We start from the raw sequence: 68553 nt of genomic DNA, 5'->3' as shown, positions 1-68553 counted from the left end.
ACCCTGTGCATGCTGAGAATGGAATCTAGGTCATCAGGCTTGTCTGTTTGTGTCTGTGTACAGACATGTGCATCTGAGTGCAGGTGTCATGGAGTCCAGAAGAGGGCATCAGATCCCCTAGAACTGTAACTACAGATGGTTACTTCTGTCTGATGTGGGTGCTGGGAACCAAGCTCGGGTCTTCTGCAAGAACAGTATGCAGCCTTGACCTCTGAGCCATCTCTGCAGCTCCCAGCTTGGCTTTTTTTAAGGGGCTCTAATCTCTTCAGAAACGTTCCCTTCCTTAGCTTCAACATTTCACAGACTTTTCTGATTGAACAGCACTTAAGAGTTATTCTTGCCAGGTGGTGGTGGCGGCAGCGGCGGCACACACCTTTAATCCCAGAACTCAAGAGTCAGAGGCGGGCAGATCTCTGTGAGTTCAAGGCCAGCCTGGGTTACCAAGTGAGTTCCAGGAAAGGCACAAAGCTACACAGAGAAACCCTGTCTTGAAAAAACAAAAACAAAAACAAAAACAACCTCAGAGATCTACCTGCCTCTGCCTCCAGAGCTGCATATCACTTTAAAAAAATTAATGTGTGTGTGTGTGTGTGTGTGCGCGCGCGCGCGCGCATATTCAGGGTGTCCTCTACCACTCTCCACCTCTTCCTTTGAGACAGGGTCTCTCCCTGAACCTGGGGAGGAGTTTTCTCTCCTAGGCTGGAAGCCAGCAAGTCCCAGAAATCCTTCTTTCTTCTCCCACCTTGGAGCTGAATTTCAGATGTTTACTAGGACACCCATCTTGTTATGTGGGAGCCAGGATCCCAACTCTGGGCCTCATGCTTACAGAGGAAGTGCTCTCAACCTCTGGACCATCTCTCCAGTCTGATCTCTATTTATCTATTTTTTAAAAAAGATTTATTTATTATGTATACAGTATTTTGCCTGCATGTGTCACTGCAGGCCAGAAGAGGGCGCCAGATCTCATTACAGATGGTTGTGAGCCACCATGTGGGTGCTGGGAATTGAACTCAGGACCTTTGGAAGAGCAGTCAGTGCTCTTAAGCACTGAGCCATCTCTCCAGCCCTATTTATCTATTTTTAATTAATTAAAATGTTTTGAGGCTACACAGAGAAACCCTGTCTCAAAAAAACCAAAAATAAAAAATAAAAAAAATTTTGAAAAATGTTTTGAGACAGGATCTCAACATGTAGCATTGGCTGTCCTGGAACTCACTGTGTAGACCAGGCTGGCCTCAGACTCACCAAGATCTGCCTGCCTCTGCCTCTCATGTGCTGGGATTAAGGTATGGGCTGTCAGGCATGGTCAACTAACTTCTTTTTTAGATTTAATTATTTATTATGTATACAGAAGAGGGCGCCAGATCTCATTACAGATGGTTGTGAGCCACCATGTGGTTGCTAGGAATTGAACTCAGGACCTCCGGAAGAGCAGTCGGTGCTTTTAACCTCTGAGCCATCTCTCCAGCCCGGTCAACTAACTTTTGGAGACAGGGTCTTCACACATATCACAGGCTGGCCTGGGATGTGCTATGCATGCCTCTGCCTCCTGAGTATGGAGACGCCAGGGATGCACCACACTCAGTTCTGCATTTCCAGACCTTCCCTGGCAAGGCAGATAAAAGTCATGTGGTCAGGTTCAGGATCCTCGGCGCCTCTGTCCCATATGCTTTTCCGGTGACAAAGAAAACATGAAATGAGGATGCTTCTTCTGTTTCGTGGCTTCTGGGGCCTCAGGCACCTTGTGTGGAGAACCTAGTGGAGCAAAGTCACTTACATCACAGCAACCAGGAAGCAGAGAGAGGCAGCCGGTACCCACTGGCCTCCTCTCTCCCACTTTGGCCTGGAGCTCACTGGATGTTGTCGCTGAAGGTAGGGCTGAACCTTCTGCCCTAACTCTCCCACAGGTGTGCAATTACTAACCTTGGTGCTTCTCAATCCAATTAAGTTAACAATCAAGACTGATTTTCGGGGCTGGAGAGATGGCTCAGTGGTTAAGAGCACCGACGGCTCTTCCAGAGGTCCTGAGTTCAGTTCCCAGCACCCACATGGTGGCTCACAACCATCTGTAATGAGATCTGGCGCCCTCTTCTGGCCTGCAGGGACACATGTAGGGAGAACACTGTACACATAATAAATAAATCTTTAATTAAAAAAAAAAGACTGATTTTCAGTGGGGCCTTTAATCCCAGAACTCAGGAGGCAGAGGCAAGCTGATCTTTGTGAGTTTCAGGCCAGCCTGGTCTACATAGTGAGTTTGAGTTCGAGGTCAGCCAGGACTACACAATGATACTCTGTCTTAAAAAAAAAAAAAAAAAAGACCATCGAACTGGAGTGATGGCTCAGAACTTATGAGCATTGACTACTTTCCCAGAGATCCTGAGTTTAATTCCTAGCAACCAAATGGCAGCTCACAACCATTTATAATGGGTCTGATGCCTTCTTCTGGCATGCAGGTATACATGCAGATAGAGCACTCATACATAAAATACATACATAAATTAATTAAAAATAAAATGACTATCACAAGTGGCCTGAAGGGACACATACCAAGGAAATAGGGTGCCATTGAATTCAGTAGGTTGAGTTGGGTTTCTTCCCAGGAGGCACTAGGGTGGGTCTGCCCCAGGCAATGTACAGAGAACAGTTAACAAGCGGAATGCTGGGAAGTAGGGGTAGACACAGGAGGGGAGGATGGAAGGAGTGGAGGAAGAGGGGTCTAGGATCTAGAGAGGTCTGGAAGAGGGTAGCAAGTTTGCATCCTTCTGATGGACAGGTCGAAGGGAGACAGAGAAGCCAGGACTCTACCCCTCAGTCCTCAGAGGCAAGCCAAGCAAGGTTCAGGGTGCCAAGCAAGGTTCAGGGTGCCGAGGTAGAGGTCCCTGGAGAAGACTAGGGATCCTCATGGTGACCAGAGGGACACTCTGAGTGGGGACAGAAGGATGCTGAGTGATACCATGGTCTTCAGACGAAGAAGGACTGTGCGGTCCATCCCTGGTAGGGAGATGGGCAGAACCACAGGGACGAGAGCCTTCAGGGGAGTAGAGTAAGCTGGGTGGCGACATGGGGATATCAAGACAACAACAGACATGGAGAGGAAGATGGAAGAAACGGAGGAGAGGAGAGGACAGAGAAGAGAGAACCAAGCCTGCTGGCCCCCTGCACCCCGGGCTCCATCACACTCACTCGGGTAGGTGCTTGGACCTGGAGTCTCTGGAGGCTTTTCTAGCTGCCTGGATAGGGTTGTGAACAGAAAAAAAGGTCAAGAGAAGCCAGGCCTGGATGCAGGTGCGGGAAGCACATAGTGGACATGGTGGCGGCCATTGGTCCCTGGAAGCTTAGAGGCTCAGGCGAACCTCTGTTGGCAAGGGCCTCTGGAAAGCCTCAGACTGCTCTTCCAAGACACCTGCTGTCTGCTGCCCCTGCCAGCCCTGGATGCCTGGGGAAGCAGGCAGGAGAAAGCATTTCCCTGAACTCCAGCTGGGTGAGGGGCAGCTGGCTGCACTGGTGGCCCTGCTTTTCTCTTCCATATCCTCTACCCAGCCGTGGGCAGCCAAGCCCACTGTGTCCTCTCTGTCCTCTCAAGTGCAGCAGAAGCTAGGAGAATGCCTTCCTCCGCATGTGCGTGCTGTGCTCCCCATGGGCATGCTGTCACACACAACACTCAGGACATTCTAAAAGCACATGGAGGCACATCCAGAAACACCTATGCACTTGGAAGAGCTGCGTGTGTGCACATGTATGCAGAACTACCCACGAACATATGTGAAACCATGAAGGTGTTCACAGAGATGATGAAGGTACACATGGAAACAGACACAAGCACCATCTCTGTGTGAAGTTCATCTCACGCGCAGGAACGTTCACCCACACATTAAGTGCAGCCTGAAAACTAAGTGGCAGCAGATCTGCACACGAGCACAAGCCAGACACACACAGGTGCTTGTGGACAGGTGTGCCAACCCACACTCAGCAGTGTAGACATGGAGTGGAGTGCATGCAAATGCACGCACACACATCTATAGACCTGCATCAGGTACCACCATGCCACAGACACAGGCACTTACCTGCTACACCTGCAGACATATATGTGTCCTTGCACACGTCTACAGATACACACGCAGGTGCACGTGTTCCCACTCCTCAGAATGCTCCCCAAGAACACAGGCCCCTGAGTCATGGAGACATTCACTATGTGGAATATTGAGAACTCTCACATTCCCACAGAAAGCTGCCCCAGACATTCATCTGTGGGATTCTGCGACATCCCAACCACCATTTGTCCTAAGCCAGGGAGCATCAGTCTCCGCAAATCATGAAGCAGTCCTGTCCTCCATCTTTCTGTCTCTCCTGCCAGCCAGCCAGGAGAGACACCTACCACCCATTTCTTCACACTCCAGGTTTCCAGATCCCAGAAGGGAGGAGGAACAGCAACCCTTCACCCAGCATTCCTTTCACCCCATCCATCTAACTCTGTGTCCCTTTGGCACCAGGCCAGGGCTGCTGTGACCAGCAGAATGCCTGACACTTCTCTTGTCCCAAAGGAGATTTGATCCTGAGGACCAACTGGCTCTGTAGTGCCCATTGTGGGAAAGGCCGGGAAGACTGGGAGAGGGCAGACCTGCCCTTTAGACCCAGCCCATTTGCCCGTTTGATTGACTGACTTGGGATGTTGTTTTTGTTAATACAGATTTTTTTAAAAAGACTTAATAGTTTTGTCTTCATTGTTGTGTCTGTGTGTGTGGAAGTGCATGTGAGCACAGGTGCCCATGGAGGCCAGAAGAAAATCAGGTCCCCAGGAATAGGAGCAACGGGTGGTCGTAATCCACTTGGTATGGGTGCTGGGAACAGAACTCAGGTTCTGTGCTTGAGTATTTGCTCTTAACTGCTAAGTCATCTCTCCAGTCCGTGGGGTTTTTGTTGTTTGTTTGTTTGACTGGTTTGCTTTGTTTTGCATCTCAAGGATAATTTTATTACAGTTTAAAAGAAAAACCCCAACTAGGCTTAGTGGTGCACACCTTTAATTCCAGCACTTGGGAGGCAGAGGCAGGGGGAATCTCTGTGAGCTCCAGGCTAACCTCATCTACATAGTGAATTCCAGGCCAGCTGGGTTACATAGCAAGACCTTGTCTCAAAAAAAAAAAAAAAAAAAAAAAAAAAAAAAAAAAAAATTAAAGAAATAAAGCAAGCCAGCCCTCTGCAGGGCAGTAAGCTTCCAATCTCAGCAGCTGCCCAGAGGAAGTCGATGCCGAGGAGAGAGAAAAATCCATGCCCTTTGAGCCTGCGTGGAGGTCAGCCATGTCCTAGACAAGCAGCCATGTGGTGGGGATGGGCTTTAAAGAAAGACTGAAAAGCCCGAAGAACCAGGGAAATAGTAGTACTGAGACTCTAGCCAGCATCTAAAAGAAAGATGGAAGAAAAAAAAGACAGTGTCTCAGTCCACCGGGCGATGGTGGCACACGCCTTTAATCTCAGCACTCAGGAGGCAGAAGCAAGCAGATCTCTGTGAGTTCGAGGCCAGCCTGGGCTACAGAGCGAGATCCAGGAAAAGGCACAAAGCTACACAGAAAAACCCTGTCTCGAAAAACCAAAACAAACAAACAAAAATAACCAAAAAACCAAAACAAACAAACAAACAAAAACAAAGATGGAAGAGAAGCAAAGGAAGTCTATCTTCCTGAGTCAGGACTCCGGAAGCAGACAAGCCCAACCGAACCTCATGGGGGCTCCATAGCAACCACTTGTTTGTTTTTGAGACGGGATTGCTTGTAGCCTAGTCTGGCTGCAAAGTAGCTATGTGCATGAGGATGACCTGAAACTCTCCATCCTCCTGCCTCTGCCTCCCAAGTGCTGGGGTTACTGGCGGACACCACCACCATGCTCAGGTTTACTGTGCACTGGAGATGGAGCCCGGGGAATCTCCCACATCAGGCAAGCCTTCTACCAGCTGAGATCACGTAGGGCCATGCCCCCAACACAGGATTCCTGCAGTCCAAGCCGGGACAACAGAGGCTCCCAGGGAGGTGGGCCGAACCTCCCTGCTGTTCCAACTCCTCCCATGCTCCCTGAGTTACCCCAGCTGTGCAGAGCCCAAGCCTGTGGTCTTTGCAGCTGGCCTCTGGACAGCATCTGCCCCTCCCCCTCCCACTGGCTCTTTTTCCGCTGCTCTAAGCTTCCCGTTCCTGTTCAAGTTGGCCTTAGTGTTCCCTGGTGACTGACCTCCCACCCGAGCCTAGTCCTACTCTTCAGCCCCCTGAACTCACCATGGGTTTGTGGAGTAGTGTAGTGCCCCATGGGAGGGAGGGGCTGTCCTGTCCCCAGAGGCACACCCTATACCCAGCTCTTGGTGGTTCATGAAAATGTGCAGTGTTGGCCTGCTGGTGCATACCTCAGTCCCTCACAATTCAGGAAGCAGAGGCAGGAGGCTCAAGAGTCAAGCTAGCCTGGGGTACAGAGAAAGACTTTGTTTTTGTTGTTGTTTAACCCCGCCCACCCACCTATGGCTGACGGATGGGCAGTAGTGTCGGAAAGTGCCTCAGGAGATACAGCGCCACCCCCCACCCCCCCACCCCGCCCACACACACATAAAAGTATAGAAGGCCTGGGACAGGCAGACTTGCTGCAGTTCACATCATGGTGAGAACCGTGATGCCAGGCTCAAGATTTGAACTCAGAGCCCTCCCTCCAGGCTGGAGCCTCCCTCCTCTCCTAGTTGATTTTTTGTTTTGTTTTGTTTTGGTTTTTGTTTTTGTTTTTTGGGTTTTTTTGTTTTTTGTTTTGTTTTTTGTTTTTTTTTGTTTTTGTTTTTGTTTGGTTTTTTGAGACAGGGTTTCTCTGTGTAGCTTTGCACCTTTCCTGGAACTCTATTTGGAGACCAGGCTGGCCTTGAACTTACAGAGATCCACCTGCCTCTGCCTCCCGAGTGCTGGGATTACAGGCGTGTGCCACCACTGCCCGGCTCCTAGCTGTTGAGATTGAGGTGTATGCAAGCTGCCACCTCCCTCTTTCCATACCCGGCCCCAACTGCAATCTGCTCAGCATAGCTAGGGGGCCCAGACTGGCTCCCCCAGCCTGTGCCCTGAGGAGCCAGGCCTCTCCAACCCACTCCCCAGCCTCTCTCCCAGCTGGGTTCTGGAGTGTTGAGCAGTTGCTCAGTTGTCCAGTTGTCTGCCTTTGCCGACTTGGTTTCCTCATCTAGAAGGCAGATGTCACATCTCCAGGAACCTCTGCAAGAATCAGTGCTTTGTATAAAAGAGATAAATTTAGCTCAGTGGTAGAGTGCTTGCCTAGCAAGCGCAAGGCCCTGGGTTCGATCCTCAGCTCCAAAAACAAAAAAAACAAAAGAAAAAAAAAGAGATAAACATCCAGGTTGGGTCGGACTGCCCAGCAGATAGAGGAACTTGCCACATAATAGGACAACATGAGCTCTATCCCCAGGGCCTGCACTGTGGAAGGAGGGAACCCACTCCCACTAGACCTCTGACCTCCACATGCACACCAGCTCACACGCGTGCCACACACACACACACACACACACACACACTAAATAAATATAAACGATAAAATAAATTGTATAAATGTTCCCAACACGCCGGCCAGAGGCTTCTCCCAGGATTCAGTAAAACCCCAGACCCAGTTTACAGACAAGCAGCCTGAGGCTCAGAGGATGATCAAACTTTCCCAAGTGCCTGGCTGCCCAGCAGGAGCGCCATCCCTCAGCCCTTGGCAGTGGCAGGCCTGCGGAGGAGGACAGGGCGGTCAACTGCGCGCCAGTGGGAGGGCGGGGTGAGCGGGAGCAGGGGGATGCCCGGGAGTGCCGGGGAGGCCCCGCCCCCGGGCCCGGCCGGGGTCTGCAGCCGTCAGCGACGAGCGCGGCCCCGCCGAGGGATCGATAACTAATTTCAGCGCCGCAGCCGCCCGGGTTTTTTCCCGATAATTGCGCGCCGGCAGCTGCGAGCCAGGCCCCCAGCCCGCCGCGCGCCCCCGCCCGCGCGCGATCAATTGACACCGCCACCGGGCGCCGGGAAAACTCATTTTTCTCTCCCTCCCCGGCTCCCGGTGGGCGCGGGCTGAGCTCGCGGTGGCCGGGTTGGGGGTGGCCGTGAGGCCTGGGCGGGGGCGTTCGGTTGACCTCCTGCTTCCCCAGAGGGGACCAAAGATGCACCTGCCACCCCGGGCTGGAAAGAGGCGGTGACAGGAGGAAGGACCCGGGACACAGTGGGTTCAGGTCTAGACTCCACGGCCTACTACTGAGTGCCTCGGTTTCCCTCTCTTCCCGTAGGGTCCTGGCACGATGTTAGGCACGTAGACCTGTGAGGTGGCGCCCAGGGACGCGTCAGTGAATGGTGATGTTTAGAGCAGGGAGTGCTTTTCGATTCCCAGCCTGGCTTTGAGCAGCTACGGTGTGCCAGGCCTGGTTCAGGCGTTTCTAAACAGGGAAGCCAAGAATCTCCGCCTCCCTACGACTGGCTTCTAACAGCAGGATGTGCCATACAGCAGGGAAAGAAGGAAACAGTGAGAGAGATGGCAAGGGGCAGCAGGCGGAAATAAAGCCGAGGTGAACGGGGTAGACATCACAGCGCAGCCCCGACATCTAGTCAGGACCAACCTGCAGGGCTCAGCTCCGAGGCTGCTCCCCGGGCTCTCCCAGCTAAGCTCCAAGCTGCTGCCTGTTCAAGGTCGCGGGAAAGCTGCAGACTTGGCATTCTCTGAGGAGGGAGGGCGGAGGAGGGAGAAGCCGGCTGTGGGTGGGAGTCTCCCTATGGGAGAGTCCATGAGATGGAGAGAGAAAAGAACCGGGCTAGAGAGCAGGGTAGGGTGGGGGTGGGTACCCACCGACAGAGAGAGGAGAAAGAAAAGAAGACAGCCCCTGTTTGCGGCCAAGGACTCCTGGAGCCTTGGGGGCTGGGCTCCAGAAAGAGGTTGGGGACTATCCCAAGGTCACAAGAGACAGAGTTGGGCTCCCGTGTCCTGCTACCCAACCCGGGAGGAGGACAAGAGAGGCTGAGGAGAAAGGAGAAGAGTCTCCGTGGGGAGGGTGGGGGTTTTCATTGGGCAGAGGCCACGGGGCTTCCCGGGAGCCACGTGGAGGATCCAGGATGACTGACAGGACCTCCGGGAATCAGATGTGCTGACTGGCCCCACCCCACCCCCAGTTTCCAGAAACCCAGCAAAAGAGGCTTACTTAAGACTCCCCCTGTGGCTGTGAGGGGGCCAGGCAGGGGTAGAGGCCCACAGCTGCTGGGGAAGTGGTGAGGTCAGGACTCTGCCCTGTTTGCCTCAGTTTCCACATCTCAGATTGGAGCTGATGGTGAGGTCCTGAGGGTCTCTGTGTCTTCCTTCCTTCTGTGTTTCCAGCCCTGGGACCAGCCCAGTGCAGTGACTCAGCCCACAGGAAGAAGGAGGCTGCAGGCAGCCAGGGTGCTGACTGTGCTTGGGACTCAGGACAATACAGAACTGGGTGTCCCCCTCCCACTGGCCCATACATCCATCCACTCATGCATCTACTAGTTTCCGACCTGATACTCTACATCTCTTCTACCTAATACTAGGTTATCTAGCAAGAATTGGGTACACATCAGCTATAGCGAGGCTGTCACCTTCCCCCTGCGCCCACACCGTTCCCACAGATCCACCTTTGCCGTCCTTCAGAGTTTGATCAGGAACACTAGATTGAGAGTCAGCAATGGACTTCAGCCTGTCATGTGACCTAGGCAGACCCAGTGAACTCTCTGTGTCTTGGTTGGTCAAGGACCAAGAGTAGAGGCCTTGTCCTGCCTGGAAGAGGACGGTCCATCCAGAATGCCGTACAGCCCCCTCTGTCTGCCAGAGTAAAAAGAGGGACCCAAGACCAAGGGCAGCTCAAGGCCACACAGCTGGGAGGAATAAGCTCAGGTCTGTCTGACCCCAGCGCCTGCCCCTTACCAGGGACCACGGCATCCCAGACAAAAACTGGCCATGGGGTATAGCTCAGGGTCTCAGGGCCCTTTGGCCTTTCCCTCTGTAGTAGCTCTGGCTGCCAGCCATCTCCAAAAGGCTTCTGTGGGTCAAAACAGCAGCTGTTTTGCATGACCATCTGGTGACTTTGACCTCTTGCATGTGCCCTGGGCCAGTACAGCCAGCATGCGTCACTATAGAGAGACAGGTGCTCTGCAGTCAAAGCTGGACAGATGGGCCAGCCTCAGGAGGACCAGCTACCTCTGCTGTCCCGTGCTGTGCCCTTAGGTGGTCCCAGGTGTAAAATGGGCATGGTGGCTGATTAAAAGGAGTTTACCGATGGGCAATGGTGGCACATGCCTTTAATCCCAGCACTCGGGAGGCAGAGGCAGGTGGATCTCTGTGCGTTTGAGACCAGCCTGGTCCAGGACAGGCACCAAAAAAGAAAAGAAAAAAAGAAAAAGAAAAAAGAAAGGAGTCCACCATGCTAAGACCGAGGAACACGTTCAATGGCTAGGGAGGGTTACAGTGGGGACATGGCCGTGATGCCCATTGGTCTTCCCTGGAACAATGGCTTAGTCAAGATACTGGGGCAAGCAACTGGGTGCAGCACCTTGAGCCCAGAGCTAACAGCAGTGGTGGTGGTATGTCCCCAGGCACTGGACACGTGGTCTCTGGGCCCCACCATGCCTCATGGGTGGATTTGTGTTTCGCCTCACATAGCTCCGGTCTGCAGGTGGAAATCTTGGTTACCTGGGACAAGAGAGAAAGGAAAAGGGAAACTTCGCTGCTAGCACAGCATAAGACTCACTGGACTCAAAGCCATGGCTGCATCTGATGACAATGGGGTCTTCAACAGGACCAACAGCAGAGAGAGGAGTTGCCATATCTGTGTAGGAATCACCTGCGAAGGTTCCCATATACTTTTTTGTTTGCTTGTTTGCTTGTTTGTTTGTTTGTTTTTCGAGACAGGGTTTCTCTGTGTAGTTTTGGTGCCCTGTCCTGGATCTCACTCTGTAGACCTGGCTGGCCTCGAACTCGCAGAGATCTTCCTGCCTCTGCCTCCTGAGTGCTGGGATTAAAGGCGTGCGCACCACCACAGCCTGGCCTCCCATATAGACTTTATAGAAAGTCTTTGCAGGAACCCCAGGCAGCCAGCTCCTCCAGGGGGATTCTTGGGAGCAGGGCCAAGCTGGAGCTGCTAAGGTGGATGAGCAGGCCTGTTGGTGCCTCTTGGCTTGGTGGCATAACCCGGGCTAACTGTGGAACCAGTCCCTGTGGCTCAGGCACATACATGAGACCTGCGCCAACAACTTGCCTCCTTCTCTGATGCCCCCAGGTGGAAGGCATCGTCCCCACAGAAACCTCAACAGTCACACAGAGGTGGGCAGAGGAGGGGACCCGAGCACAAGGCATGTTGCCGCGATGAGACTATAACACACACAGCTAAGGAAGGAAAGATTTGATCTAGCTCACCGTTGGGGACTACAGTCCACCAAGGTGGGGACACCATGACTTGAGCAGAATCTTGGCTTAGCTTGTCACATTGTGTCCCCAAAGGAGAAGCAAAGGGATGAGTGCTGCTGTTAACTCCTTTTCATTCAAGCCGGCAGGTAGCAGAGATCAGCTCAGCTAACCTAATCCACATGATCCCCCACAGGCATGTCCGGAGCCTCGTCTCCTTGCTGATTCTAGACCCTATCAATACTGCATTTAGAATCAATAGTAACCATTGCAGAGGCCTTTGAACAGGCAATTCTGGTACCTCCAGGGGCTGGGCCCACAGCTTCAGCCACGGAGAATCAACAGTGTGTGTCCACATTAATTCTCTCCCCTGCTGCCTATTACCTGTCTCCCCCACCCTTCACCCTTGCTCCTAGGGGCACCCCCCCCAAATGTTTTCTTTAATACCTCCTTCAGGAGAACCCAGACCAAGACTTGTCATGGGGGCGGGGGATGACAACCTCAGATAGACAGGTTGAAGTCCTCACCCCCAGTATTCCATTTGTGACTTCAACACGGCTTGCCTGTAATCCCAGAAAGGGAGGTAGGGACAAAAAGGTCAACAGTCCAAGGTCATCCTAGCTACTTAGTGAGTTTGAGGCCAACCTGGGCTACATGAGATCCTGTCTCAAAACAATCAAACATACAAAAATGTGGCTGTGTTTAGAGATCAGGTGTGTGGTCTGAACGGCGCCCTCCGACTGCCTCCCTGTTAAATGGCATTAAGAAGTACCTGGCTGGAAAGATGGTTGCTGCTGTTCTTCCAGGAGACCAGAGTTTGGTTCTTATCACCCATATTCCCGGCTCACAACCACCCTTAGCTCTAGCCCCAGGAGATCCAATGGCCTCCCTTGGTATCTGTACTCATACACACATGTCCTTCTCCTACATACATACACAGAATTCAAAACTTTAAAAAAAGTGGGGGAGGTGGGCTCAGCAGTTCAGGGTGCTGGCTGCCCTTGCAGAAGACCCAGGCTCAGTTCTCAGCACCAACATGGAGGCTTACAATCTAAAACCTGTAACTCCAGTTCCAAGGGATCCAACGCTCTCTTCTGGCCTCCGTGGACACCACATGTACACAATCCATATACATCATGAGGCAAAACGCTCTCTTGTTTTGTTTTTTTGAAACAAGGTTTCTCTGTGTAACAGCTCTGGCTGTCCTGGAACTTTTCTGTAGACCAGGCTGGCCTCAGATTCACAGAGATCCGCCTGCCTCTGCCTCCCGAGTGCTAGGATCACAGGTGTGTACCACCACTGCCCATTTTGAGGCAAAACACTCTGAGGCATAAAACAAACAAACACAAGTAATGAACTGTGGAGGTGGGAGGCTCTGATGCCAGGAAACGGCCCTATGGAGGAGGCCTAGAGGAGCCTGCTTGCCCCTCTCACAGTGTGGCCCCGGAATAAAATGAACCCGGAAGCATGTGCCTTTGTCCTGTGAGTAGGGACTGTCCTCTGTTTGTAAGCCGCCCCACCCATGGTGTTTGTTAAAGCAGCATAGACTGAGCTGTGGGGTCCTTAGAGAGCTGCTGCATTAAAAGGTGGCCATTCAGAGGCCCCAGATCCAGTAGAACTGGGGTTTTCCTGAGGCGAGGAAAGCAAGGTGCAGAAACCCACAGGGGGAAGGCCACTGTTAGGGAGACGCCGGGGTGGGGTGGGGAGTGGGGTGGGGGTGGGATGGGGAGCTGCCACTTGCAGACAGGGCTGGCCATCTGATGCAGGCATCAGGCCCCAGGACTAGGATGAATTTAGATTGGACTTCAGATTGTACACCAGCCCAGACTCCAACTGGGGTCTCCACAGCAGAGAGCACACCCTTGACTCAACTGTGCCCCAGGACCCAGGGTGTCTCCTCCTGGCTTCTTGAAGCTTCTCCCTGCTCTTCATTCAGCCTTGTTGGAAGCCTCTCTGCTCTGCCGCTGACGGCTGACACACTGTTTTCCAGTTCATTCTCATCCCTCCTCCCTTTAAAGGCTCTCCTGCAGGCTCTGCACACAATCGCTCTTCCCCTCCCCTCACCTCTTCCAGGCAGGCCCTCAAAGTACTCTCTACAGATTCTCTTAACGCCTGCTGCACACCAGGGCAGAGTGCCCTTGGGGAGACCATGCCCTGTGCCTTCCCCCAACACCACTGCATGGTGAAGGTGGCAGCTCCCTGCCTGTGCCGAGCCCTGCTGCCATGAGCCACGGGATTGTCTCCCTCCTGTCCCTGCTTCAGGACCAGCATGGTCTCTGTAGTACACCTGAGGATCCAGGGCCCAGAGAGGTAGGGCCTCTGCCTACCTAAGGAGGCACAGCAGTTACGTGTAGACTGGATTCCTCCCTAGCCTCAGGACAGGCTTCTCCCTGGAGGAGCGAACTCTGAGAACAGGAAGGAGTCTCAAGTAATGGACTCAACAAAGGCCCTTTCCTGAGGGCAGTTAGTGATGGGGAGAGGGGTCATGAGCCTGATTCCCCACCATTCCTTCATCCCATGCTTACTCTGGTGTGACCCCTGACACCCCAGGGCACTCTGCAGAGACCCTGTGTCCTAGCTAGCTTTGTGTCCACTTGGCATAGGCTAACATCATTTGAGAAGGGGACATCCAGCTTGGCTTGTGGGGCATTTTCTTAGTGATTGATGTGGAGACCCAGCACAGTGCGGGAGGTGCCAGCCCTGGGCAGGTGGTCCTGGGTGCTGTAAGAAACAGGCTGAGCAATCAGTGAGGGGAAGGCAGGAAGCAGCCCCCCTCCATGGCCTTTCTTAAGTCCCCACCTTGAGTCCTGCCCTGACTTCCCTCAGTGACAGAATGTGACCTGAGAGTTGTAATAAAGCCTTTCTTTCCCAAGATGCTCTTGGTCATGGTGTTTATCACAGCAGAAGGAAGCTAACTGGGGCAGCCTCAGGGGCAGCCTCTGCCCTGGTGAGAGAGGACACTGGCAACAGAGGAGGCCATAACAAAGCAGGCCAGGTCTTGAGACCTCATGGGGGTGGGACGAGGCACAGTAGGCATGACTGACTGACCATGAGGGACACTGGAAGTGATGTCAGACTAAGGCAGGTGGTGAGAAGCTAGGAAGGAGTGGCCTCAGAGCAGACAGCTCAAGAATGGGGGCTTGCAGTCTGAGGGGATGTCATGTGTGAAGGGCTTAGGACAGACAGAGAGTTCGGGTATGGCTGAGGAAGAGATGGAGAAGGCTCCCAAGGACCGTGTTGTCAGGCCTTGAGCCACACTTAGGACTGTGTATTGTTAGAGTTTTCCTGCCTGGCCCACAGTCAGGTCAAATCTCTCTCACCCACCAGGCCCATAGATGCACAGACCCAACCAAGTAAACACACAGAAACTTACATTGTTTACAAACTGTATGGCTGTGGCAGGTTTCTTGTTATCTACTTCTTCTATCTTAAATTAACCCATTTCTGTTAATCTATATTTTGCCATGTAGCTCGTGGATTACCATTACCTTATTACATCTTGTCATGGCGGTGGCTGGCAGCGTCTCCCCGCTCCACCTTCCATTTCCCAGAATTCTCTTCTCTGCTTGTCCTGCCTATACTTCCTGCCTGGCTACTGGCCAATCAGCATTTTATTTACACAGAGTGATATCCAGAGCAACTGTGTCTGAAGCTAGTCTCGGGCTGGGTGGTGCAGCACTCGCCTGAGTGTGCAAAGGCCCTGGGTTCACCTCTGGCACTGCAAAAAAGCAAACAGAAACCAGGTCCCTTGTCTTTATCTCGCACAGGGTTGTATTTAAAGTCCCTCTCTAGTGGCTGTGGCGCAGAGGGAGGAGGAGGCAGAGCTTGTGGCCGACCTCAGGTCATAGGGGTGTCCAGTACTCAGGAGAGGGGACTGTCTGAGAGGACGTGACAGAAGCTGCATGTTGTGAACTGAGGGACACAATGGCAGAATGGCAGAGATGCCTGCTTTGTGGACTCCACAAGGAAACAGGCCCAGAATGGAGAATTGGTGCCCCTACACACCAAAACCTGCACTGACCACTTAATGCTAAGAGACTGAGGGAAAACAAGGGCCTGTCATAGCCTGTCAGGTGCTTGTCACCACACCTGAGATGTTGGGGATGGAGCACAGGGCTTTGTGCATGCTAGCCAAGCACTGTACCAGTGAGCCACATCCCAGCCTTTCGGATCAAGGCTGGTCAAAGGTCGTTCGCAGCTACGGTGCTGTAGGAAGTGCAGTGTGGTGTTTGGAGGCCATTTTACACAGCACAGGCTTAGTGGAGAGAGGTGGAGAGCCTGGCTCAAAACAGCAAGGAAGGAGCTCCACATACCCACACTAGCCAGCAACGGGAGGCAGGGCCCCCCTTTCCTCTGACCTCTGCCTGGCCCGAGAGAGAGACCCGGGCAGAAGTTGGGGGATGGGGATATTGGACAGAATGGCTGTCCAGGCTCTGGTTCCCTGGTGACACTGGGAGGTCTCAGCCCCTCCTCCTATTCTGTGGAGAGGCCCAGGCTGTGCAGGTGGGGTCACAGAGAGGTCATGGAGGAAGGAGCCAGTGTAGCCCTAGCTGCAGGCTCCCTCTCCTGCTCTCTCTCTCTCTCTCTCTCTCTCTCTCTCTCTCTCTCCCTCTCATCTCCTGAGGTCACTCTTCACAGCCAGGCAATCACAGAGGACCTGAAACCTCCCTGAGGACTGGCTCTATCAGGTCCATTTTCCTTCTTCAAGGTATGGTGGTGGCCAAATCACCGTCTCCCATCTTTAAATGAGGGAAGAAATCTTTGCACATGGGCACTGCTCACCCGCCACAGATCAGCCTCCTTGCACCCAGACATCTGCATTCACTCAACCGAAGGCTTCTGAGTCCCAGCTCTTGGGCAGGCTCCACGCCCTCAGGGTGCCCTCAAGAAGCACACCTGAGAGACAGGGGCTTTCCCCGAGTGATAGCTAGTCATGGCTTGTAGGGCAGCAGAGGGCTCAGGAGTAAGGCATCATGGTGCTTCAAGGGGGGAGGAGCAGTCACTGCAGTGAGAAAGGAAGTCAAGGAAGGCTACCCGGAGGAGGCCATGGCTTTCCAAGATCTAAGCACAGAGCAAAGGAAGTCAGAGCAGGCAGAGGCAGAGGTGTGTTAGAAGGCCACAGCTCCAGCCACATTGGCTGAAGGTAATAAAGTTAGGGAAGGCTGGACCACATCCTTGGGCAGATGGCAAAGTGGACATCCAACAGGAAGAGAGAACCAGCCTCCATATCTCTGTATCTTTGTCTAAAATACATTTTAATTATTTGTGTGTGTGTGTGTGTGTGTGTTACAGGCACAAGTGTGCCTGTAACACACACATGAGGTGGTCAGGGCAAGACCTCAGAGGGCCTTCTCCACTGCTCTCCAGAGGGTTTCTCCTTGACCCTAACTCTGTCCAGTCCTGCAGGCCTCTGGGCCTGATCCCCTAGCTTTGCCTTCTGCCCAGGACTCCGCCCCTTAGCCCCTGGCTCTGCCTCTAGCCCCTCCCCTAGCCGCCCTCCCCTCTCAGATAGTGAGCTTGGAGGACAGCAAGTATCTTTTTGTAATTTAATTTTTCTTTCTTTCTTTCTTTCTTTCTTTCTTTCTTTTTTTATTTTTTGAGACAGGGTCTTACTATGTAGCGTTGGATGGTCTGGAATTTGTTTCTTTTTTCTTTTTTTCTTTTTCAAAACAGGGTTTCTCTGTGTTGCCCTGACTTTCCTGGAACTCCCTCGGTAGACCAGGCTGGCCTCAAACTCAGAGATCTGCCTGCTTCTGCCTCCAGAGTGCTGGGATTAAAGGCGTGGGCCACTACCACTGGGCTGGAATTTGTTATGTGGACCAGACTGGCCTCTGCCTCCTGAGTGCTGGGACTGAAGGCATACACTACCATGCCCAGTCTATTTTTATTTTTAATTCTGTGCATGTGTATAAGGGAGAGTGGAGGGGGTGGGGTAGTGTGGCTTGCAGTACCCTGGGAGGCCAGAAGAGGGCGCTGGATCTCCTGGAGCTGGAGTTCCAGGGGTCGGGAGTGCTCAGAACTTGAGTGTCCTCTAGAAAAGCCGTAAATGCTTCTAACTGCTGAGCCTTCTTCCCAGCTCAGCCCTGAGCCACGCCTCTTAACCTGGGGCGTGCACAGTGTGTTCCCGACCTTGGACGTGAAGAACATCCCCTATGCATCCCCATTTGGCCTCTAATCAGTTTCCAGTTCCTGCGGTGGCCAGCACACCCTTGAGTCCAGTGGCCAGCAGCATCTGTGGCGTCATCCCAGCAAAACCAAAGGTGGCCTTGGGCTGCATCCACGTTGGTACCAACTTCTCAACACCTCCTGCGTCCTGCCTTCCGAGGGCCCCTTTTGTGGGAGCCTTGACTACCATGTCACAAACAGCTGGTATGTTTCATTCTTGTTCGCTTGTTTTGAGATAGACTCTCCACATGTAGCCCAGGCTGGCCACATATTGACCATCCCGAGTCCACCTTGCCAGTGCTGGGGACCACAGGTACAGCCTCACCGAGCTGACAATGGGAGATTTTAAGACATCCTGACCGCCCCCAGGACCTGGGTGACGCTACTCCTGGGACAGGCACACAAACAAGCCTGGGCTCTGAGTATCACCGGATGGTCCGGTCACAGCAAAGGACCGGTTATGATGGCTAGTGCAGAGAAAGGTCCTAGAGGCCTTGGAGACGTGAGTAAGAAGCAGGACTCAGGCTTCCAGAACACAGCAGAAGGCTTTGGAGGCCTGCTGGCAGGCGACAGGACTGGGTGGGGATGGGGGGTGTCCGGGTAGGACATGTGGGGGGACAGTGTAGCCATGGGGGCCTAGGTTCTCTCCCTGAAGGCTGACTCCATGGCTGGAAGTCAGATCTTCCCAGGGTCCCCATGGCACCAAACCCAGATTATGTAGGAAAACTATCCCTGGGAAGACCCTTTGCACAGCCACCCAGGAAAAGTGTCTGGCATAGGGTTCCAGACATGCCGGCTGACAGCCCTGGATTTCTTGGGACCAGACAAGGTCAGGTACACAAGCTGAGGCCTCTGGGTCTCTGCGTCTCTGTTCTCTTCCATAAGAATAGAAATCCAAGCTGGGTGTTGGTGGCGCATGCCTTTAGTCCCAGCACTCAGGAGGCAGAGCCAGGTGGATCTCTGTGAGTTTGAGGCCAGCCTGGTCTACAGAGTGAGATCCAGAACAGGCACCAAAACACCACAGAGAAACCCTGTCTTGAAAAAAAAACAAAAACAAAAACAAAAGACTAGCAATCCCCAATTTTTGCTGGGTGGCTTGCTGTGCAGTTTAGAGACTACATTTCCCAGTTTCCAAAAAGTGTTTGGTCACACCTTTTTTGTTTGTTTGTTTGTTTGTTTTAGAGACAGGGTTTCTCTGTGTAGCTTTGGTGCCTGTCCTGGAACTCACTCTGTAGACCAGGCTGGCCTCGAACTCACAGAGATCCGCCTGCCTCTGCCTCCCAAGTGCTGGGATTAAAGGCGTGCACCATCGCTGCCCTGCTGCCTGAGGACCTTTTAGTCCAGCCTGGACAGGCTGTGTGTGTGTGTGTGTGTGTGTGTGTGTGTGTGTGTGAAACAGACAGACAGACAGAGATTCAGCAAGGCCCACAAATAGAGGTATGTGTTGTATATGTGTGTTGTGGTGTGTATGTGTGTGTGTGTGTGTGATATGTGTGTGACAGGGAGAGATTCAGCAAGGCCCACAAATAAAGGGAAAGGGATGTGGGGTGGGGGGAGGGAGAGAGAGAGAGAGAGAGAGAGAGAGAGATTCAGCCAGGCTCACAAATAGAGGTTGCATGTCAGGAGAGCTCAGTCTTCAGCCCCCGAGAGAATGACAGGAAGGGAGTTTCGGCTGAGGGAACAGCATATGCTAAGGCCCCTGATGGGCTTGCATGCCAAGTAGTCTCCCTGCCTGGAGTGCTCAGAGATGTCTGAAGCAGAGCGTCCATGCAAGGCCTTGAGTGTCGCGGCCACTGGTTTCAGGGTCCTGGGGCGCCCTTGGACTCCCGGGAGGACTGCAGTGGGGGGCGATCCCTCTCTCCCACCCTCGTCCTGCTCCCCGCCCCTCCCAAGCCCGCGGTCCTGGGAAGCCCGGGCCGCGCGGCTCACCCTTTCAAGTCGGCCCTGGCAGTCCCCGGGGCCGCCCTCCCCAGCGAGGGCCGGGACATCAAAGCGGCCGCCGCGGGATCCGGTTGCGGAAGGGGCGGGCGGGCCTAGAGGAGGTGCTTCGCCCGGCTCCCTTTCATCCCGGCTGGGAGCCGACCCCCCGGAGGCCGATCTGGGCTCCTGCGAGTCCCTGCAGGCCAGGGGAGGGAGGACGCGGGGCTGCGCTGTGTGACCTCGCGCATGCCACTGCCTGTCTCTGGGCCTCGGCGTCCCCAGCTGCCCGCCGCCCTATTCCCCAGGCGCCTTTGGGGAGGTTTGCTCTACCTGCCCTAGAAACCACTGTAGCTGCCCACACACGGCCCCAAGCCCCGTGCAGGGCCCATGTAACCTCATAGCCTTTCTCAGGTGAGCCTTACAAGTTCAGAGAGGGCAGGTGACTTGCCCCAAGTCACACAGTAGATAGGCAGTAGGCTCTGACCTTTGCACCCACACCGGCACTTGCAGGAGAATTGTGGGTGAGACAGGCTGGGAATTGCCTGAGCAGACACTGGAACGGCAGTACAGACCAACCCCCTCCGGTGCACAAAGTTCCTCCATTTTACACGGGGAAACTGAGGCACCACGTCACGCGACCTGGTGAAAACAAGCTTGGGTGCTGAGCAGGATGGCAGTTCTGGCCTGAGACCCTAGGGATGTCACCACTGCCTCTGGCAGAGACGGGCAGGGCCGGACCCCTGGCAGATCCAATGCCCTGTCCCAGGCAGGGAACCCGCTCACACGATGGAAGGCTGGAGGTGAGAGAGAGGCTGAAGGTGTGGCCATTTTGCCCCACACAGGGGGGCGACTGAGGTGCACAGAAGTGACCAGGATGAAGCCGGGTGGGGCTGGGGATTGTAGGGAGGCAGAGACTTTGAGGCCAGCCCGTTTTACACAGTGAGTTCTGGGCTACCCAAGGCTACATAGGCGAACCTACCCTTTAAAAGGAGAGGCGGGGTACTGTGATGGAGGGTAGGGTTCACCGGAAGGAAGTCACAATTTAAGCTGGTTTGTCTGGGTCCTGAGCATCTCCCCCTGTGCATGCCTCTCTCTCTCTCTCTCTCACACACACACACACACACACACACACACACACACACAGTCCATGTTATTGGCCCGAGGCCGTGGTGTCCCCACTCTCTGTGAGGCTGTAGTTACAGAGCCCTTGAGGTTCATCTGTACCAGGCTCACTTACTGGGGGGGGGGGCAGTTTTCCCAAGCCTCCCCCAGGGCACCAGGTGCATCTGGGTTGGTGGGATGGGACACCTCCTCAGCCTGGAGATTTAAAATTCCTTCCTGGAAAAATCAGATAATCACGGAAGTCACATAGCGTGAAATGAATGTGAGCCCTGCCAGCCCAGAGGAGCCTGGCAGAATCCTCAGACAGCGAGCTGCTCAGGGCTCGGGACCCCGCCCCTCCCCCAAGACCCAGGAGATGAGATGCCCACGGATAGGGTCCAGCCTCTGCCCACAGGAAGGCAGGCTCTGTTGTGGGTGGGGGTGTCCATTGAGAACTGTTCCTCGGACTGCAAGAGTGTGAGAGAAGCCCTGTTCTGAGTGTGGGAAAGCTCGCCTGAAAGAGGCATCTCGGATCCCAAGCTCAGTCCAATTCAACGAGGCTATCAAGTACAGGTTAGAGGGGGGCGTGTGCAAAGGCCCTGGGGCACAGATGAATTTGGCTTAAGAGCATAGCCTAAAGAAACCAGAGACCGCTGGGCAGTGGTGGCGCACACCTTTAATCCCAGCACACGGGAGGCAGAGGCAGGCAGGTCTCTGAGTTCGAGGCCAGCCTGGGCTTCAGAGTGAGTTCCAGGACAGTCAGGGCTACACAGAGAAACCCTGTCTCAAAAAAAAAAGGAGGGGGGAGAAACTGGTGGCGGGGGGTGGGCAGAAGCTGAGTAGAAGGAAGGGAATGGAAGGGGAGGGCAGAGGACCCACCACGGGGCTTGGAGAAGTGCCTAGTGGATGCTGGTGGCAGACAGTAGGGTGGTAGCAAGCAAGCAGGGGGGTCCATCCTGAGCATCAGGAATCCAGCCTGAGCTTCACCACACTGAAGAAACTGCCTGGCTGGGAGCAGCTGCTGAGGGCCGGCCTGTGTCCAGGCCCTTCCCAACCGTGCTCCACCCAGCACCCAACGACCAAAGGAAGGAGATCAAAGGGGGCATTTGCAAGTTAAATTAAACCTCAGGAGCCACTGGAAATATTATTAGGGTCTCCACTCCACGAACTCTGGAGATCCCTGCATGAAGGAGGCGTTCTCTTCCCCCAGCATGGACGGCTGGCAGCCCTGGCTCCTGCTTGGGCTGTGGGCTCAGCCTGGGGCTAACGCTCCTGAGAGGAGCAGGCAGCCCCCCTCCTCAGTTCTGGGGACAGGACTGTGCCGCTGCTCCAGAGCGTGGACAGCTGGTGGTGGGGTAGACAAAACACCCTGTCTGTGGTGGGGGAGGGGCAGGGAGAGGGGACAGGCAAGGGAAGAAAGGAGGCAGAAATGCTGGCGAGGAGGGAGAGGAGGCTGGAGAGGGGTGGGGGGGGGTGCTGTGGGTAGGAGATGGGGCACTGGGCTGGGAGAAGGATAGCGGGGGGGGGAGCCCCACTGTCTGTCTCCACCCTCATTGTAGTGTCTGCACCACCTCTTGCTGGCCCTTCCCAGACATCTGCAGCTGGGCCTCGGAAGGGACTGGAGTCTCCAGCCCACACCTGCCTCGGTGCTTAGCCAGGGCTTTCCACCCAGGCCCCAGGCCTGACCGAGGAGGTGGTGGAGGGGCTGTGTGTACACATGTGCACACCAGTGCATGCACACTTGTGTGATTTGTTAGGGGTGTGGCCTCAGCCAGACTGCCTGCTTGGATCCTCCATCAGTGACTTCCTAGCCATGTGACCTTGTGTGAGTGGCCCACCCTCTCTGTACTGATAGTGTGAGGAGCAAAATGATGGCACCATAGCCACCCAAGTTTTAGCTACCTAACTCTTACTCCAGTGGGCAGCTGTGGGTTCCTTCACCAGAGGGCCCTAAGCAGGTGTGTGTGGGGGGGCAGTTTCCAAAGGTCCTGGAATTAACTGTAGGAGCATGTGTTGGGAAGTGTTGTACTGGACACAGAGGTCTTTGGTCCCTAGCACTTGGAGTCTGTCCCTGTCTGACCTTGTCTTCAGGGCTGGAGGCTGGCATCACAGGGCTCTGGAGGTTGGCTGGTGGTGACTGGCTACTCCACAGACCTGCCACAGGCACCCACTCATGTATGTGCTCAGGGAAAAGCAGCCTGCTGAGTGAAATTTGTGGCCCCAGAACCCACATCAGGTGGCTCACAAGCCCCTGTGACTCTGGTTCCAGGGGACCTGATGCCCTCTTCTGGCCTCTGTGAGCACAGCACACACCTGATGCACATACACACATACACATAAAATAAAAATTAAAAAACACACCCATAAGGGATGGGTATGGTGGTGTATACCTTAAATTCCAGTACTCAAGAGGCAGAGGCAGGAGGATCTCTAGGAGTCTGAGGCCAGCCTGGAGCTCCAGAACAAACAGAATTACATAGAGAAATTCTGTCTCAAAAAAGGAAAGCAAAACAAACACAAATACAAAAAACCAAACAATACACACACACACACACACACACACACACACACACACACAAACACACACACATCAAACAATGCTTTAAGCCTAAGGCTCAAGCCAAGTGTGGTAGCCCAGACTATCAGCCATAGATCTCAGCCCTCCCTGGAGCCCAGACAGGCCCAGGTTCCTGGTGCTGGGACCTAGGGGACCAGGCACCTCTCCTGCTGAGGTCTCTTTCCAGCTCCATCAGCCTGGGAGAACCCTAACCCAACGCTCACCTTCTGATGTGGAGCTCCCCTGCCTGGCAGTGGGGGGAAGAAAGACACAGAGAGGCATTCATGTCCAGTTTCCTGGGTGTCAGGGCCTGCTCCCAACAGAACCCATCTGCATGAGTTCAGCTGTGTGACCCTCACCTAGAGGCTGTACCTCTCTGAGTCTCCTATGAAATCACCTGGTCCCTTTGCTTCCTCTGTGGCAGGCCTTGAGATCAGAGAAGGAGAGGGGCTGTATGGAGGCCTGGAAACATGGCACAGAGGGTCCACAACTCCTCGCAGGGCGATGAGAACACCCACACTTGCCATGAGATCCTTGGAGCTCAGTGTCTCTATCTGTACAGTTCAACAGCCTTGAAAGCCTCTCATCCCAGGCAGGCATGCCGTGCGAGTGCTCAAAGCCAGCTTCCTTAAGTAGTTTGCATTTGCTTGTTTGTTCAAAGATTTTTTTTTTAATTTATTTATTTATTATGTACACAGAAAAGGGCGCCAGATCTCATTATAGATGGTTGTGAGCCACCATGTGGTTGCTGGGAATTGAACTCAGGACCTCTGGAAGAGCAGTTGGTGCTCTTAATCTCTGAGCCATCTCTCCAGCCCCCAAAGATTTGTTTTTATTTTATGTGTACAACTGGTTTTGCCTGCATACGTATCTGTGTACTACATTCATTTCTGGTGCCTGAGGAGGGCAGAAGGTGCCAGGTCCCCTGGAACCAGAGGTACAGATGGTTGTGAGCTGCCGGGTGGGTGCTAAGAACAGAATTTGGGTTCTCTGGAAGAACAGCCAGTGTCTTAATTGCTGAGCCAGCTACAGCCCCAGGTTTTGTTTTTAAGAGAGTTTCATGTTGCTCAAGTTGGCTTTGAACTCACTATGTAGCCAAGCCTCAAACTTCTGATCATCCCACCTCTACTTCCTGAGTACTGACTGGGATTACAGTCGTGTACCACCAAAACCAGTTTCCGAGGTGCTGGGGATTGTACGCAGGGCTTCCTGCCTGGTGAGCAAGCGAGCCAAGCCTCCAGCCCCAGGAAAACACCTTTGCTTGTATAAGAGCCTTATTTCAGTGTTTTTGAGACTAGATCTCATGTAGCCCAGGCTGGCCTCTAACTCCTAATCCTGTCTTTACCTCCTGAGTGCTGGAATCACAACCACTGTACCAGCTACAAAGCAGGGTTTCTGTGAAATCAGCAAATGTTCTGTAGCCATGCTACTTTGACCCAAGGCTGGGAAGCTGGGTTACTCAGCCCAAGAGGCTGGGCCAGGTATCTCCTCCCTGCTTCCTGGGCCTTCTGACTTTCACACACTCTGTCCTGGACACATATGCATGCCTTGCACAGTGGATATCGATGGGAGTTGGACTTCTCTCCCCGACCTCCCTCCTGGGGCCAGCTAATACCCAGACAGTCCTATGACAAGCTTCGGGGGTCAGCAGAAAAGGGTGACACCTTTCTATGGTTTCCAGGGACCTGCTCATCTAATCAACATGCCAGCCCTCCTGCCAGAGTCAGAAAGTCTATGTTCCCCCAGTGCGGAGGACAGTACCAATGGAGGAAGCAGGAAGTGAAGGAACCGCCCAGCAGTGGGCGGGGCTAGCCAGAGGGTCAGCGGCTGCGGTAGTTACAGCTTTGCCTTCCCAGGGCTGTGCCCTCTTGACTGGAGAAAATCTGGGCGGTTCTGGAAAGTCTAGGTAGCTTCTCTCCCTATCACAGCCCCCCTTTTTCTTATTTAGTTTTTATTCGTAATAATAAACTTAACGTTGCATTCCAGCTAGACTTGGGGGGAATGAGGAGAATACAGAATGAAGAACTTCCGTGAGAGCAGAGATTACAGGGTACTGCAAACAGATGGGGTGGGGGTGCCCGCCTGAGCTACAGAAGGGGTGGTCTGGTGAGTAAGATGCCCACAAGTCAAGAGAATTAGAGTTGTCCACAGTTGGCAATGGTGATCTTGCTGGTCTTGCCATTCCTGGACCAAAACACTCCACAGCTTCCACGATGATCATGCCATCTCTCACCTCCCCAAAGACCACACGTTCGCATCCAGCCACTCAGTCCTGGTGCAGCTAAAAAAAAAACCTGGGAACCATTTGTGTGTGGTCCAGCGTCTGCCATGGGTAAGGTGCCTAAATTTCTCCCTGTAGTTGGACCTGCCGCCAGTGCCATTATGGCATGTGAAGTCACCACCGCAGCACGTGAATCCTGGAATGGCTCTGTTGAAGGAAGAGTCCTTTTGTCCAAGTCCTTTCTCTCCAGTGCTCAGAGCACCGAAGTTTTCTGTCATTAGAACTTTGTTTGTAGACAGCTCTGAGGCGGGGCCCAAGGGCCTGACATCTGCCAAGATGTTGAGGAACACCGTGGGGTTGACCGTGGCTGCAGCAAGCGGCATCAGGGGACAGCATCTGCAAAGCCCTACCACAGCTCCCACTGAAGCCTCTGACGCTTAGCTGTGTAAGCTCCCTCCAGTTACATAACCTCTTACAGAGGCGTGTGCTGCCTACCTTCCCAAGTCTCCCTCCTTTAAGTGGAGGCCACTTCTGTGTGGAAGAGGACAGTCCTTGGTCTGCACACAGGTACTCCTCTGGTCCTTGGGGCTCCTTACCGCCATTGCTTTGGAAGCAGGCCCCAGGTCCTTCTCACCGGCTGATTCCCCGTTGCTCTGATATTATGGAAACAGATGCAAGGCTGTTCTCGAAGTGACTTAGGAAACAGGTTTGGTGTGGCTCATGCCTGTAATCCCAGTATGAGGGATGCTGAGGCAGAAGGATTTTCAAGAGTTCCGGGCTAGCCTGGGCTATGTAGCGAGACCCTCAGTCAGTCCTTTGTTCTCATGCCAGCTTGGCCAGTCCCCATCCCTACAGGGTCCCCAGAGCCTCCACTGGACCATGGGCTCCTGAAGGCAGTTCTGGACAACCTAGTACCCACCATGAGCTCAGGGGTGGGGCAGCATCTGTATGGCCTGTACTGGGGGCTTAGTCGGCCCTTCAAGAGACAAACTGCTGTAGCAGAGCTCCCCAGACTTGGGGGACAACACATAGCAGAAATTCATTCAGTGTCTGGAGGCCAAAGTTCAAGGCCATGAGCCGTGAAGCTCAGCCAGGAGGTGAGGCAGTCCCTGCTGGCTTATAGACAGCCCCTCCCCCACTCATTTTTATGTGTGTGGGTGTTGTGCGTATATATGCACATTGTGCGTGACTGTTGCCCATTAAGGCTATAAAAAGGCATCTGACTCCCTGGAACTAGAGTTAGACAGTTGTGAGCAGCCACGTGGGTGCTGGGAACCTAATTCTGGTCCTCTGTAAGAACGGCTGGTGTTTTTAACTAGAGCTATCTCTCCGGCCCAGAATTGTTCACCTTGCACTACCAACATGGGCCAGTGGTCTCTCCCATGGGACACTTGGTCTGGAGGGACTGCCTTATAACCTCATCAGCTCTCAGAAGCCCCACTCAATACCAGCATATCCAATTGAGGTCTTTTTGTCCCCCGAGACAACAGTCTTGGCTGTTCTGGAACTTGCTCTGTATAGTAGGCTGGACTCAACTCACAGAGATCCGCCTGCCTTTGCCTCCTGAGTGCTGGGATTAAAGGCGTGCGCCACCACCACCCAGCTGCACCATCACTGCCCAGCCCAATTGAGCTCTGTATTGAGCTTGGGGGACACAGCTCTTAGTCCTGGATTTACGGCAGCATGGTAGCTGGTATCCCTGGGGCATCAGCAGGCCTAGCATCACTGGTAATCCTCTCCCATCTGGACTTGCCACTTTCTGTGAGGGCCCTGCCTGACCTCCAGGGAAGCTTCTGACTCCTGGAGACCTGCGGTTCCATATTCGCACCTTCTTGAAGTCAGTCCTTCCTCAGGCCATTCTGCTAAGTTCCCTCCCTGCTGGGTCTTCAGAGCCTCCCTACTCATGGGGGGGGGACAGGGGGCAGAGGGGGACGTGCAGTCTCCAGTGGGAGCAATACTGCATAACTGTGTCCCTGAGGATGGATCAGACCTTTCTGGGCCTCTGTTTCCCAGGGAAAAGCTCTCCTGAGCATGGCTTCTGAAGAAACCGTGTTTAAAGCTGAGGCCTGGCAAGCTTCAGCAAAATGAGTCAGTCTTTGTCTGTCTGGACTTGGGGTGCTCAGGGTTACCTGGAACTATGTAGACCACCAGGCTGGCCTCGAACTCCAAGATCTACCTACTTCCATCTCTCAGATGCTGGGTTTAAAGCCGTATGCCTCCATACCCAGCTTTCTCTCATTAGTATGCCCTCTTTTTTAAAAATTCTATTTTGTAGTGGGTAGCCATCCCAGCATTGGCCTGGAAGTTCCAACCCCCACTGAGGCTTTGGTAATGGTCACGCCCACAAGGCGGGGCAGAGGAGGAAGCGGAAGACGAAGGATCGGGAAGTACTCACGCTCTTGGTTCCCGGACTCTGGACGCTGGAGGTAGACCGAGCAGAGTTCTCCAGAGAACAACGCCGGATTGTGCTATACCCTTGCCAGACCCTGTAACCTACCCCCTCATTTGTAAGTACCCCACAAAATAAACCTCCCTTTTAACTACGTGGAGTGGCCTTAATAATTTCACCAATACTATTTATTTGTACTTCATGTACATTGGTGTTTTGCCTGCATGTATGTCTGTATGAGGGTGTCAGATCTCCTGGAACAGGAGTTACGGACAGCTGTAAGCTGTCATGTGGGTGCTGGGAATTGAACCCAGGTCCTCTGGAAGAGCAGTCAGTGCTCTTAACTGCTGAGCCATCTCTCCAGGCCCATAGAGGAAGTTTCTCTTTTTTGAAGATACAGATTTATTTTTTTAAATTATTTATTCATTTACTTATTTATTTATGGTTTTCCAAGACAGGGTTTCTCTGTAGATAGCTCTGGCTATCCTGGAACTCACAGAGATCTGCCTGCCTCTGCCTCCTGAGTGCTGAGATAAAGGCATGTACCAACACTGCCAGGCTTCATTCCCTCTCCAAGATTTTTATTTTTAAAGCCAGGTATAGTGTCACATATCTTTTCCAGCAGAGGGAAGCAGAGGCAGGAGGATCTCTGTGAGTTCCAGGACAGCCTGATCTACAGAGTGAGTTCCAGGACAGCCGGGACTACACAGAAAAACCGTGTCAGAAAAAAAAAAAATTACTTTTAATTGTGTACATGTGTGTGTGGTGCTCACAACTGAATGTGGGTGAAGAGACTACTGAGTCCAGAAGAGGAGTTGAAGTTACAGACTGTTGTGAACAGCCAGATATGGGCACTGGGACCCGAACCCAGGTCCTCTGTAAGAACAGGATGTACTCTTAACCACTGAGCCATCTTTCCAGCCCCAGGCTGAGGGGGGCTGGACCCAGATCCCCCCCACATAGCAAAAGCAACACCCCTCACTTCTAGGCCTAAGGAACCACCTCCCGTGTATGCAGAGGCTCACAAGGCAGGGAACATTCCAGAGAAAGAAGCAGAGCTTCCTGTCCCACCCTGCATAGGGGACACCACCTGTCACCCCAACAGACCCAGCTCCCCTGCCTTGAGAGATGGCCTGTGGTGGTCAGGGACAGGATGAGAGAGGTGAGGAGCTTTGGGGCAGGGCAGACAGGCCCCAAAGCTCACAGCACACAGACACCAAACAAAACAGACCAATAGGTCCATGAGTACTCTGGGAAGAGAATGTAATCACTCCCAGGAGGGAAGACCTAGGACTAAGTCATCTGAAAAGGGTCTTTCCCCTGCCTCAGCATTCCCAGCCTCTTCTTGTCCACCTAAGCTCAAGCGGCACATGAACTGGCATGTCATAGCTGTCATGTAGATAACACCTCTGAGGGCCTGCAGGACCCTGGCAGTGCAGAGGTCCATGGTGCATGCTTCACTGAGCAACACATGTTCTGAAGTGTGTTATCTCTGTGATTCTGTGGCATGCACTCTGTGTGTGGTGTCTCTGGTGTATGCATGCCTGTCTTCTCCATGTGGGTGGGTGTGGTGTCTGTGTGCCATGTGTATGGTCCGATGTGTCAATGTGCTCGTGTGTGTATGTGTGTGTGTGTGTGTGTGTGTGTGTGTGTGTGTGTGTGTTTGTGATGTGCCTGCCAGTGGTTTGCATGCATTTCCCTGTGTGTATGTGTGTATGTGTGTATGTGGGGGGGGGGGTGTGTTTCTGTGGTATGTGTGGGAGTGCCTTTGCGTCAGTGTTTCTCCACGTATATGATGTGTTGTGTGCCTTTCCATGTCCATGTGTATCTGTGGTGTGTCCCCATATATGTGGAGTAGCTATGTGGTATGTGTAGTCTTGTGTGGTGTGCTTCTCCATGCATGGGGTCTATATATGGTGTGCATATAGTGTGTTTACTGTGTGTTGTATACCTTGGCTGCATCTGTTGTGAATGTGTGGTATGTTCTCTGTGTGTGGGGTCTCCATTGCTGTGGTGTGTGTGTCTGTGGTGTTCTCCCTGCGTGTGGGGTCTCCGGGTGGTATGTATGTGCTGTTCTTTGTGTGTGGGGTCTCTGGTGTATGTGTGCCTCCCCGTGTCCTGCTTCTGTCCCCGAGGCATCCTGTGTGTGGGGTCTCTGTAGTGTAGGTGGTATGTAGTGGTGTGTGTGTGTGTTGTGTGCCTCATGCCTCTGCATTTTCTGCTTCAGCGTCCAAGTCCCTCTCCCTGCGTGGGTCTGTTCCATAAGTTCTCAGATTCTCCATGGTGGCCACGTCCCGGGTCTCAGGTTGGAAGCCAGGCTCCCCACGGTCAGGCGCGGGGAACCCGGGATTCAGGAATCCACAGTGGGCGCCGCGCTAAGGAAACTTTCCGATGCTGGGCGAGAGATGAAGTTTTGCGGCCTAAAGCCAGGCCAATACTGCCCCCGCGCGGCGCGACGCGGCGCTGCAGGCGGCCGGGGAAACCGAGGCAGAGAGGGCACCCGCGGCCCGCAGCACTCCGGGGAAACTGGGAGCCCTCGTTCTGGATCGCAGCCTGAAAGCCCAGAAAGAGAACCAAGCCAAGCTCCAGCCCAGCGCTGGGGACGCTGCTGCATCGCGTCGCAAGTCCAGATCTACCTTTCTTCAGCCCTTCGCCCTCCCCAGCCCTCCTGGTCCCTAAGATGACCAGCCCAGTCCAGCCCAACCCCGCTTTAGCATCCTGTCCTCCCGGTTAGGACCAAGCTCCGCAGCGAGTCCGAGCTGTTTCTTCACCGGCCAGTAGGTGGCAATAAAGACCTGGCCAGAGCACAAGGACAAGGCGGAAACTCCAAAGGGAGGGAGGGAGGCTCCCAAGTTTCCTCCAGGGGTTGGGACATGGTGTGGTAGGGCACCCAGGTGTATGGAGGTGGCTCGGCTAATGCAGCAAATGAGCTCTAGGAGATGCCTGCCATCTCGTCTGGGGCCACTTCCCCATGTGGCTTTGAACACTGTATCAGGCTAAGGCGGCTAAGGTTTGCCCACACACGGGGTTATTTTTCCTGGGCTAGGGTCTGGATACCCTCACCCTCTACAAGATGGCACTACAGACAGGAAGGAGTTGAGTTGTTTCTCCACTGCCCCAGGCTAAGATAATAGCTGGGGGTCTACTTCAGGTGTGAACTGATCTGGGTTCGAGGTTGTGCAGTGAGTTGGACACCGCCCAGAAAAGCATTCCCTGGATCGGGCTGAGCCCCTGGGATGCCCTGTCTCTCCACCTCCAATACCTCACCCTCTTCAGCTTCATCCCAGATGTGGTTCCATCCTTACCCCCCACCCACCCAGGAACCCCAAGTGGTCCCGAATCAGGCACCCAGAGTGGCTTGTATTGGGAGACCTAGCGATCCATCTCAGCCACCTGGGAGGTGTGTTTATTTGTGGGGTGAGGGAGCACATTTCTCATTGCCTGGCCTTTTGGTTACACCCCTGGGCTGGGCCTCCGGCAGGCATCCACCTCTGAGCCTGCTGCCGGTTTGTGGACGGCAAGAGCCGGTAGCCCTTAGGGTGGTCTTTCCTCAGGACGGATTGCAGCACCAAGCTGGGCAGAAAGGACTCCTAGAGTGAGAAGGATGCCCAGCTGGGCACTGCCAAGGGGACCTCAGGGAGGAGACAGGGAGGACACGGGTCCTCCAAGACCCAGATGGGATGAGACAGCCCCCCACCCCCCCACTCCCTGGGGTGGGGGTGGGTGGGCTCAGGTGTTTCTGCAGCTGGCCTAGGCTGAAGCACAGCCCACCCACTCACTAGCAGCAGAGCAGCTAATGGCCTGCCTTAAGCATCTCCTCCCCATTGCCTGCTGGGCTCCTCACTGAGGGAGGCTGGGCCACATAAGGCCAAGCAGTAAGCCCCGTGGGTGACTCAGGGTCCCCTACAGTCATTCAGGGCTGCTGCTTCTGGTGGCCAGCTGCCTGGGCTGTCCACCAGCTTCTGGTTGCGGGGACAGGGCAATTTGCCCACCTGCTCCATAGTGTTAGGGGTGTCCAGGAAGGTTCTGAGGCCTCCCCGTGGCCTTGGCAAGGTGGTGGCCCTGGAGATGAAGGGTAGGCGGCTGCTCATGGTTGCATCTTCAGAAAGGTAGAGCTGTGGTTCCTGAGCTGACCTGGTGGGGAGATAGGAGTCTATGGTTTTGTGACCCCCAGTCCCAGACCCATCTACAGTTTGTACCTGGAGGGCCTGGGCCACAACCCTCCTCTTCCTCTACCCAGAGCCTCACACTTGGGGGCAGTTCCAGCATGAGGAGCCGGCCACAGTGTCTTGGGCCCTGGGACACAGGGCTCTGGGCAGACTCTCCAGCCATCTCCCAACACTTCCAAGCACCCGCTCTGACACCGACACAGCCGGCAAAGCCGTCTGCTCACATGGAAAGATATTCTGCCGGACTAGGAGAGAGAGAGAGAGAGAGAGAGGAGCAGAGTGAGTTCCCTGTCCCCTCCCCGGGGGAGGGGCACACCGACGCCCCCACCCTCTCTCCTCCCTCTGGCTGGCAAGGCTAGACAGAGCCCTGTCTCCATGGCAACCACAGGCTCCCTAGTGCCTTCTGGCTGCCTCCAGAGAAGTCCTGGGTTTTAAAACTACCACCGAGACTGTTGCTGCTGTGTGGTAAACTGTGCCCTGCCATGCCTCTACTCCTGCTCCAACCCCCAGTGGATCCCCTTTTCTAAAGTGGGAGGGCCAGGCACCCCACCACAGAAATTCCAGAGAGGATGCCAAGAATCTGCCAGAGATGGAGGGAGGGGTGTCTCAGGGTGCTTTTCCTAGAACCTGAGATTCCCAAGGTTTGCCTCAGACAGGGAAGTCTGAGAAAGCACACGCTGAGTCGTGGTGCCAGGGGGTATGGCCCCAGTGCTTGGCCTGATCTTGGATTTCTGGAACATCCTGACCTCTATTCCAGGCTTACATGGCTCTTACACAAACACCTTTTGCCTCAGTTTTTTCATCAATTAAATAACCAGAAGCTGAAGTGAGACGTAGCAGTAGCACATGCCTGCAATCTTAGCAGCTGGGAGGTGGAGGCAGGAGGGTCAATATTTCAAGGTCATCCTTGGCTATGTAGTGGGACAGCCTGGGATAAATGAGACTCGGTCTCAAAAAAGACAACAATAAATCAATATTGCTAGTCCTAGGCACAAGAGCTCTTAAATCCATTAGCTGAGATTATATTTTTGACACACACACACATGCACAAAATATAACTAGCCAGAAGCCGAGCTTCTTTAACTCTTGAGTGGTAAAGTGAGGTACCGGGGGCCACTGAGCCCCAAGTATCGGGAAAGTGGGTGTGTGGCGACCGCTTGTCTTCCTCATTATTCTGCTTGCTTCCTCCCACCCAGTCAGAAGTGTCAAAGGAAACCAAGTGTCCGCCACTGCATTCATCCTGAGAGTGGAGACCCCACTTCCGCCGGGGATTCTGAATTTCTCTGTTGGACCCTTGCAGCAGGTTCTCAAGAGAACAGACTCCCTCTTCTCAGAGTCTAGACATCTGCTGGCTCTTTGAGGATCCAGAGCCACAGCCTCTGACCTCTGCACCCCTGGCAGGAGTTTTCTGGAATTCAGGCTCTAGAAGCAGCTACCCCCTCACCTGCACGGTTGCGCTCCCAATAGCGGAGTGCCGTGTCCTGCAGGGTCTCGTCAGCAAACCGCACCCGGAAAGGACAATAGCGTCTGCGAGGCCTGGAGCCTTCTCCAGAGGGGCTGTGAATGAGTAGAGTCTTCACTTTGGGGACCTGTGTGCTGTGGAGTCTGCTGAGGGAGATGAGAGGGTATGGGAGCTAGGGCTCCTGGAAGATCTTGGACGGGGCAGGAGAGATGCCCAGTGATTAGGCGTGTACTACTGCTCTTGCAGAAGTCCTGGATTTGGTTCTAGCACCCACAACTGTCAGCCACAACTGCCAGTGGCTTCGTCTCTAGGTGTAGCTGAGGCCCTCTTCAGGCCTCTGCAGGCACTAGGCCACATGTGCACACCACATCCCCCAAATCTTTGGAAGATCTGCTCTTGCTTGGTGGCAGATGATATGCTCTAGGCACATTAGCTGGCCTTTTCCAAGGGCTTGTTTTGGCTTACAGTGTAACGTGCTGTATCCCATCAAACCTGCACAGTGCCCATGAAGCCCTGGTACCGTTCCCAGTGATAGGTGAGGAGACTGAGGCACAGAGTTCTCTGGTCCACAGCTGTCACTCAAACATGCCAGAGGGCAGGATTTTGCACTCAGGAAGCAAGAGGTCCTAACACACTGCAACCTGCCTCCTCATCTGTGAAATGGAGGTCAAGCCAGGCACAGTGACCTGTGGGACGCTTGGGAGGTCGAGGCAGGAGGATCAGCTGTTCAAGGTCATCCTGGGTTCCACAGTGAGTGCTATGTGAGATCATTCGGGGACAAATAAGTAGATAAAAATAAGGAAATCATGGTGCCCCACCCCTTCCTCAGGACTGGAGTGAAGAGGTGGGGTGGACTGCAAGAACTTCCTGCCGAGAGGATGCCGGGCAGAGGAAACATCTCTAGCTTCAAGCTGTTTCCACGGTTGTCTCTCTCCATTATGCCCCCGAGGCCGTATGAGCTGGGGCACACTGTCCTCAAGGCTCCACTTCTCAGTTTTCTCCTTCCGGTCATATGCTGTGTTATAGGCGGGATCATTCCGCCGTCACAGGAGCTGGGAGAGTGGAACACCCCATGTGGGGAAGCACCTGGAACACGGCCTGTCATGGGGTTGTGCTCCCTAAAGGGCATTGTCTATTTGTATGTCATGGATGAAAAGGTGTTTTCACTTCTCCCTCAGGGGCTGGGCTGCAAGCCTGGTTACTTGGCCACTTGGAAGTGGCCCATTGCATTTTCACCTTGGGCACACACATATTTACACATCTGTATCCACTTATCCTGTGTCATCTTTTGTGAATGCAGAGGTGTGGTTCTCATCTGTCCATCAAAGAGCCACGCAGCCGGGATGCCTAGGGTAGAACCTGGCTATAGGTGTTTGGGCTCACTTAGGCCACAGTTGGATGCACACAAACCTCATCTCTGTCCTGGCCACAGGGCCAAGCTTAGGCATCTCCTAGCTCTGCCTGCCAGTGTGAGATCATAGCTTCCCTGCCTAGGGAAGATCACTGGAGTGATCTAATGTACCAAGGAAATGTTACATACAAATAAGTGTCCAACTCTAATCTATGTTTTTTTGTAATGATTTACTTATTTTTGTTTTGTATGTATTAGTGTTTCTCCTGCATGTATGTCTGAGTGTTAGATCTCCTGGAGCTGGAGTTACAGATGGTTGGGAGCCACCATGTGGTTGCTGGGAATTGAACCCAGGTCCTCTGGAAGAGCAGCCAGTGCTCTTAATGGCTGAGGCATCTCTCCACCCCCTTAGTCTCTACTTTGATCCTGGAGAACTGTGTCAGAAAGGGTTCTGAGGCTCACAGAGAAATGAGTAGGGATCCATTAGTATTGTCTGCCATGGGTACAGATAGAACAGTAATAGTATGCTTTCTGGGTATGCATGCTCTCGGTCCATTTGTCCTTCCTTCCCTAAATTAATTTATGGAGACAGAGTCTCACTGCATAGTCCTGGCTGTCCTGGAATTCACTATGTAGGTTGGCCTCCAACTCACAGAGTTGCCTGCCTCTGCCTCCTGAGTGCTGACACTAAAAATATGCACCACTGGGGCTAGAGAGATGGATGACTCAGCAGTTAAGAGCACTGGCTGCTCTTCCCGAGGTTCTGAGTTCAATTCCCAGCACTGTGGCTCACAACCACCTGTAATGAGATCTGATGCAGGCATACATGCAGACAGAGCACTCATACCTAAAAAAACACATAAAGAATTTTTTTAAAGACCACCCTGCCACACCAGCTCTCTAGTCCTTGAACTCCCAGACGGTGCTGCTCTTTAGCCTTGTTCTTGCCTGTTTAAAGCTGTTTTTCCCCCATCTCCATTAAGAGCTCTCTAGTATTCAGGTTGAGGGAAGCATCATTAGTGCCCCAGGATCTTCCTTCCCTCCATTTCTTTGTCTTTATGTTAGTATTTAACACACATAATAAATAAACAGTAAAACTTCACAAATGGGTAACCATAGGACATGAGAGAAGGATGCAGCCGTGGGGATTTATGACAGGCTCTGAGCCGAGGGGCTGAATCTCAGGGTGGGTAGCTGGATGCTGATACAGACAGATGTGTAAGCTTGCTGGTAGCTTTATTACTCAGGGAGAGGTGATTGGCACCTGGGTTTATAAGTGAATGAAAGGGTAGTTATTGGGCAGCTATAACCAGGGAGAATTTGTGAACAGATAGAAATCTGACTCTCTGGGGGCAGTTACAGGTTCATGGCCAATAGATGCCCTTGATGGATAGATGTATGAGATATTCACAGTAGCTTCTAGTTCTTGGTAAGGTGCATGCAAGGATGGATAGGTGAATGGATCAATGGATACATGGTAAATCCATTAGTTAATGACTGGAAATGAGGGAGCAAAGGAATGCCTTACTCCTCCAGCTCCCCATAACTCATGGGTTGGGGAGATGACATGCCTCAATGGGCAAAGGTGATTGACAGGTAAGCCTAGCGACCCCTGTCCGACCCACACCCTCCACACATGAAGGAGAGAGTCAGCTCACAAAGCTACATAGCATATGTGTGTATTCACAGCTACTACTCACGGGTTGGCCTTTCTGGCTGTGATGAATTCACCTCTTGGGGGCCCCAGGATAGGCTTCTCTCTAAAATTGTCCTCAGAGTGCAATGATTGGTCCCTTGAAGACAAAGAGGTCACAGCTGATGGGAGCAGAGCCCCACTTCGGTAGCAACCAAGGCAAACCCTCCTTGACCAAGCAGATATCTCCACTCACCACAGGTCTGGGAGGAACGAGCAGCTGGGACACGAATCTAGGTAGTGCTCTGATGCACCCTTGGGGTACTGTGGCGCTGAGGGTGCTGGGAGGGGAGAAGAGGAGAGGGGAGAAAAGGAGAAGGGGGAAGAGGAGGAAAGCGCAGTGAGCTGGAGATGGTCCTCACTGGGGACCCTAGTCCCCACCCCACCCGGTTCCGGTGGCCTCACGGTGCGCCTCCGGCTCCGCACACTTCGTGCGCAGCTGGTGCAGGAAGTGGCGGAACTTGGTGGGCAGAAACTTTCCCAGCAGCACGCTGAAGGTGTCAGGGTTGTCGCGGGCCGCGGGCTGCGGTGTCCCCCGAGCCCCCGCTCCCCGGCCCCCGACTCCCCGGGCCCCCGGCCCCTGGGCCGTGCCAGACGGCAGCAGCGGCGGCAGCAGCAGCGCGCGCAGGTTCCCGCGGCCCCGCGGCCCGTACGGGATCCCGGGGGACAGGTAGGGCAGGCGCTCGCAGTCCTGCCACCACGCGCCGGCTGATTCTCGCCCGGTACGGAGGTCGGGCGTGAACAGCCGGGACAGCAGCGGAGTGCAGCGGCGGGGGGCGGCCCCGTTGGGACACCCCTTGGGCTCCTTGGCCCGGGTCCCCGCTGCGGGCTGGCGCCGTGACATCTTAAGTCCGAGCTCAGCTCAGGACATCTTCGCGCCGGGGGGACGCGCGGGGGCGAGCGGGACCGCGGGGAGGTGGCGCGCCAGCCCGCAGGCCATAGCGCCGGGTAGGGGCAGCGGAGCTGGCTCGTCGGGCAGGACCATCCCCTGCTGTGTCCGCTCCCTGCTGTGCCCGCGCGCAAAGACGGTGACGGCGGGGACGCCAGCCCTTTGGGGGCGGCTGTGACGTTGACGTGAGCTAGTACACGCCGGGCGCCTGGCACAGTACAGGGCGCAGGCACCTGCGGGCCCAAGATCGCCTTTCTTATCATTTAGCACAGTTGGGAGAGGGTTTGCCTAGAATGTGCGAGAAATTGAGCGTGGCGGCAAATGCCTGTGATCCCAGAATTTTGGAGGCAGAGGCTGGAGAGATGGATCAGCGAGAGCACGAGGGTTTGACTCCCAAAATCTACAAGACAGTTTTCAACCTCCAGTTCCAGGGGGGTCAGCACCCTCTTCTAGTCTCAGAGGGCACCAGGCAACACGTGGTGCACGGCCATGTAGGCAAAACACACATAAAATTTACTTTTTCGGGCCGTGCCTGTAATCCCAGCACTCGGGAGGCAGAGGCAGGTGGATCTCTGTGAGTTCGAGGCCAGCCTGGTCTACAAAGCGAGTCCCAGGACAGCCTCCAAAGCTACAGAGAAACAGTCTCGAAAAAAAAAACAAAACAAAAAAAAATAATTTTTTCGGGGTTGAGGATTTAGCTCAGTGGTAGAGCGCTTGCCTAGCAAGCACAAGGCCCTGGGTTCGGTCTTCAGCTCCCGAAAAAAAATTGTTTTTTTTATCCCCTAAATTTAAGGCTATTGCCAGGTGGTAATGGCACACACCTTTAATCCCAGCACTTGAGAGGCAGAGGCAGCTATGTCTCTGTGAGTTCCAAGACAGCCAGGGGGCTGGAGAGATGGCTCAGAGGTTAAGAGCACTGGCTGTTCTTCCAGAGGTCCTGAGTTCAATTCTCAGCAACCACATGGTGGCTCACAACCATCTATAATGAGACCTGGTGCCCTCTTCTGGCCTGCAGGCATACATGCAGGCAGAACATTGTATATATCTTATTGTTTGAAAAACAATAAAATTCAAGGTTATTGCTGGGTGTGGCGGCAGAGGCAGGAGGATCTCTGAGTTGGTGGTCAGTCTGATCTACATACAAATTCATAGTAAGAACCTGTCTCAAAATTAACAAAAAATAAACTCAGGCTGCACACCAAGTTCAAGGTCAACTTGGGTTGACTGAGACCCCGTCTCGAAAATATATCATGATTTGGAGTTTTGTCTCCACTCCTTATTAGCCTTGAGTCTGGACAACCAGAAAACTTCTCCCAGACAGGTCTCAGGACTACAGAGTAGGGCACGGCTGCACCTGCTCTCTGTTCATTCATTTTGAGGAAGGGTCTCCCTACCTAGACTCCACTGCCCTCCTGCCTCTGTTTTCCAAGTTCTGGGATTACAAACCTGGGCTACCACCTGCAGCTCACCCATGACTGAAAGCCATGGAGGAGAGAGGCCTGGGAAGGCTGGAGCCCCAGTGGTTGTAGAATTCAATGTGGATCTGGCAGCCTGCTCTCAGAATTGGAACAAGCTGCAAATACATGTGACTTTCTCCCACCTCCTAGCCTAGCCTCTAACGGTGGATCTGGGGCAGAGCCAAAACCGTTTTTTACTGCCCCCTCCCCAATGTTGGGGATGAGACGGAAGGCCTGGCAGAGCCTGCTGTAGCATAGAACAGTGTTCCACCATCAAGCCACATCCACAGTCAAGACACATTTTGAGCAAACTCCCAATGAGGGAGGAAAGCCCAGTTATCCTTCAGCTGACCCTGGACAGGGGATGGGGGGGGGGGGGTTGGGGCAGTCTCCAGGCCTGCTTTTTCCCTAAACATATCCTATGCTTAGACTGTCATCAGCTCTAAACACACTCACCGTGTGTGGTACGCTGGATGAGGCCCTGGAAGGTCCTGTGAGTTTAGAGCCCCCCAACAGGTGGGCTATTTGCTGGGAGAGCCCATCTTCCTACCTGCTGCCTCTGGCAGCCCCTCCCAGGTACCTGCAAGTCTTCTTGGAGTCATTGTGATCCGCTCTCACCCATAGACACTGGGGAGCAATAGGCACTGTGGCCTGGGGACTAGGGTGGGGCTGGTGTGGCCCTGGGTGTCAGGGCCACACCCACGGAGGTCTTGGCACTTCTGGCCAGGACGGCCATGCTTAATCCAGAGTACAGCCGCTCTTCCAGACCCAGAGTGGCTGCACGTGGCTGAGCTGGAAGGGGAGAGCTTCCTGTCAGTCCTACCCTCAGAGGACAGTAAGAACACAATGGGTCTGGAAATCCAAGAACCAAGGTCAAGTTCATGTTCTGCTTCTCTTAGCTGTGTGATGCCGATGACAGGTTTCTTCTTCCTGGGAGTTCCATGAGCCAACAGGACAGACAGATGGACAAGCCAGTGAGTCATGGTTGGGAGAGAGCTGGAGGAAGCCCATGGAAGTGCAGAACTCAGGTTGAGGGATGAGGATACAGTTGAGACAAGTATACCCAGGTATGGTATAACTTTATAATTAAAAAACATAGTATCACTCACGTGTGTAGAAGAGGCATCATGAAACACGTATTCCATTTTCTGTAACACACTTCAGAGGGATGGAGGCACACGTTTCCTCAGGAAATAAAGCGGGGAAGAGAAACTCCTTTTATCTATCAATCTATCTATCTATCTATCATCAGCTTGATACATACAGTACAAATTCTTATCCCAATAGTGAAATGTTTCACTAAAGCATGCCCAGTAACTGAGTAAAACCAAAACTTATTATAAGCCACAGTCGTCCTAGCGTCCCCCTGCTATATAGCCTCCCTGATTCTGTGGGATGCAGTCTGATTGTTCTTTGCTTTATATCTAGTATCTACTTATGAGTGAGTACACACCATGTTTGTCCTTCTGGGTTTGGGTTACCTCACTCAGGCTGATATTTTCTAGTTCCATCCATTTCCCTGCAAATTTCATGCTGTCATTGTTTTTCTCTGCTGAGTAGTACTCCATTGTGTATACGTACCACATTTTCTTAATCCATTCTTCAGTTGACGGGCGTCTAGGTTTAAACTCCTTTCTTCTTGGTTGTTTTTTTCTAAGACAGGGTCTCCTTAGCTTTTTTTTTTTTTTTTTTTTTGGTTTTTGAGACAGGGTTTCTCTGTGTAGCTTTGTGCCTTTCCTGGAACTCACTTGGTAGCCCAGGCTGGCCTCGAACTCACAGAGATCTGCCTGGTTCTGCCTCCCGAGTTCTGGGACTAAAGGCATGGACCACCACACCTAGCTCAGAAATTTTACTTTTTAGTTATTTTTTATTTTCTTTGTGTGTGTGTCTTTTGAGTCCAGAAGGGGTCAGATTGCCTGGGAACTGAATTCTACATATCTGGAAAAGAAACAAACATTCCTCCCTCTCCCCAAAACAGGGCTTCTCTGTGTAGCTCTGGTTGTTATGGAACTTGCTCTGTAGACCAGGCTAGCCTCGAACTCAGAGATCTGCCTGCCTCTGTCTTCTGAATGCTGGGATTAAAGGCATGTGCCGCTGGGCAGTGGTGGCACACTCCTTTAATCCCAGAACTCAAGGAGGCAGAAGCAGGCGGATCTCTGAGCGTTTGAGGCCAGCCTGATCTCCAAAGCGAGTACCAGGAAAGGCACCAAAACTACACAGAGAAACCCTGTCTTGAAAAACCAAAAATAAATAAAATACAATAAAATAAAAGGCATGTGCCACCACCCCACCTGCAGCAAGCATCCTTAACTTCCGAGCCCCAAACCATCTCTCCATCCCCTTGGCTTTTGGTTTTGTTTCTGAGATGAGATCTCAGGTAGTGTGGGCTATATTGTGTACCCTAAATAAAATTTGTCTGAAGATCAGAGAACAGAACAAGCCACTAGATTAAACTAGATAGAAACCAGGCAGTGATGGCACACACCTTTAATCCCAGCACTTGAGACCTCATGCCTTTTCTACCAGTATTTGGGAAGCACACACACCTTTGATCCCAGCACTAGGAAGGGAGTGATATGGTTGGGCGGAGAAAGGTATATAGGGCATGAGGAGACAGGAACTAAAGCTTTTTTGGCAACAGAGGATTTGTGGAGTTGGCGAGGTGAGACGTGGCAGTGGCTTGCTCCTTTGTCTCTCTGATCTTTCAGCATTTACCCAATAGCTGGCTCTGGGTTTTTTTTGTTGTTGTTGTTTTGTTTTTTGTTTTTTGTTTTAATTAAAAGACCATTTAGCAATTCGAGCAACAGTGGGCTGGTGTTAAATTTATTACATATGAGAGGATGATCTTTAACCTCTGGCCTTCCTGCCTCCACCCCCCAAATGCTAGGACTGTAAGCACTCGCCACTGCATAGTGGTGAATAGCTCTTAAAATTATTGAAACCAGAGCAGGTACCAAATAATATGTACACAGATTTAGGATGCGTGTGGTTTTCAGTCTCCCAAGTCTCCATAGCTTTTATTTCATTAACACACACATTGGGTGTGGTAGTGCATTCTTTTTATCCTAGCATTCCAAAGGCAGGAGGATCACTATGAATTCCAGGCCATTGTGGGTTACGAGCAAGTCGCTGACTTTTGAGAACATAAAGGCAGACACAACATAAAGTACCTCCTGTATGCAGAGCCTAGGGGAGGCATTATAGATATGTCTGACATCAGGATGTTGGCTGACAGAGGTGAGCGTAAGGTGAAAATATTACCATAGCTTTCATTGCCTGGGAACCCACTGCAAACGCTGGGCTGAAGCCTGAGCCCGCAAATGCTACACATCCTACCCTCCGAGCATAGTGGCTGAATCCTTACATCCACCAGTCAGAAAAGGCGACTAGAACTCTGAGGTTAAAGGTTTACATGCAGCAAGCTCATCTTTCTTTCACACTGCTTCAAGACTGCTGCAGAATGTCTATGAATGGATAGGGAAGGGCAGTCCTCTGGAGGGGAATCTTCTTGCCTCTATCAAAGCTATTTATTTATTTTTATTTTGTCGGGGCTGAGGACTGAACCCAGGGCCTTGCACTTGCTAGGCAAGCGCTCTACCACTGAGCTAAATATCCAGCCCTTCTTTTTCTTTTCTGTGTTGGTGTATTAGGATATTAGCTGAGATGGGTGGATGTGAGCAACCATGGTCTTTATTCCTCTTTTAGAGTGGAAAACTCTCACAAACGCTGGTTTTTAAGAATCCAGCCCTGCCAGGACGGTGGTGGCACATGCCTTTAATCCTAGCACTCAGGAGGCAGAGGCAGGTGGATCTCTGTGAGTTCGAGGCCAGCCTGGGCTACAGAGTGAGTTCCAGGAAAGGCACAAAGCTACACAGAGAAACCCTGTCTCAACCCCCCCCCCCCGAAAAAAAAGAATCCAGCCTTGTGGCCCGCGTGACATGCTTGTAACCCCAGCAACCGCGAATCTGATGCAGAAGGATCGCGGACCTTAAGGCCAGCACTCAGTTATGTAGTCGGACTCTGTCTCGAAGGAAAGATATATCCTTAAGTAAACTGGTGCTTAGTTCGAGAGATATCATCAGCTGCGGATCCTTCATCTTGAAGTCCGGGAGGGCCTTCCGTGTAGGCAAAAAACTGGGTTTAGGAACCCGCGGGACAGTGCGTTCAGGAGAGCAGTGAGCTGTCAGGCGGGTGAACTGGCTGTGGAGAGGGGCGACTGGGCGTGGGGAGGGGCGACTGGGCGTGGGGAGGGGCGACTGGGCGTGGGGAGGGTGAGCTGGAAGTGGGGAGGGGCGCCTGGGCGTGGGGAGGGGCGCCTGGGCGTGGGGAGGGGCGCCTGGGCGTGGGGAGGGGCGCCTGGGCGTGGGGAGGGTGAGCTGGAAGTGGGGAGGGGCGCCTGGGCGTGGGGAGGGGCGCCTGGGCGTGGGGAGGGGCGCCTGGGCGTGGGGAGGGTGAGCTGGAAGTGGGGAGGGGCGCCTGGGCGTGGGGAGGGTGAGCTGGAAGTGGGGAGGGGCGCCTGGGCGTGGGGAGGGTGAGCTGGAAGTGGGGAGGGTGAGCTGGATGTGCCAGGTGAGGTGCCGTGGGCGGGGCGAGCTGGCTATGGGGCGGGGCGAGCTGAACGTGGAGAAAGGCGAGTTGGCTTTGGGCGGGGCGATCTGGAGGTGGAGCCGGGTGAGCTGGCGGTGGGACTCGGCGATCTGGCGGTTGGAAAGGCAATCCGCCTGTGGGCGGGGTGAGCCGGCCGTGGGCGGGGTGAGCCGGCCGTGGGCGGGGTGAGCCGGCCGTGGGCGGGGTGAGCCGGCCGTGGGCGGGGTGAGCCGGCCGTGGGGCGGAGCGAACTTGAGTCCACGCCCCTCCAGGCTCGGGGAAGTGACGTGTACGGACAAAGGCAGAGGCCGCGAGGTGTCTGGTCCGGTAGAGTGGTGGCGGCTGCCCTGGGCTCTGGTCCTTGCCATCCTTCTCGCCTCACTCTTGTCTCTCGGATCCCGAGAGCCCCCTGCCCGGGTGAGTAGCGCGAGGTGGACGGAGGGGACGTGGTCAAGGAGGAGGGAAGTGCTCACCCCAACTGCTCAAAGTAGTAAGGCCCGATCGGCAAGTGACCCGGGCCTGCCCCACGTGTGTGTCCCGGAGAAGTCCACCGACCAGACCTGAGCAACGACTGTGGTGACCACGAGTCGGGTTAGAGGAAGCCACATTGTCGGAGGCTGGCACTCGCGCCTCTAAGCCACTGAAAGGCCCTTTCCAGTCCTCAGTTTCCCCTCCGAGATAAGAAAGCAGCTACTTCGAGGCTGGTGGGGGGAATTGGCGCCGTGCTCGGCCCACGTCCTCGTGGTTAAGTGCCCAGTTGCACAGGTTGCTATCATGTTTAACTAGTCCAGCTCTGGCCGACACAGCGACAGTCGTGAGCCCTTGGGGCCAAGGTCAGCCTTTTCTGCGGGGAGACTGCCATCTCGAAAAGCCCAGGCTTTGCTGCTCCACCAACTGTGTGATCATTTTGATCTTTTATCCTTTTGATAAGGGTTTGAAACAGCTGGTGTCGGAGGCCCTGACTGGGGTGGTGTAGTTGATGGCAGTGATGCATGCATGGGATGGTCACCCAGTGAGATGGGAGGGACCACTAGGAAGGCCCAGAACTACAAAAGAAGCCTGAATCCTGCCCTTAGTTGTGGCTCCTGTTTCCGATATGGTGTTTTAAGGCGCATCATGTCTTTTAGCATGCTGGTTTTCCTGTCTCTAAACTGGAGTGGGGAGGGTGATGTTGGGAGTGTTGGAGGTTCTTGTGGAATGCTCTGCTGGAAGCCAGAAGCCATAGGATCAAGAGATCAGACTCTTTAACTGTGAGTTAGTTCTGGGTGTACAGGGAGGGAGAGCTTGTGTTTGTCTCTTCCAAATTGATCATCAGTTTCACTGGTCATATGACCTCATAGAACCTTCCTATGGGCATGGGGTTTTTTGTTTGTTTTGTTTTTGTTTTTGTTTTTTGAGACAGGGTTTCTCTGTGTAGCTTTGCGCCTTTCCTGGAACTCACTCTGTAGCCCAGGCTGGCCTCACACTCACAGAGATCCGCCTGGCTCTTGAGTGCTGGGATTAAAGGCGTGCCCACCACCACACAGTGGGTGTGGGTTTTTTTGTTTTTGTTTTTTTTTTTTTAAACACATTTTCCTCACTTGATCTTCTTAAGAATTGTGTTTGAAAGCCGGGCGGGGTTGGGAATTTAGCTCAGTGGTAGAGCACTTGCCTAGCAAGCACAAGGCCCTGGGTTTGATCCTCAGCTCTGGCAAAAAAAGAAAAAAAAAAGTTTTGAGTTTTTTTTTTTTAAGATTTATTTATTATGTACACAGAAGAGGGCGCCAGATCTCATTACAGATGGTTGTGAGCCACCATGTGGGTGCTGGGAACTGAACTCAGAACCTCTGGAAGACCAGTCAGTGCTCTTAACCTCTGAGCCATCTCTCCAGCCCCCTGAGTTTGAGATTTTATTTTATTTTTTTATTTATTTTTGTTTTGTTTTGTTCTTTGAGGCAGGGTTTCTCTGTGTAGTTTTGCGCCTTTCCTGGAACTTGCTTTGGAGACCAGGCTGGCCTCGCACTCACAGAGATCCACCTGCCTCTGCCTCCAAAGTGCTGGGATTACAGGCGTGTGCCACCACCGCCCGGCGAGTTTGAGATTTTTAAGAAATATTTTCTTTTTATATTGGGGCCGTACATGTGAGCGCAGGGACCGTGGAGGCCAGAAGAGGGCATTAGATCACAGGAGCTGGAGTTACGGATGGTTGTGAGCCACCCAAAGTGGAATGCAGAGAAGAGCAGCCAGTGCTCACAGCTGAAGCATCTCTCCAGCACCTCCTTTGAGACCTAACAACTCAAGAGGGCATATGCTGTGGATCGCCTGACTTCTCAGGGGCACATTTAATCACCACAGCCTTTCCATGAAGTTCAGTGTCACTGTCCTCATTGAATAAAAACAAAGAGCCAGGCAGTTGTGATGCACATCTTTAATCTCAGCAATCTGAGGCAGGCAGATCTTTGAGTTGAGGCCAGCCTGCTCTGCACAGTGAGTTCCAGGACAGCCAGAGCTACATAGCAAGACCCTGTCTTAAAGAAACAAACGAAAGCATTTGGTTTATTATTTATTCATTTATGTTGTCTGGCAGTTGAGGGCTGTGCTGTGGAGCTGTGCATCTGCATCCAGTTGTTTCTTCTTCCTTTAATTTTTGATACAGTGTCTCATGTAGTCTAGATTGGCCTCAAAGTCACTCTGTAGCCAAGGATGACTGAACATCTGACCCCCCTGCTTTCACCTCTGGACTGCTGGGATGTGTTTGTCTCTTCCAAATTGATCATCAGTTTCACTGGTCATATGACCTCATAGAACCTTCCTAGGGTCTATGGGGTTTTGTTTGTTTGTTTGTTTGTTTGTTTGTTTTTTAAACACATTTTCCTCACTTGATCTTAAGAATTGTGTTTGAAATTTTTACGTACCACCATGTCCACTTTTTGGGGTACTGAGGTTGAACCCGGGGCTTTGGGAATATCAGGCAAGCACTCTACCAACTGAACTGTTTGTTTTCTTGAAACAGAGTCTTGTAGTTCAGGCTAGTCTTGAACAGTTCTCAATCAGCCTCCTGAATGTTAGGAATATAGGCATGTAATACACCATACCCAGCTAAGTGTCCTATCTAAGCTCCAGGTCACAAATGAGGGCCATTTCTTGTTTTGACAGGCTCTCACTTTGTAGACCAGACTAGCCTAGAGAGATTTGCCTGCCTCTGCCTCTCGAGTACTGGGATTAAAGGCATGGGTACCACTGCCCAGCTCCCTCCCTCCTTCCTTTCTTCCTTCCTTCCTTCCTTCCTTTCTTTCTTTTTTTTTTTTTTTGTTGTTGTTATTTTGTTTTGTTTTTGAGATAAGATTTCTCTGTGCAGACCAGTTTGGCCTTGAATTCAGGGATCCACTTGTGTCAACATCTGGAATGGTAGGATTAAAGGCATGTGCCACCACGCCGGACACATTTTTAGCCTGTATTGAAACCTTTTATGGTGTCTGCTGGTGGTGGTGGTGGTGGTGGTGGTGGTGGTGGTGGTGGTGGTGGTGCAGCACACCTTTAATCTCAGCACTGGGGAGGTAGAGGCACTGGGGATCTCAAAAAAACAAAAAGACAAAACAAACTGCCAGCCTGTGTGGTTGTGGTCAGCCTCCCGACCTTCTGTGTCTCCCCTCTCCCCTTCCTGCTCACCCATTGTGGTAAAGGCCTCTGGTGACATTCCTACATCATTTTCTTCCCTGGGTCCTGGAGTGGGAGGTGGCTAGATGACTCCAAGACTTCAGACTGTACAAGTGACAGTCTCATGAGCAAGAGGCCCGTCTTCCCATGAGCTAGCCTAGCATACACACATAGCCACCCTCTCCTGACCCTTCCTACCCATGGCCATGTAGTTTCATGTTGTAGGGGGACGTTTTTCTTTCTTTTTTGATTTTTGAGACAGGGTTTCTTTGTGTAGCCCTGGCTGTCCTGTAACTCACTCTGTAGACCAGGCTGGCCTTGAACTCCCAGTGTCTCCCGAGTGCTGGAACTAAAGTTGTGCACTGTCTCCACTACCACTACCGCCTGGCTGGGGGTGAGGGATGTTTTCCTTGATGTCCCTAATTCTCAGGAGCCTTCAGGTCACTCAGCAGACATGTTCGGACAGTGTCTTCACAAGTCAGCTGTAAGAGCAAATCAGCCCTGGCCTTGCATTTCCCGGCTTGGATGTGTTCTGCTTCCCCACCCCGACCGACCCCCAGCTGCTTCCTAGAATAGAAGCAAGGGTGATTCTTGTAAATTAGATTTTTTCAAGAGACTTTGGCATTTAAAGGAATTATACCATAGGCTTTGAGTAAAGAAAAAAATGGTGTTGGTGACAGCCTGTTCTGGGTGGCGTAGGAGCCTCCAAAAGGGAGAAATGGCCACAGCTGCGGATGCTCCCTCAGTCATTCTACCCCCAGCTAGCAAGTGTCCTTGACTCCAGCACTATGCAAAGGGTGTGCCAGGTCATGGCCCAATGGGACCTGGCAGCCTGGAAGGGGGCAGAGTGGCAGGCAGAGCACCTTCCTTCTGTGGTGGGCTCCATTTTCCTGTTTGTCTGCTAAGGAGCAAACTTCACGTTGGATGCCTGTGTGCTGCATGGGCCACAAGCAAAGCTCTGAGGTCATCATCTTCCGTGTTGAAGAGGGCAACTTCGAAGAGCAAGCTGAAAATTTTCTTAGGACTCGCAGGTAGCAAGGGGCATGGCTGGTTGCTGGGCCAGCATTGAATGGTTGCTGTGGTGCCTGGAGAAGCACCTGACAGCCCACTTGTCCCAGGTCGTCCTGTCAGTCCCCAACCAGGTACACAGTGATGTTCAGGCTGGTGTTTCCTGTCCAGTCTGGCTCTCAAGTCACAGTATGGTTCTGCTTGTAGAGGTGACAACAGTCCGGGAGACTGAAAGGTCTCCATATTCCTTTGTGGGCCAGAGACTTCACAGCTGAAGGTTGCCACTGTCTTCCCTGGGCCAGTGCTGCCGCTGGTGGGGCATTGTGGTAAAGGAGTGTGGAATTTAGAACCAAGGTCTCCAGCCTGTTACTCCAAGAGCCCCTTGGGAGTGTGGGGTGGCGGTGGGTCTTCCTTTGGCTCCAAACCATTGTGATAAAGTGCAGTTGTGCAGTTGTGGTGCTCAGGGGCTCGTGACAAATGGGGCCACTTTGCTTGTGTTTCCTTCTCCATCCAGGCACAAAAGTACTTAGCAGAGACCTCCCAGCAGCCCCCGGGGCCCTCTGTGGTGTGGGTCTTTTCTTTGCTCACTGGGTTTCCTCTTCTGTTACGGCATTCCCATGTGGACAGTTGGTGTTGAGCTGGGACTCTGGTGCTCAGCGACACTGCCTATCATAGTGGGAACCAGGTGGGCGGGCTGAGAGGCTGCAAGGCTGGCCATGTTCCTGAGGGACCCCAGCTTTCCCTCTGACTCTCCAGGCGCTGCCCTGGGGGTGAGACACTGTTGCCTCCAAAGAGCCTCTGCCGTTGTCCATCAGACATGGCGCTGGGGCCCAGTGTGAAGTGTGAGCTGCAGGGTCCTGTCCCATGAACCCAGTGTTCTAGAACAAGCTGCCTGTGTGGGAAGAGTAGTGCATGGGCTCTTTGACCTTCCATGTGCCCAGGTTTCCTTTCCTGCCCAGTGGGTAATGGTGGTATCTACTCTGGGGAAAACATGGGTGCTGGCAGCGGCCAACACCGTCATCCCTGCTGCTGCTGCTTGTCCTGGGTCTTTTAGCACAGCCGCTGCAGTATCCACTGTCTGACACCCTCAGGCTAGTTCTGGGTGCTTCCTTGCGCACTGCAAGTTTAGGATTAGCTTGAGACTGACAGCTTCATGAGCTACTCGGCCAGCATGCACTGGCAGGCTGCAGTTCGGGGCTGGTCCTCTGCAAAGGTCTTCCTCTTCCTCAGCTTCTCATCCACCAGCACTCTGGCCCTGTCTGCCCATGCTACTTCCACTGTGCCGCAGCCTGCCCCCCATTCAGAAAGGAGTCCTTTAGAGTCTGCGAAAGGCTCTTGAGGTGGAGAGTTACCTAGTGGTGTAAGGCCTGCATTCCATCCCCGGTACTGGAAACGAAAGGGATTCCTCCTCCAATGAGCCTTTGTGAAGCCACACCAAGATGGAGGAGCCCTTGTTTTCTGTTTAGCTGCTTCCTGTTTTCCAATCATACTGGACCATGAACATCAGATCCTTGCAGTAGCTGGGACAGAGGGCCAGCCACTCCTGACTGTTGTGATCCTGTGTCCTCAATAACACAAGGCCAAGCTCGTGTGGGTGCCGCCAACTCTTTGTCGCTTTGCCGAAGGGCAGGCTGGGCCAGGCCTAGACTGTGGCTTTGGTTCCCTCGGCTCTGTTCCCAGATTTTTCCTCAGCTCCCTGCAGTGTTCGGGAGCTCAGGGCTCCACGACACTCTCTGCTAAGCCTTCCACCTGACTCTTTCTCCTCAGTTAGCCAACTCTTGTTCACCCATCCCTGTCGGCACTGCCCTACACTCCCTCCCCGGGGATGCCTCCCGATTCTCAGTGGCCTCTGGCTGTGTCCTCCTTACTGTTGGGGTCCTGTGTGTGTCTCGCTCCTGCCTGCTGCTTCCTGGGACGCAGCCTGGCACCTGGCAGAGACCCTGCTCTGGAATGAAGGGCTGGCCCTCCCTGAGCAACAGCTGAGGAACAAGGGAGGCATGGAAGTTGCTCAGGCCTCTAGCAGAAGGCACGGGACCCTACTCTGGGTCCTTTGCCTGTCTTCAGGTTGTAAGTCAAGAGTCACATAGCTTCAGGAACCAGACACCAGGCTACAGGGTCCCTTGCTTTGGTAGTTCTGCAAAATGTCTGGGGTGCTGGGCTGTCGTCTAAGAAGTAGATGTCCGTTTAGGTGTCTGGACGTTGCTTTCTCCAGATGGCCTCACACAGTATCCTAGAGGCTTCGTGCGTCCAGTGCCTCATCCTTCTCCTCTTCCTTCCTCAGAGGTGCAAAGCTGTGGCCGGTGACATCATGACAAGCGAGGTGATTGGAGATGAGAAACAGTTTTATTCCAAGGCCAAGACCTACTGGAAGCAGATCCCGCCCACGGTGGACGGCATGCTTGGGGGGTATGGCCACATCTCCAACATCGACCTCAACAGCTCCCGGAAGTTTCTGCAGAGGTTTTTAAGGGTAGGCAGGTCTGATGTCCTCTCCAGGAGAGGCTGTGGCTCTGGTGGGGCAGTGTGGGGAGCCACGTCCACATACCACACTGCAGGTTCTCTGGTCAGCTGTTGGTGGCTGCCACCAAGCCCTGAAGAGCTGGGTCGGGTGGTGATTGGGTGGGACTTGTGTGTACTGTGAGTTTTGTCTCTGGGCCATGAGTCAGGAGCTGGCCATGCACTGAGGCCTCAGTAGTGCCCAAACTGAGCAGTCTGGGAACAGCCCCTACTGGGCCTGAGGGTGCTGGGCAGTGGGTGGTGACTGTCCTCCTGGGACTTCTGTCCCCCCTTCTCAGCTTGTTGCAGCACAGGGTGAGCCTGCAGGAAGCCCTCGCCCTTTCTCCACACCCCCACGCCCCCATTGGCCATCTTCCCATGATGCTCTGCAGTTGCTCTGCTTGCAGTTTTGCATCCTTAGCACTGTCACCCTGGGGGCTCTGGAGCGGAAGGAGAAACTGCACCTGTTTTTCTAGCCGTGACCTTGAAGCAGAAGCTGCCTTCAGCCTTAGAAAGAAAGAGGTCCACCTGCCCTCCTATGATAGGCCAGAGCAGTAGCCTGATTCTGCTTCCTGGGACTCAGGAGCAGGGCCCTGCAGTGGTAGTGCCTCGTGGGTCATGTGCTGCCCTGTGTTTTAGGAAGGACCAAACAAGACGGGGACTTCCTGTGCCCTAGACTGTGGCGCTGGCATCGGAAGGATCACCAAGCGCCTGCTCCTGCCGCTCTTCAGAGTGGTGGACATGGTGGACGTGACAGAGGACTTTCTGGCCAAAGCCAAGACCTACCTGGGGGAAGAGGGCAAGAGGGTGAGGAACTACTTCTGCTCTGGGCTGCAGGACTTTAGCCCAGAGCCCAACTCCTATGATGTGATCTGGATCCAGTGGGTCATAGGTAAGAGCCCCCTTGCCGTTCCCCAGGCTCGCCGCGGCCCCCACCACTCAGGTGTCCCACCAGCCTGGGAAGGATTTATTCTTTTTAAATTCTTAGGAGCCAGAGAAGTGGCTCAGCAGTTAAGGCTTTGGTTCATATTACCCATGGTGGCGCACGCCATCTTCAACTATAGTTTAGCATCCAGTGCCGTCTTCTGGCCTCAGCAGACATCAGGCACACACATGCAAATACAAACACCCATATACATGAAAAGTAAAAATAAATTAATTAAATGAAAATATAATTAGAGCCGGGCGGTAGTGGCGCACGCTTTTAATCCCAGCACTCAGGAGGCAGAGCCAGGCAGATCTTTGTGAGTTCAAGGCCAGCCTGGTCTACAGAGCGAGTTCAAGGAAAGGCTCAAAGGTACACAGAGAAACCCTGTCTTGAGAAAAGAAAAGAAAAAAGAATAATTTAGAAGGATATTTTTCAGTTTCTCTTGTGTAGCCCTGGCCATTCTGGAACTCACGAGATTTGCCTGCCTCTGCCACCTGAATGCTGGGATTAAAGGTGTGCACCACCACACCCAGCTAGAAAGAATTTTTTTTTGTTTTTGTTTTTGAGATAGGTTTTCTCTGTGTAGCCCTGGCGGTCCTGGAACTCTTTGTAGATCAGGCTGCCCTCAAAGTGTGGGCCACCATCCCCAGCTTAGAATTTTTTGAAGATTTAAACTGTTTATATATGAGTGCCTGCATGGCTGTGTACCATGTGTGTGCAATACCCAAGGAGGCCAGAAGACGGCATCAGATTCCTCCAGAGTTGTGAGCTACCATGTAGGTGCTGGGAACTGAATCGTGGTCCTCTAGAGCAGCCAGTGCTCTTAACCCAAGTCATCTCTCCAGCCCCTAAATTCTTACCTTTCATTATGACACCCCCCAATCTCCTTATGTAGCTTACTTAGATTGGCCTTGAACTCAAAGCCTCCTGCCAAGTGATGGAGTCAGAGAGTACAGGGCCAGGCCAGGCCAGGGTTTTTTAAGAAAAGGCAGTGGGGGTCGGGGGTACCTGGCCTCACAACTCACCTGGACTGCTATGCACAGGGCTGCTGACACTGTAGCAGGTGCCTTCTCGTGCGGAGTCGTGAGCACCCCACCCCTCTGCAGTGTGGGCCTGGCCCTTCCGTTTGGGAGCTCTGAGCTCCACCCTCAGGCCTGGGTGGTATGCTATGCAGCCGTCAGGGCTGGAGGCGCCTGGTCAGGTTAAATCCCTGCTTCTGACTCGGTGTATATGCTTTTGTGTGAATGACTTCAGAACTCTGGCCTCTGATATAAAACAGGGTTTAAGGTAGACGCCAGCTTGCTGGGGGTGCAGACACACACACATGTGCACACGTTTGTGCCCACACACCTCTGTTCTCCCCAGGCCACCTGACAGATCAGCACCTGGCTGAGTTTCTGCGCCGCTGCAAGCGGGGCCTGCGCCCCAACGGCATCATCGTCATCAAAGACAACATGGCCCAGGAGGGTGTGATCCTGGACGACGTGGACAGCAGTGTGTGCCGTGACCTCGAGGTGGTCCGCCGCATCATCCGTAGTGCGGGCCTCAGCCTCCTGGCTGAGGAGCGCCAGGAGAACCTGCCTGATGAAATCTACCACGTCTACAGCTTTGCCCTGAGATGAGGCCAGGACCAGAGCTCGGGGCCAGCAGCTGGTGGGCCACTAGACACCTGCCATCCACCTTTGACTCCAGTGGGGAGGGAAAAGCCCTGGGAAGGTGTGCTGTGGACTGGGGTGGTATACCCGTCACTCCAAAGCACCCGGGCATATGGAAAGCTGAGTTGTCACCCGTAGGACTGGCTGCCAAGACTTGAAGTGTGTAAACTGTTGACCCAGGACAGCCAGGAGAGTCACACGCAGTGCCTGCCGGATGGTACCACTTACAGGATTGGTCCTAGTCCCAATCCTCTGGTGACAGTGCCTGGAGTAAGGGGAGGTTTTCTCGCCTCTTCAGCTCCTCCCTGACAGGTATTTGTGGTCAATAAAAGGGTGAACCCTGTTCTCAAATGCCTCAGGCTGTCTGGAGTGATGCTGGGGGCGGGGGGAGATGACACGTGTGTCACATCACTAGAAAGTCATACAAGGACACAAGGAGTTTAATCTTATAAATATATTTAATCATCTCTGCTCATTCCCCAAGGCCACGTTGACTGGGAAGATCTTGTAAGGGCTCAGGACTAGAGAGTAAAGCCAGCTTCTGGCCTTGGTGACATGTTCTGGGGAGCTCCTCACAAATCCAGTTTCTTGAGACAGACTGTCCTGTTGCGCTCATGATACCTTTAAGCAGAAGGCATGGTCCCCGAGACCTGGATGTGGCATGGGCAGAGCTGCCACCAACCACAGCACCAGACCACTAAATAAAGGCCATAGGATCAGGCAGGCCTCTAACCCAGAAGATGACCACCACTGTGATACTTGAGGTGGCAAGAGCAGGGCTTAATAGGATGGCCCGGGGTTTGGCACTGGTCCCTGAAAGACCCAGCCACCAGGGGGCCTGGCCTTTGTTTCCCTGGTCAGCTCCTGATCCAGAGGGCAGATGTGTCCTGTCCACACCAGCCCCTCTAATGTGCTGAGGGTGGAGGTGGGAGCCTCCCTGGAGGCAGCCATGCCTTTGGCCTCCAGGGCACAACCCTAGTGGTTTAATTAAGAGGCCCCTCCGAAGGCTGATAAAGTACCAGGTCTACCCTCAGGTAGGCTTCAGCCAACCCAGATCATTCCGACCCAGGATCCATCAGCAGCTGTCTTCTGGACCACTGTGTGCACTGAGCAGGTACCACTTGAGCCTGTCAGGCAGGGGCAAGGCTTTGACCTTGGTGTCCACAGGCCACGGCCGCAGGCATAGCCGGATGGACACACGGCACAGGTGTTTGAGAGGTGGCGGGTAGCTCTCCAGCTGCTTCAGGGAGGTATGCAGGGCCTGGATCTTCCCTGCCAAGCTCCCCACTGGGTGGATGTTGAAGTTCTCAGGCAGCTGGAGCCTCTGGGAGCTAGTCACCATGAGGTCCAGCACGGTCTCAGCCTTGTGCAGAAGCTCAACATGGCTCTCATCCTCAGCACAGCCCGGGTGGGAACACAGCCTCTCAAAAATGAGGTTGAAGCCAGACCAACAGGATGCACCATGCAGGGAGCAGTTGTAGGCGGCCCCAGACTCCAGCAGGAAACGCAGGAGGGGGAAGTGCATCTTGAAACTCTTGAGGCAGATGTGTGTGAGGGACTCGTGGGCTGGGCACTCACTGGGGTCGGCCCCATGGGCCAGCAAAAGCTGTGTAACTTGGAAGCAGAAGCGGTTGATCATCGGGGCTTCCTCCTTGTCCCCACAGACAGTCTCACCCAGCAGGAAGATGATGCATGTGAACACAGTGTCCCCATCTTTGGTGGTGGCCTTGACATCTGCCCCTGGAAGAGCCATGGGAACAACAGTGAGAGGCGGCTGACAGTCCTTACCAAACAATGGTGGGGGATGGAGAGAGCAGCAGATGTGGCAGCTGCTGTGTACAGATGTGGAACCTCACCTCCCTCCAGGAGGAGCCGGATGTTGTCGGTGTTATGGATCTGCACTCCATCACTGCTCGCCAGAGCATGCAGCAGCGCTGTCTTCCCTAGGAAGGAGAGGGAGGGTGAGGTCAGTGTGCCCAGAGCTGGGTGGAAGCAGGATTCTCAAGGCCTAGGGAAGAGCTTCTGGCTTTTCATCCACACAAAAATTAGAACAAGAGGGCCAGCAAGGTCAGGACCTGTCTGCATCCACACACAGACTCAGGGTACACTCACTTCTTAAAGATGCCTTCTGAGGCAGCATGGAGACAGTGGCCACTCTCTCCAGGGTGCTGGACTCAGACAGGCTGGTACCCTCCTGCATGCCATCTGTAGCTATGCCGTCCTGGAGGCACTCACCATTCTTGTCAGCCGCATTGACATCTGCACCAAGATCCAAGAGGCGCTGCAGGCAGGGCAGGCGTTCGGGTTCCTCGCTGGCCAGATCCAAGGGGCTGCTTTCATGAATCTGAGCCAAAGGGGATGGCAGCCATGTTGGCCTGGGGCCTGAAAGGCTGGTTGACAAATCTACACACACACCCAAGCTGACTGGACCTGACTCTTACCCGGTCCCTCCGGTTGATGTCAGCCCCATGGTGCACCAGCAACTCTACCATATCGGGCTGGTTTCTCAGGACAGCGATATGCAGGGCTGTGTAATAGGTAACGGGGTCTGGAGGCAAAGCAGTACAGGTCAGTCCATTCTCGAAGGTTCAGGACCTAGCCTCAGGTCCTCTCCCCAGCATCGCCACCTCAAGTGTGCAGATGCTAGGCCTGAAGTCCTGGCGTGTTCTGATGGGTACACAACCTGTATGTCAGCCTCAGTTTCCTCTGTCAGTATTTCCTCTCAGGTCTGTTCCCAAGGAGCCTTTGTCTTCTTGAGTTAGGCTCTCACTACATTGCCCTGGGAGGCCTTGACCTTGCTGAGTAGCCCAGGATCATTGAAGGTCCTTCTGCCTCAGCCTTCCACCATGCTTGACCACAGCCTGGCCAGGTGACCATGTGGACGGGCTTTGGAACACACACCCCTCCTCTGCTTGTGGGATTCACCGGTGCCTGCAGCCTCTGAGCATGTTTCCCAAAGACACTAAGGCTGTACTGTGTGGGGGTCAGCACTGGCCCCCACTGGCTCATAGGCAGTCTACCTGCTTCTACCTCTTGGGGTGACAGCCAGTGATAGAATCGGAGGCAGGCTCTTTGTCATCCCTGATGCTTAAGGAACCTATGAAGCCTGCTGTAACTGATGCCTAGTATGGCTTATCTTCTCACCTCTAGAGTCTGGGCAAAACCTGCAGGACAGCTCAAAGTCTCAGAAAAGCACCTTGCCTCAGCTCTGGGCACTGCCAGGGTAATTTCACTACAACAGGATTGGATTAATCTGGAAGCCGGGCAACTCAAAAATCACATGATAGATGCAAGCCACCGGAAAGCCCACGGGAGCCGTAGACAAGAGGAAAAGCAGAGGCCAGGCCTGGGTGCCTAGGCCTGGCCCCTCTGGGATCCCACTGACCTTCAAAATTGAGGTTGGCCCCACTCTGCAGAAGGACAGCAGCTGCCCGAGTCAGCCCCAGCTCAGCCATCTTCAGCAAGGCGTTGCTCACCCCTTCCTGGTAGAATGGAGAGTGGGCCTTCTGCTCCAGCAGCTCGGTGAGGGCTAGGATGCGGCTCTCCTCGCCGGCAGTATAACTGCACATCAGAGGAAAAGCAGACACGACGGGAACACTTGGGGACCAGCTGCCCTACCCTGTGTGCCCTTCCACAACCACCCACAAAAACTGCTCAGGCCGGGGGGCGGGGGAAGGGGGGTCTTTCTGGTCAAAAGTCTGAAGTGGTTTCAGAGCCATCCTTCGGCTTGCTACCAAAGGGACTCTCTATAGAGTGGCCCAACGTTCTCACCCTTCCTAGTCAACACTACCTACTAAGCTTCTTGGGCCTGGGGGCTGCTCCACCCCTGCACCCAGCCGCTGCCCAAACACCTTCGGAGCACCCTCTCCCCACGATGTTCATCATTCGCTCTTCTCCCTAATCTTACCCACCAGACCTCCTTCAACAGGCTGGCCCCAAGATTCGACCAACGCCCGGACACAAAAAGGTTATCTGGGGCAGCCCTCCCGAATACGCCAGGCTCTGCCAAGGGAGGGCGGCAGCGCCTTGATGCGCAGCCCTCTAGCCCCGCCTCGAAGTTTTGGAAAAGTCTCACACTGCACCCACAGAGTAGGCCTCAGAGGAAAGAGCTGATGTAGTTGAGAAAAGACGCCCCTGGTGAGAGAATCTGTCTGCAATTCCAGCTCATGACTCTCCTAACGCCCCGTCCTCTGTCCCACCCCGGCCCCTGCATCCCACATCACGCTGCCGGCTTGGGTGCTCGCCTGTTGTAATGCTCCGAATACCCGGGGAGCCCTGCAAGGGCACAAGAACCACACCGGCTTCCTTCCCTAGAGGATCTGAGGCCTGCTGTCTGCAGAAGGCGCGCTCGGCCACAGCCAGCTCGTCTCCTCCTGGCATCCATGCACAGGGAGCGGCGCCGAGGCCCAGATCCTCTGCCCTGCAAGACGCTGCGGGCCCGCCTCGGGCTGGAGCTCGCGCTCGGAGCCACGCAGCTCCCGCCGCGACAACCACAGGGGACCGCAGCCACTCACTCGTCCAGGGGCTCCTGCCGCTCCAAGTCCTGGATGCCCAGGGCTCCCAGGATGGCATCCACCAGGGGCTGGTACTCGAAGATGATCCTGCGGAAGCCGTGCAGGAACGGCATGGCGACGGCCGTGCGTCCCGACACCCACACGCCACCTCCTCCCGATCTACCGGTTCAGACCCCGCGCCGGTGACTAGTCCTCCGCCCAGGCCGCAGTTCCGCACCGGAAGTGACCTGCCACTCCTACTTCCGGTCCGCGCGGGCCTGTGAAAGCGCACGTACGCCCACAGTGCCCCCTGCCGCCGGGAGGACCTCATGGCGCTCCTCACTGCTCCGGCTCCGCCCCGCCCTACGATTCCCCGCGGGGCCGCTAGAGGGCGACCGAGCTCCGCTGGGGCTCATGGCCCGGCTAACGGCCGGCTGGCTCCCTCCCGAGGTGACGCAGACCCTGTTCCTGGCCAGAACATTGCTCCCTGCAGCCTGCTCGACTTTGGCCACTCCCTAAGGAAGAGCAGCAACCACCTCAGTCTCCACGTTGCAGGCTGCTGTGACGCGATGAGGACCCCGCACCCAACTCTTCCCCACAGACACTGGGGACAATTCTTTCTTCTCTGTCTCTTGACCCCTGTCCAAACAGGCTGCCCACTTTCCCCACTTCTCACTGGAAGGAATCAATGAACCTTCATGTCCTGGTCTGTAAAATAGGCATAATCTCACCTGCCTAAGCTCCTAGACCCCGAGCTGGGAGGCAGGAGCGGAGACCCAGCAGGAAGGGACTGTACAGGGGCCAGGCAGCTTTCTCCCTACACAATCTGAGTGGGTACAACTTTGAGTCCTGCAGCAAGGCCTTGATGATTCTATTTTTGGTTGTGAGCCTAACCTTTAACGGCTGAGCCATCTCTCCAGCCCGGCCCTGATGATTCTAGAAGGCCTGTTATGGGTAGGTGTCAGTGTTCCTGGAACTGCATCATAGCCATGGCTCTAACCCTGTGTGGGGGTTTGTGGTCTCTCTGCCTGGCACTTGCCATCTGACACAGGGCAAGAGTTGACTGACTAAGAACAAAGGTTCTTGTTTCAAAACAGGAGCTCATGTAGCCTGGGCTGGCCTTGAACTCACAGAATGGCTGAGGCTGGCCTTGTACTCACGAGCCTCCTGCCTCCACCTCCCAAGTGTTAGGATCACAGGCTTGGTTCCAGGATGCCCCAGAACATCAAACCCAGTGGGCATTCGAGTCTCTTATGCAGGATGACATAGCTTTGGGTAGGTCCAACATAACTCCTCTTGTTTACTAAGTCTTTAGATGACTCTACACCTAATGGTGTAAACACCAGGTCAGTAATTGTTTACTGGGTTGTTCAGGCAAATAATGGCCAACAAACAAACAAATAAGCTTGTACCGGGGTCTGGAGAGATGGCTCAGCAATTAAAAGCCCTGGCTGCCCTTGCAGAGGACCCAGGTTCTGTTCCCGGCCAGCCAGCACAACATAGTGAAACCCCATCTTTAAAAAAGGGGTGGTGGTGGCTGGAGAGATGGCTCAGCAGTTATGGACTCGGGTTCAATTTCCAGCACCCATGTGGTGGTTCACAGCCACATGGGTAACTCTAATCCCAGAGGATCTGATGCCATCTTCTGGACTCTGTAAGCACCAGGCTCAAAAGTGGTACATAGACATGCATGCAGGTAAAACACCCATACACATGAAAAAACAAAACAAAAGTTGCATCTGGGGATTGGGGAATGTGGCTCAGTTGAGAGGCTGCTTGGGTGACATGCATGGACTTGGGTTCCACATCCAGCCCCATGTAGAAAGGACATTGTGGCTTCCTGCTTCGGGTCTATGCCTTTGTTCCACCCCCCCTTCCTTCCTCAGTGGCTCCAGCCCTTGGACTTAGGGACTCCTCGGATCCAGAGTGGCTTCAGTTTACTCTCTCTCATGACATCTTCGAGACCCTTCTTCCAAAAAAGGTCACTTTGAAGGTCCCCAGGATCGTCAGTGGAGCTCAGAGGACAGATTCCAACCCCTATAGTGGGTGAGCCCAGATGTGCTCCTTCTGGCCCTGGCCTTGGTGTTTTCACCTTCAACTTGGTCACTTGCCTGGCTCTCAAAGTCCTAGATCCAACGAAAGGCATCTTGATGTTGCCAGTGGCTGACTGATGGCGTGGATTAACTACAAGGGCTGTGAAATGGTTCAGGGGGTGGAGGCTTGCCACCATGCCTCATGACCTGAGTTTGATCTCTGGAACCCTCATGGCAGAAGGAGAGGAGAACAAACTCCTATAGGTTATCCTCGACCTCTACACACTGCGGCACATGCACACACATGCACCCGTAGATGTAAACACATGCATACACATGCACCCGTAGATGTAAATACATGCATACACATGCACCCGTAGATGTAAATACATGCATACACATGCACCCGTAGATGTATATACATGCATACACATGCACCCGTAGATGTAAATACATGCATACACATGCACCCGTAGATGTATATACATGCATACACATGCACCCGTAGATGTAAATACATGCATACACATGCACCCGTAGATGTAAATACATGCATACACATGCACCCGTAGATGTAAATACATGCATACACATGCACCCGTAGATGTAAATACATGCATACACATGCATCCGTAGATGTAAATACATGCATACACATGCACCCGTAGATGTAAATACATGCATACACATGCATCCGTAGATGTAAATACATGCATACCAAACACATAAGAGCTAACGTGCATTTGTGGAACCCTCCCTGGGGCCTAGCATTGGGCTAAACACCCTACACAGTGATTCTGTTCAATCCTATTAGATAAACAATGCTAGATCATGAGCATCTATGTCATTGGCTCAGAGAGGTTCCAGAGCTTGCCCAGGGAAGCACAGCTGAGTAGGGACCCTTCCCTGGCTATGGAGCCTCCACACACTGTCCTCCAGGGGCTCCGAGTCCCTTCAGCTTCTCTGCCTCTGGGGCCTAAGAGGGTCTAGGCTTGCAGGAGGGAGGACCTGACCTTTGCCCTTTCCCACCTTTCCCAGCCCTTAGGCATCACACAGAGGAGCCAGGCTGCACCGCTGGCCAGTCACCCAGGCTCCTGTCTCTAGAAAGCCCTGTGCCCCTTGACCCCTCCTGTCAGCAAGGGCAATCCTGTTTCCTCCATCTGCCTCCCATTAAGGCTGCCACTCATAGCGCCTACCCGTCTGTCTCTTCTCCTCACTACTGCCTGCCACCCAACTCCAGAACTCCTCAGCCCATTGAGGGACAAACACAAGCTGCTCAAACCCTGGAAAGGGCTGTACCTCCTTCTTACTCCCCCAGGTAATTTAGGGATCACACTGAATAATGTTCAGAGGTAACCTTAATATATAAAGAACTTTCAAAATCAATAAAACAGTAAAAATTACCTACAGGATATAGACATAGGACATACATAGGTGAATCACAGATACAAAGTCAACAAGTACAAGAAGAAATGGCCAGCCTCTCTAGCTGTCCATCAATAGTGACAACAGCAACCACCACACCTTTAATCTCAGGTTTCAGGAGGCAGAGACAAGTGGATGTTCTCTATGAGTTCAAGCCCATCCTGGTCTACATACCAAGTTCCAGGCCAGCCAGAACAACCAAATGAGACTCTGTCTAAAAACCAAAACAAAATTTTGAGTGTCTAAAAAAACATTACAGTGTGTTTGCATGCAAGTGTGCACTCTTGAATGCTTCAATACTCAAGTTCATATAGACGTCAGAAGACAGCTTTTGGAAGCTGGTTCTTCCAGCATGTGGTTCCTGGGATTGAACTCAGGTCTTCAGTCTGAGCAGCAAGTTCCTTTAGCCACTGAACCACCTTGGGGGGCCGTCCTTCTTTGCACTTCTATGGATTTTCTCCTTTTCTGCAGTATGCCCTTGTCTTGGGGTTTCTGTTGCTGTGAAGAGACACCATCACCATGGCAACTCTTATAAAGGAAAATATTTAACTGGGGAGGCTTACAGTTCAGAGGTTTAGTCCATTCTCATCAAGGCAGGAAGCATGGCAGTGCACAGGCGGACATAGTGCTGGAATTCTGGGTCCTCAGACAGCAGAAATAGAATTGAGCCACACTGGACCTGGCTTGAGCTTCTCAGACCTCAAAGCCCGCCCCCAGTGACACACTTCCTCCAATAAGGCCACGCCTCCTAATAGTGCCTCTCTCTAGTGACCAAGCATTTAAACACGTGAGTCTATGGGGCCATTCCTACACAAACCACCGCAGTCCTGCTAGAGACTTGAAGTTGGACCTAAGCAGAAGCCAAGGAACAGCCCATAGCTGAGCGGTGGTGGTGCATGCCTTTAATCCCAGCACTCGGGAGGCAGAGGCATGAGGATCTCTGTGAGTTCGAGACCAGTCTGGGCTACAGAGTGAGTTCCAGGAAAGGCGAAAAGCTACACAGGAAAACAAAAACAAAAACAAACAAAAAGGAACAGCCCATGTGTACTTCCTACATCTGAGTCTGAAGGCAGGTCCAGCAGCATCTAGACCTTGCTCCCTCTCCAAACTCCATCTAGTGACATCCCCACCAAGAAAGTCACTTCCCCAGTGCCCCTGAACTAAGTGCTCTGTCCCCCAAGCCAGGAGTGACACAATCCTCATTTGACTCTCCAGTAGCAGGTCCCCAGGGCTTCCATGAGGGTGAGAGAAATACCACTAATAGTCACAGTGGCCTTTGCCTGAGTGTGGACTGGTCCCTCATTGATCCCATTGACCCTTGGAAAGACACCCACCCCTACAAACAGTCAGACAGACAGACAGACAGACAGACACACATACACACACACACACACACACACACACACACACACACACACACACAGTCACAGCCCAGGAGACAGAGACTTAGAGAGAGTCTGCAGGTCTGGCAGGTGAGGGGCCAGGCTGAGATGTAGGTGTAGAGCCTGGCTTTACTTCCTTGGAGGCCACCCTCCCTTCTGATTTCATCTCTCTCCTGTCTCCCTCACACACAAATATACTCTTGGCTGTTCACACTTGTTCTTCTATATGTTCAAACTCAGTTGTGAACATGCACACTATCTCTTATACAGACACTCTGGGAACTGGGGATAGTCACACTTATTCTCATACCCAGTCTCTCTCTCTCTCTCCCTCTCTCTCTCTCAGACACAACATACATTTCCTCTCCTCTCCGGCGCTCTCTCACTGGGCCTGGGATGGGCACCTGCCAGGGCAGGTGGCGCCTTGGCCCCATCCCAAGCCCTCATGCCTCACAGAGGCTGATCTTTCGCCAGCTGTGCCCCTTAGAGGCTTCAGGGGAAACTGGGGAAAGTCTCCTTTCTTTCCATCCTTCCTTCCCTCCACACCCTTGCTTTGGGGTTTGGTAGCCTTTCTCTCCACCAAGTGAAATATTTGGAAGCCATTGGCTGGCACTATAGGATGGTTCCATCATGGCCAACAGGTCTGGCCTCAGTCTTCGGGCATGTCTGGGCACTGAGGCACTGAACAGAGGTCAGCCTCTTCCTGAAATGCTGTAATGGTTCACCTCCCTGGGACACCCCTCTCTTTCCCTTCTGTGTCCCCACCCTTATGACCAGCAGGCCCATCCCATTTGGCCCTGTTCAGCTCCGGGTCTAATGTGGGAGACAGAGGGCCCTAATTTATAAGTTCCCTCTGTGGGCCCATAGGGGAAACTGAGGCACTGGGAGCAAAGTGTCCCCTCTCCTGGGACATCTGTCCAGAGCCCCTCTCTGAGGTGATACCCCAGTCCAGCTTCCACTGCTCGACCTTCTAGCCCCTATAAATAGTCTGTAGTTCTGAGCCCTGAGGGCCACTTACGCCTGAGCTGGACCCAGGCTACGCCCCTGGTGGGTAGTCTGGGGCTGTGACGTGTATACTGAGAGGTAGCCCCACGGCATCGTCCTCATTCCCAGACACATCACAGGCCCTGAGTGTCCCAGCTGCTCCAATGTCAGCTGTATCCCTAGGGACCCAGACACCCAGGAGAACAGAGGGTGAAGTGCATAGTGTCATGGGGTCCCTGGCTGGGGGCAGTAAGGATTCTGGGCTGAGACTTTTGCTAGCCTTTGCTTAGCCTGAAGGCTTATCTGTCCAAGCAATGGATGGACTGGGAGATTGGTTAGTTTCCTTCCCACTCCAGAATCCAGGGGTCCTTCAGAGTCTGCCAGACAAGGGTACTGACCGCGACTTCAAGCCCCATGTGTGGGAAACGTGGCCCAGACCTGTCCCCAAAAGATCTGCCCCTCCTAAATACCTCCACCTCTGCGTGACTCTAGCCGCCTGCACTTGATCAGCCTGCCCAGAGCACTGCAGGGTCTGGCCAGGATGCCGTGATCTGCTCCACTGCTGGCAGATGAGTGGGCCCAGAGTTCTGGCCCCAGTGCTTGCCCTCATCCCCGAGGCCCACTGGTGCCTATCTGGCCTCGAGCCCTGGCAGCCCAGGGGTGGTGGAGGCACAGAGCTCAGGAGAGAGGCCTGCTGGCACCCTCTGGCTGCTAAGCAAAGTCGGACCTGGCCTGCCAAGAGCCAGCAAGAGGGCTTGGACCCCTGGAAGGGGAGGAAGGATGGGCAGGGGTTGGGGCCAGGGGCATTTGCTCCAGGGAGGACCAGTCCTTTGTACCCTGCCCTGTTGGCAAAGCTGACTCGGAGCAGGAAGGACCTGTCACCATCCCTCAGGGAGTCAGAGTAGGCCTATGGCTGCCAGAAGAGGGAGCTGGGGAAATCTGATCATTAAGAACCTCTCCTGGCTGTCTGGGGAACTTAATTAAATTGCTGGAGAGGGCTGGGAGAGGGCCACATCTGGAACCAATATGTGGCCTGCTCTTTTCCCCTTGGCCCATGTCACTGCTGGAGCAGGGAATTCTGCAGAGCAGGAGGGAGCAGCTTCCTCAGACACGTGGAGAAGGGAGAGAGAAGGCTGGCAGGGATTGGAACCCGAGCCCAGAGTGACTCTATGATGGAGACAAAGGGAGAGAGACAGGGGTCAGAGAGCCTCCAAGAAGACCGAGGTGGGAAGGAGAGGGTGGTGTGGACAGCGTGCTTTGGGTTCGACTGTAGTCAAGAGGCGTAAGTCTGGGGCTGAGTGTGTGGCTCAGTAGGGAGAGCACTTACCGGGCATGGGTGAAGTCCTAGGTTCAGTCCTCAGCATCACATGAAGCCTGGTATGGTAGTGTATGCCTGTAATCCCAGCACTTGGGTGGTAGAGACCAAAGGCTCCATTCAAGACCAGCCTGGGCGACACGAGACCTTAGGAAAAACAAACAAATAAAAAACACCACAGCTACTTTACAGGTGGGAAGACTACGTCCCACGGAAGTCCAGAAGTCAGCTGGCCCTGGCCGGTCCTGTGCACAGCCAGTATTTGCCAGGCTCCTACCCTGGCTGACACAAGGGGATGCCCCTGGACACCCTGGGGTGTAGATTCTGTCATTCCCCTGTGCTGCCCTTGTGACTGAAGCTAGGCTGGCTCTGTGGATTTGATCCTGGGCCTGTCTGGACACCGTCTAGCCGTACTCTGTGGGCCACTTCAACTGGAATGACATCATTTAACAGTTATTTCATGCTGGCTGATGCTGGGCATGGGGCTCTACTCTAGGGAGGCTACAGTGTATCCAGCAGGCAGCTGGTCCGAGCCCCACAGCTGAGGCTGAAACTGTCCGGAATGTGGGCAGGAATCCACTTCAAGGGTGAACCCAAGCAACAGGGTCTCTCTCTGTCCTGTGGAGCAAGAACCCCCAGTGCCGGTCAGTCCTCTGGACAGCAGCAGATGTGCAGTTGGCCAGCCTTGACTCCTGAGGGTATCCCACAGAGGCCCAGGCCTCTTATGCAGTCAGTTCTGCAGCAATCCAGGCTCACTTGCCAGCTGCCTCCCAGGTCCCAGGTCCCAGGCCCGTCAGCTCTCATGCTCTCCAGGCAGGGCTGTAGGGGAGAACACATTTCCCAGCCTCCTGGCTGGGAGACTGCCTCTGGGGTAAGCTTTGTTCCTCTCAAACCCAATGCAGCTCCTAAAGGCCAGCCTCTTCTGTGTGACGTCCTTTAAATCAGCGTTGTGCCCCACAGAGGCTCTGTCCTCAGAGGAGCACCCACATGTGACAACTGGGGACCTCACTTCCACATGCCCGAGTGGCTCAAACCCAGCACTGCTACTCTGCCTGGTTCCCAACCCACAGCAGGCGGAGGATGGAGCTTGTACATATTAATGGTTTGGATGTCCAGGACCTTGTCGTATAGGATGAGTTACATCCCTACTCCTGAGAGATTTTGAAATGTCACTTGAGCTCTCTGGTTGGGAAAGTGAGGCACAGCAAGATTAAAAAACAGCAACAAAGAGGAAAAAAAACCCAAAACAACTGACGGTAGTTTCTGTCTGGAGCAAGTAGGGCCAGCTGGTGCTCTGTGGGTCTGTCCCACACTAACCTTCCCAGCTAGCTGCCCTACCCTGGTCCCCTTTGCTGGATGCTGCTTACACCCATGACCCCTCCCTCACCTTCTGCCTCCTTGGTTTTTCTCTGGCACAGGCTCAGCGGCCCCTCTGTAGGCATATGCCTGTCCCAAATAACACTAGAAGGCCGGCAATAGAGCTGGCCTGTCCATTGGCACTGGGCTGGCAGCACGCATCTTTGGTCTCAGCACCGGGAAGCAGAAGCAGGGCAAACTGTCTGTGAGTGTGAGGCAAGCTTGGTCTACGCAGTGAGGCCCTGTCTCAAAATAAACAAACTCACGAACAACAAAACCCTGGTGACAGGTATTTGAGAGTGTCGGGGAAGGAGGTGGATGGCAGCTGGAACTGGGCCTTAGATACCCACCAAAGGGCAGACCAGGCCGGCCGCTGCCACAGCTCCATATAACACAGTTCAGAGAGATTCCCGGAGGGACCTGGGAAGCCAGCAGCTCCAGGCAAAACTCCATTTGACTTCAGATCTCCACACCGCACATGCCCTGAGCTGTGTGCTTCCTCCCAGAGGAGAAGGGAATCCTTCTGGAATCTGGGGGGCCAGGGCTGAGTATCATAGGCAGGCAGGGTGGGAAGGGGAAAGTGGGGAACCTGTCCTGAGGAATGTGGGTGATCAGACGTGATAGAGTGTGTTTGGGTGCACACAGGGAGCGGTTACCAAAGCCTTCTTAAGATTCCCCTGGAGGGACCTGATATGGACCCTTGAAACAAAGAAGTGGGAGATCTAGGCGCCTGTCTCAAACCCTGACAAGGTGATGATGTACAGATTTTTAAATAAACCATCCTCATTAGCCACACATTGTCTGCTGGGGGGGGGGGATGATGCATGCCTTTCCTCATGAAGAGGAGGAAAAGGAAGAGGAAAAGGAAATTTCGTTATTACTGATTGCTTTATTTAAAAATCCTCAGGCCTCCTCGTCTCTTTGCAAAGAACTCGGGAGGGATTTGAGGCTGAATCTTTCCTCAGTGGTTTCCTGAGAGAGGGGCTGAGGGTAATTCAAGGCTCCTGTCAGAAGGGTGTGTTAATCTGCACGCCTCAAGAAACTTAAGTGGACCACTGAATCCCAGTAAATCAGAGGGAAGGAAAGCTGGAAGGGGCCTCCCCTCTGCCTTTTTACCGTTTTCCCCCACTTTAGAACTCTGTTCTCTTTGATCGTAAAAATAGTCATATTTCACCCACCCACCCCCATATCAGCAATCAACGAACTAAGGAAGCAGGGCCCGCAGGGAGTTTCCCCTCCGATTAGACCCTTGCCTTAATTATTTAGCGCCTGCCTGGATGGGGTAGGCGGGGAACCGCCCTCCTGGCGAGGGTTCAAGGGTAAGTTATAAATGAGAGGAACGATTATTGCCCCAATTAGCCATCAAGCTGGGAGCCTTGTCCGCAGCCTTAGGCCCCGCCCAGGCCCCTCTGCACCCTAACTCGGATCCTTGTGCGCTGCAGGGCTTCCTCCCAGGCGCCGCCTCCCCCCCCCCCCCTGCGGCGACAGTAATCACAGCAAGATGTTGATGGGCCCCAGCGAGATCAGAGCAGCACCCCAGGGCTTCAGGGAGGTCCTGGGCATCCCCAGCCTTGTCTGTGCCCCACCACTTAGGGGCTCCTTTCTCCTGATTTCCCTAGAGCCAGAGGAAGAAGCAGGGGTTTGAGCTGAGGTGGGGGTAGGGTCCCAGGCTTGGGGTGTTCAAGTGTTCTCCACCACCCGGAGTCCTGAGAGTAACAGCCCCATCTGTAAAACACCCTTACAGGATTGGAGCGCTTGAGGCCAGCAGGGTTTAGTCCCAGGCTTAGACAGCCCGAGTCCTTGGGCGCTAGGGTTTGTGTCCTGGTACCCACCTAAGATTCATCAGTATGCAGTAGATGCTCAATAAATGGCCGTGGAGGGAGTAACTTGGGTGTTTCTCTTTTTCCTTCCTCCTTCCCTCCCTCCTCCCTCTCTCCTTCCTCCTTCCCTCCCACCCTTCTTTCTTCTTTTCTTCCTTTCTTCCTTCCTTCAAGACAGACAGTCTTAACTCTGATACATCCCATGATTGACTTTAAGGTTTCCAGTAGTCAAGACAAAAAGGGAAATATGATGACTCTCATTATTTGGTTGGTTTATTTATTTATTCATTTATTTTAAGGATAATTCTGAAAGAAGAAAACATGTGTTTCCATCCTTAAATTCCCATGGACCCCTGACATGGTAGTTAGGGGTCTGGCAAAGGAGAGGGTGGCAGAGCTTAAGCTCTGCTCTGAGTCTGTGTCTCTGAGGAGGCTGGGGGTGGAGGAGGCTCCTGAGGTTTCCGGACTAAGAGTAAGGCCCACTATGGTTGAGCCCCTGCTACCCTGAGTGTATTTTAATCTTTGAATCTGTTCAGAAAGGTACACTGTCCTTCAGTGTCATGGAGGATGGCCCACAGATGCCCAATCAACAGATGGCCAAGTTCCTTATGCCAGTAGGGTCATACCTGCTTGGCCTGCCGTCTGCCTAAGCCATCTCTAG

At 53.5% G+C, this 68553-nt stretch overlaps 4 protein-coding genes across 11 annotated transcripts; 1 reads left to right on the top strand and 3 right to left on the bottom strand.

Annotated features, from left to right (window-relative positions):
* Window positions 1-29541: 29541 nt before the first annotated feature.
* On the bottom strand, window positions 29542-37341 carry C4H9orf50 (chromosome 4 C9orf50 homolog). 3 transcript variants are annotated; one of them, XM_036185328.1, is made up of 7 exons: window positions 36834-37341; window positions 36625-36709; window positions 36436-36528; window positions 33367-33527; window positions 32002-32167; window positions 31746-31887; window positions 29542-30306 (listed from the first exon to the last, which is right to left on the bottom strand). In XM_036185328.1, the coding sequence occupies exons 1-7, from the start codon at window positions 37270-37272 to the stop codon at window positions 30082-30084; spliced, it is 1311 nt and encodes a 436-aa protein (XP_036041221.1). In that variant the 5' UTR covers window positions 37273-37341; the 3' UTR covers window positions 29542-30081. The 3 variants fall into 3 exon arrangements, with proteins under 3 accessions (XP_036041221.1, XP_036041222.1, XP_036041223.1); XM_036185329.1 differs by lacking the exon at window positions 29542-30306 and adding an exon at window positions 31142-31343; XM_036185330.1 differs by lacking the exon at window positions 29542-30306 and adding an exon at window positions 31142-31343 and having other exon boundaries at window positions 33367-33479.
* Window positions 36905-53438, top strand: Ntmt1 (N-terminal Xaa-Pro-Lys N-methyltransferase 1). 6 transcript variants are annotated; one of them, XM_036185332.1, is made up of 4 exons: window positions 36905-37098; window positions 50287-50475; window positions 51141-51393; window positions 52795-53438. In XM_036185332.1, the coding sequence occupies exons 2-4, from the start codon at window positions 50314-50316 to the stop codon at window positions 53049-53051; spliced, it is 672 nt and encodes a 223-aa protein (XP_036041225.1). In that variant the 5' UTR covers window positions 36905-37098; window positions 50287-50313; the 3' UTR covers window positions 53052-53438. The 6 variants fall into 6 exon arrangements, with proteins under 6 accessions (XP_036041225.1, XP_036041227.1, XP_036041226.1 ...); XM_036185334.1 differs by lacking the exon at window positions 36905-37098 and adding an exon at window positions 39818-39841; XM_036185333.1 differs by lacking the exon at window positions 36905-37098 and adding an exon at window positions 42743-42965.
* Window positions 42776-43729, bottom strand: LOC118581359 (extensin-like). Its single transcript, XM_036183397.1, has one exon. It carries the CDS (start codon window positions 43727-43729, stop codon window positions 42776-42778), a length of 954 nt encoding a protein of 317 aa, XP_036039290.1.
* Window positions 53439-53523: 85 nt separating the features above from the next.
* Window positions 53524-57819, bottom strand: Asb6 (ankyrin repeat and SOCS box containing 6). Its single transcript, XM_036184685.1, has 6 exons — window positions 57599-57819; window positions 56470-56645; window positions 55526-55632; window positions 55320-55428; window positions 54941-55027; window positions 53524-54824 (listed from the first exon to the last, which is right to left on the bottom strand). Exons 1-6 carry the CDS (start codon window positions 57709-57711, stop codon window positions 54160-54162), a joined length of 1257 nt encoding a protein of 418 aa, XP_036040578.1. The 5' UTR covers window positions 57712-57819; the 3' UTR covers window positions 53524-54159.
* Window positions 57820-68553: the final 10734 nt, after the last annotated feature.

This window comes from Onychomys torridus, chromosome 4 (assembly GCF_903995425.1).
Source record: "Onychomys torridus chromosome 4, mOncTor1.1, whole genome shotgun sequence".
NCBI classification, from domain to species: domain Eukaryota; kingdom Metazoa; phylum Chordata; class Mammalia; order Rodentia; family Cricetidae; genus Onychomys; species Onychomys torridus.
The sequence above is the reverse complement of the archived record's forward strand: the minus strand, read 5'-3'. Positions and strand labels throughout refer to the sequence as shown.

Bases quoted from the DNA above. Each gene is read 5' to 3' on its own strand.
- C4H9orf50 (XM_036185328.1), bottom strand. From the start codon at position 37,272: ATGTCACGGCGCCAGCCCGCAGCGGGGACCCGGGCCAAGGAGCCCAAG. The intron at 31,888-32,001 runs GTGAGGCTCTGG...TCTCCCCACCAG, and splicing joins TGCTGGAACTGCCCCCAAGT to GTCAGCTCAGGAACCACAGC. The intron at 30,307-31,745 runs GTGGGCAAATTG...CTGGGCTTTCAG, and splicing joins CCCCTAACACTATGGAGCAG to GCTGCGATCCAGAACGAGGG.
- LOC118581359 (XM_036183397.1), bottom strand. From the start codon at position 43,729: ATGGCAAGGACCAGAGCCCAGGGCAGCCGCCACCACTCTACCGGACCA.
- Ntmt1 (XM_036185332.1), top strand. From the start codon at position 50,314: ATGACAAGCGAGGTGATTGGAGATGAGAAACAGTTTTATTCCAAGGCC. The intron at 50,476-51,140 runs GTAGGCAGGTCT...CCTGTGTTTTAG, and splicing joins TTCTGCAGAGGTTTTTAAGG to GAAGGACCAAACAAGACGGG. The intron at 51,394-52,794 runs GTAAGAGCCCCC...TGTTCTCCCCAG, and splicing joins CTGGATCCAGTGGGTCATAG to GCCACCTGACAGATCAGCAC.
- Asb6 (XM_036184685.1), bottom strand. From the start codon at position 57,711: ATGCCGTTCCTGCACGGCTTCCGCAGGATCATCTTCGAGTACCAGCCC. The intron at 55,633-56,469 runs GTCAGTGGGATC...CTTTGCCTCCAG, and splicing joins GGCCAACCTCAATTTTGAAG to ACCCCGTTACCTATTACACA. The intron at 54,825-54,940 runs GTGAGGTTCCAC...TGGCTCTTCCAG, and splicing joins CCGGCTCCTCCTGGAGGGAG to GGGCAGATGTCAAGGCCACC.